At 46.7% G+C, this 72,089-nt stretch overlaps 1 protein-coding gene across 1 annotated transcript; it reads right to left on the reverse strand.

Annotated features, from left to right (window-relative positions):
- Positions 1–1,092: 1,092 nt before the first annotated feature.
- On the reverse strand, positions 1,093–44,128 carry LOC149437866 (uncharacterized). Its single transcript, XM_089660549.1, has 10 exons — positions 44,006–44,128; positions 41,113–41,458; positions 39,659–39,865; positions 36,209–36,228; positions 33,875–34,018; positions 19,005–19,131; positions 15,945–16,232; positions 14,902–15,126; positions 9,174–9,193; positions 1,093–1,517 (listed from the first exon to the last, which is right to left on the reverse strand). The coding sequence occupies exons 2-10, from the start codon at positions 41,378–41,380 to the stop codon at positions 1,419–1,421; spliced, it is 1,398 nt and encodes a 465-aa protein (XP_089516675.1). The 5' UTR covers positions 41,381–41,458; positions 44,006–44,128; the 3' UTR covers positions 1,093–1,418.
- Between the last annotated feature and the right edge of the window lie 27,961 nt (positions 44,129–72,089).

The raw sequence follows: 72,089 nt of genomic DNA on the forward strand, positions 1-72,089 counted from the left end.
GGGCCATTCTATTCATAACATGTTACACCCTAAATATGGGTGTAATGTGTAACATGTTTTGAAATGTGAACTTATCCTTTAAGGCTTTAGAACTATTTTAAATAGGCCATAGATTACAACTTGTCCAGTTCAGGAGGGGCGGCTAAATTTCCATCTATGACTGTTCCTGATCAACAGAACTCAATCTAAATATCGACTTCAGTGGAATGGCAATGTTTGAACATTTTTGTTTGCTCAGCGTCTGCAGCCAATTGACTCTAGCGCTGATCAGTGTATTCTGACAGTGGAGGAGCCCCTGCTATCAGAATGCAATAGCACAGTGGAGGATTCCTTCATTTGCCTTGCTTATGTGGATGAGGGATTTCATTTGTTTTTCAATCAGCTGGCTGGCGAATTGAAAAAAATGATCAATGTATGACCAGCCTTAGACTTTCTCAGCCACTACGTCAATCCATGTCACTCCACTTCCATATGTGACCTCAGGATGTTGTGTTTTCTCCATGATAAATTTAAACCTCAGAGCAGGCCTGGTGTAGAGTGGGCAGCACAGTAGCTGAATGGTTAGCACTTCCGCCTGGCAGTACTAGGGTCGTTGGTTTGAATCCCAGCCACGGCACCACCTGCCCACGCAGGCATGTTCTCCCTGTACCTGTGTGGGTTTCCTCCAGGTACTCTGGTTTCCTCCCACACTCCAAAGACATTCTGGTAGGTTAATTGGCTCCTGTCTAAATTGTCCCTAGTATGTGTATGTATGGACTTAGGGACCTTAGCAGGGGCAGAATGACAACTCATGGGGCCCCTGGGCAATAGGAGATCATGGGGCCCCTGTGTCCTTGCCCAAACTCAAAAAAGCCTATGAAAAAGTTACCAGGGGCATCTCATGGGGCCCCTTACTGACCCCGGGCCTTCGGGCAGTGCCTGAGTTTCCAAATGGTCAGTCCACCCTTGGACCTTAGATTGTACACCCCTTGAGGATTAGGGACTGATGTGAATGTACAATATATATACTGTATGTAAAGTTCTGTGTAAATTGATGGTGTTATATAAGTACCTGAAATAAAAAATAGAGTGAGGACAATCCAACAGAAGATCTGTAAGCATCTCCGGATAAATATTTATTTACAGAAGGCAGCACAATACAATGATATTCTGGAGGACGTTCATTATTAGTAACAAACATACTCCAAATGCAGATGAATTCAACACAGATCCATTGTAAGTTATCATATGCTGTTGCCAAACATGTAAGTTCCTACATTTATGAACAACCAGAACCCCACTAACATCTCTTCACAAATTTCAAAACAACTGAAGAATTGGCTGGAGCAGAGCAAAGCAGAGACGTAGCGGCTGGCTTCCTCCCGGTCACAGATAAAGTGCCCTCTTTCCTGAACTTCTGTTCTGGTCCATGTTGAGTCCTAAAGTTTTAATGGAATCTCCCCAAAAACAAACAGTCCCAATACCAGCATCATTAGCAAAACTAAAATATAAGCCACCAGGGGATGATAACGTTTACACTGAAAGAGAGAAGGGAGAGTATATGATTACATTGAAAGTCAAAAGAAAACTACTAACGGCACTTTTTGAGGTCTTATCATTACAATTCCAAATTCATTTTGCAATTTACAATTCATGTCACATTAGGATTGACATGAATTAGCACAAAAAACATTCAGAAACCATAGTTTTATTTACAGTGGATTGTAGCATTTGCCTGTCTGGGTTCTGTCCGGGTGCTAGATCCGCGATGATCAGTCATCTTCTATGAATTCTTAGGGTTCCACATCCAGTGGTTTTAGTAAAGCAGAACCCAAAGCACAATGTCACCAGGTGGTGTTTCAAGCAAGATATAGAAAATATCGGATATGTGAAGTACCCTCTTACTTAGGGTGATAGTAAGATTAGGAAAAGTTTTTTTTTTATCTCCTCTGTAGCCAGTGGGCATTATTTGATTGCCTTTGGATGTTCTGGGTCCTGCTGGTTGCAGGCTCAACTGCTCCCCCCTGTTTCTAGTAGGTTCTAGACCAGCAATGGGCAAACTATGGCCCGCGGGCCGTATACGGCCCGGCAGACATTTTAATCCGGCCCGCGGAGCTAGGCTCCTCTCACAGTCTGCCCTGAAGACCGGTGTAGCATGAAAATCTGTCCCCTATGAGGATCTGTCCCCCTCGACGTATCTGCGCATGTGCCGGAGATCACCGATCGGCTGCTAATGCCTGAAACTGGCACATGCGCAGATACGTCGAGGGGGACAGATCCTCATAGGAGACAGATTTTCATGCTACACTGGAACGGCGCGGGACACGGCGAGAGGAACGCGCGGAGCAAAGGTAAGTGAATTGACACAGGGGGGACTTAATATGGGGGATGAATTAATATGGGGGATGAATTAATATGGGGGATGAATTACTATATGGGGGATGAATTACTATATGGGGGATGAATTAATATGGGGGATGAATTAATATGGGGGATGAATTACTATATGGGGGAGGAATTACTATATGGGGGATGAATTACTATATGGGGGATGAATTACTATATGGGGGATGAATTACTATATGGGGGATGAATTACTATATGGGGGATGAATTACTATAGGGGGGATGAATTACTATATGGGGGATGAATTACTATAGGGGGGATGAATTACTATAGGGGGGATGAATTACTATAGGGGGGATGAATTACTATAGGGGATGAATTACTATATGGGGGATGAATTACTATGGGGGATGAATTACTATGGGGGATGAATTACTATATGGGGGATGAATTACTATATGGGGGATGAATTACTATATGGGGATGAATTACTATGGGGGATGAATTACTATAGGGGGGATGAATTACTATATGGGGGATGAATTACTATGGGGGATGAATTACTATATGGGGGATTAATTACTATGCTTACTATGGGGGAATATTACTATACTTACTATGGATGACACATACACATCATTCATCTACTCTTGGTCCGGCCCCCGGGTCCAATATATAAACCCATTGCGGCCCTCAAGTCAAAAAGTTTGCCCACCCCTGTTCTAGACTATAGTGGGTTCAGAGAAGCAGACCCTGGACTGACTATTCAGACAGCCTCAGCCAATCCCTTATCAAGGGAATGACCAGCAGGGGTCTGCCATATGTATAAATACTCTGGGACCTGAGACAGAAGGGTCATTTGACACAAAAATAAATAAATACTCCTGCGCCACAAAATATCTATAGCCCTAGGTATAAGATGCTGCTGTGCAGTAGTGTAAACACCAAAACATCAAAAACAAAATTAACCAGCGCAAATAATACCTATCCAATCACTTAAATCACACTAAATACATAAATGTGAGGAAAATTACCCATACGTGTGACACTCTTAAAAATGTATATACGATGATAACAAATGTGAATGTGCCCAAATCACTTTAATGCATAAAGATTATATATAAAGGAATATAAAAAGTCCACAAATCCTTTTCCCAGCCTTCACAGTGTATAGAAAAAAGAAAAAAAGAGAATCGAGGTCATGTTGGTTTGCACTGGTGGAAGGTGGAAGCATATTTGCACAGAAGATTGTTTTCTCTTTTTTTCTCTTTTTTTTCTTTTTTCTATACACTGTGAAGGCTGGGAAAAGGATTTGTGGACTTTTTAAATTCCTTTATATATTGGATAGGTATTATTTGCGCTGGTTAATTTTGTTTTAGAAGGGTCATTTGCCCTGGTGGAGAAAGGCCCAGCCTGGGGGGGGGGCTGTGTGTCCTGGCTACCAAGCTGAAAACTGCAGGAGGGTGATCGAGGTCACAACTCAGGGAAAGCTGGGGGGCCTACTTCTAAAACTGCTGAGAACATATGGGAGAGAGTCTGCTAAGGATCTTGCCTGGAGGCTCACAGTACAGGGTCAACTGTGGAGGCATCCATGTACACAAAGTCATAATGAGTGGAGGTCTGGGAGAGATCCTAAAGAGACTGCTACTGTCTGACTTTAGATGGACTGTACCAAAGTTGCTGGCTTAGGGCTGCTTCCAAAGAGGAAGTCTCTTAAGCTGAATATTCACTGCTTTCTATTACAAGAGATTCATCCTAAAGAGTGTACTTACTACCAGAGAATATCTGCTGTTTGCACTGGATTTGGAGTATCCCAAAGCTCACCCTATAAACTATTTAAGTTCTTCAAGCAATAAATCCTAAAAAGACAGTTTTTGTCTGGCTATTGGGTGGAGAGAAGCTGCTGTGCACCCAATAGGGAATAGAACCTGGGACAAACAGTGGGATCATCAGGGGTCTTTGCTCTACACGTGTAAGAGAGTAGACAACCAAGGGTAGAGTCCAAGAAAGTCCATGTATTGGTACAATTTCACTGAACAAGGAACCCTCCTTCATGGGGGTTTGAACCCACTCATTTATTGCATCTTTTATGTAATTCCCACGGTTTATAGTCCTGGTGAAGGAGGTGCCAAATAACTCCTGAAATGCATTGGCTTATTAATGTGCATTTCATCAATAAACTGGTTTTCTTACTTGGATTTCACCTCTGACTTGCTGCTCTTTTTGTTCTATATTTTGAATACAAGCTCTTGATCTTCCAGTCTACATCACTTGGTCCAAATATTACTGAAGAGTCTATAGTTTTAATTCAGACAGACCCTGTCTGGTGGAAATGCAGTAAGATCAGAGGATGAGCAAGGCACAACCCTTGGCTGCACAAATAATAATAATAATAATAATCAGGTGTTCAAAATGTTTGGCTATAACGTAGAATTGAATGTGAATGTAAATGTTGCACTAAGTCATTGAATGGCTTTATAAATTCTTGTTAAATGCTATCACACTAAGGCAGAGATTAAATATCACACAGTGTCATCCAATTAAACCAAGTGATTATACGTGCTTCATAACAAATACTCCATCAAAATGTATGATTTTGTGGGTAACCATCGCCATTGAGAATTTTGCCATATGTTTCAGCCTGCGAATGTCGGTGTGCAACCTTGTGAATACACCACCACCAGACAGCTACAGCCTCTTAATGAATGAAAAGACCCCAGATTTTTGGTGTTCTTTAGAGATGAGCGAATTATTCAAAAATTTGATTCGGCTGATTCACCGAATTTGTGGAATAAATTTGATTCGATGCGAATTTATTCGCTGCGAATTTAACTTATTAAAAGGGTTTCTAGGCTTCAGAGAGCCTTTATATTAGTGCAGAACACTGTACCTTTAATTTAAATGCCCTTGGAGTCTGCTGGGGAAGAGAAATAATACTGTCAGTCAGTATGACATGCAGATGAGTGCCGTCGATCTTAGAATCACCACACACTTCACTCATTTGGGCAGTCACGGGGCACAACGAAGAAGAAGAAGAAGAAGAATGAAAAGAAGAATGAAAAGAAGAATGAAAAGAAGAAGAAGAATGAAAAGAAGAAGAATGGGAAGAAGAAGAAGAAGAATGAAAAGAAGAAGAATGAAAAGAAGAAGAAGAATGAAAAGAAGAAGGAGAAGAAGAATGAAAAGAAGAAGGAGAAGAAGAATGAAAAGAAGAATGAAAAGAAGAAGAAGAAGAAGAAGAATGAAAAGAAGAAGAAGAATGAAAAGAAGAAGAAGAATGAAAAGAAGAAGAAGAATGAAAAGAAGAAGAAGAAGAATGAAAAGAAGAATGAGAAGAAGAATGAAAAGAAGAATGAAAAGAAGAAGAATGAAAAGAAGAAGAAGAATGAAAAGAAGAAGATGAAGAATGAAAAGAAGAATGAAAAGAAGAATGAAAATAAGAAGAAGAATGAAAAGAAGAATGAGAAGAAGAATGAAAAGAAGAAGAATGAAAAGAAGAATGAAAATAAGAAGAATGAAAAGAAGAATGAGAAGAAGTAGAAGAAGAATGAAAAGAAGAAGAAGAAGAATGAAAAGAAGAATGAGAAGAAGAATGAAAAGAAGAATGAAAAGAAGAAGAAGAATGAAAAGAAGCATGAAAAGAAGAAGAGGAATGAAAAGAAGAAGAAGCATGAAAAGAAGAATGAAAAGAAGAAGAAGAAGAATGAAAAGAAGAAGAAGAATGAAAAGAAGCATGAAAAGAAGAGGAATGAAAAGAAGAAGAAGAAGAATGAAAAGAAGAATGAAAAGAAGAAGAAGAAGAATGAAAAGAAGAATGAAAAGAAGAAGAAGAATGAGAAGAAGAAGAAGAATGAAAAGAAGAAGAAGAATGAAAAGAAGAATGAAAAGATGAAAAGAAGAAGAAGAAGAAGAAGAATGAAAAGAAGAATGAGAAGAAGAATGAAAAGAAGAATGAAAAGAAGAAGAAGAATGAAAAGAAGAATGAAAAGAAGAAGAATGAAAAGAAGAATGAAAAGAAGAAGAAGAAGAATGAAAAGAAGAATGAAAAGAAGAAGAAGAAGAATGAAAAGAAGAATGAAAAGAAGAAGAAGAAGAATGAAAAGAAGAAGAAGAAGAATGAAAAGAAGCAGAAGAAGAATGAAAAGAAGAAGAATTCCAGTACAGCAAAAAGTGTATCTGCAGAGAGCTCCGCTATTTCTGACAGTTCTCTGACAGTTCCTTCACATTTACAGCGGTTGAAACATTGTATCTATTTGTTTCCGAATAAAAACATCTGTATCCTAAATGGAAACTAATAGATACAATGTTTCAACCGCTGGAAATGTGAAGGAACTGTCAGAGAACTGTCAGAAATAGCGGAGCTCTCTGCAGGGACATTTTTTGCCGGCTGTAGAAGGGATGAAAATCGGCCGATCGGGAAAAATTTGATTCGTGCATCCGAAGTTTGCTAATTTTCGGATTCGGTGCGAATCAAATTTTTCCTAATATTTGAAACGAATTCCACTTCGCCTGGTTCGATTCGCTCATCTCTAGTGTTCTTATAACAGCATGGTTATCGGTAATCATCCATCCACAGCTCTGAAACCATATGGGAAATCACAGCAGCAAGATATTCAGTGGCACTTAGAAACTCCAGCGCACACCAGCAGGAATTCACTGTCCGCACCTCCACTCCGCCATGTAAGAAATAAGCAAACATCCCATAATAATGTAACTCTGCTTTCAGGGTTTTTATGAGTGCGGCTGTGGGTGTTTTTGGTTTTACATATATTCATTGACTTAAACCCAAAAACCCACAATTATAGTGAAAAAATCAAGACCCAAAGAATTCCCAAAAATAAAAATATATAAAAGAACAAAAATAAAATAAAGTCCCAATATGCAAAGTGTCCAAATAATGTGTCCAAACAAAGATCAATTTCTTGATAGGAAGACGCTTCCTACTCCACTGAAGAAGATGCAAATCAATCACAGGTGCTCTTCAAATACCTCAAAAAACAAAATCTCAACATAGTATATTACCTTTTAAATCCCAGAACTAAAGTGCCACACGTGTATCATGCAAAAAAAAACACTCCAGTGTCACAGCACTCATGTGAAAAGAAAATGAATAAATATCACTGCAAACTATATATAAAGTGCATAATTACCCTAAAACAAACAGATTCCAGCTTGTAATCAACCACATATGTACAGAGTGTCCTTAGATTGGTATCCTCTTGTTCCTCAGGACCCCTTGCTACTCCTATCCAGCACTATCACTGTTGTGTCTTGGCATCGGTTGTACTTGTGGCGAGATTCGTTTAGACCCGGTCTGTCAGAATGTGTGCAGCAAGTTGAATGATCGCCTTAACAGATAGTTTACTCAATGAATAACAACTTCAGAGGTATTTCCAATGCTTCTTTATGCTTCAAGGTAGCAAAGGTATGAACATAAAGGTGTTTTCATAGGTAAATTTCCAGTGATGTACATAGCCTCCTCACTCTACAGCATCTTGATAACCACTAAACTAAAATGGATTTGCAACAGGAAATGAAGGGTGGAAGCAACCAACTAGTCAGAAACAGCAGGGGTGTGTGGATGATACCAAATAACATTATAACATAACATGTAAATAACAACTGCTAAACAGTAAAGCTGCGTGGCAGCACAATCACTTTGTAGCTCTGGGGGACACCTGAAGTGCACCGTTACTCTCCAGACCTCCAACACACAGGGATTCCAGAATCCAAAATGGCTGCTGCAGCACTTCCGGGAACGTCAGTACGTCACGTGCCCTGCAGGACACTGCCCTGGATAGGAGTAGCAAGGGGGAATTACCTGGTGATCGGGAGACCCTCTACACACGGAAAGGGGATCGTATACTGGGCATGAGGAGTTGGATGCTGTCTTGCTGATCTTATTGTTTTTATATGTAAGTGGCTACAATAAATTTTATATATAATTATAATTCACATACTGATTCCTGGTCTGTTTGTGAGGTCCTGAGGAACAAGAGGATACCAATCTAAGGACACTCTGTACATATGTGGTTGATTACAAGCTGGAATCTGTTTGTTTTAGGGTAATTATGCACTTTATATATAGTTTGCAGTGATATTTATTAATTTTCTTTTCACATGAGTGCTGTGACACTGGAGTGTTTTTTTTTGCATGATACACGTGTGGCACTTTAGTTCTGGGATTTAAAAGGTAATATACTATGTTGAGATTTTGTTTTTTGAGGTATTTGAAGAGCACCTGTGATTGATTTGCATCTTCTTCAGTGGAGTAGGAAGCGTCTTCCTATCAAGAAATTGATCTTTGTTTGGACACATTATTTGGACACTTTGCATATTGGGACTTTATTTTATTTTTGTTCTTTTATATATTATATATTTTTATTTTTGGGAATTTCTTTGGGTCTTGATTTTTTCACTATAATTGTGGGTTTTTGGGTTTAAGTCAATGAATATATGTATTATTAGTACTTCAGGGGAAGGATATTGATATGACTTTAAGGGATTTCTGAAGATTTTATATATATATGTGTGCTGATTTATACTTATTCTGTTTTTTGGTTTTGTTTTTTGCTTTCTGAGGCTGAGCTCTAAGCGCAGTCTTTTCTGTTATTCATCTTATTATAACATAGAATTACCAATGAACTGCTATCTTCTCCCGCTTGAACCTTCCTTCATCTAACCATCAACTTTCCATATGTGTTGAACGTGTCCTCCTTATGTAGGACTCTCAAGATCATTATGCTGTTTATTTTTTGCATACATATATTTTTGGGTTTATTATTTGAATGAATCTCTGTAGAGCTGTTAGTCCCAGATATAATATGTATAGACATACTGACACTTACCCCTAGCCTTCTGTTATGAGCTGTAGAAAGAGAAAGCACAATATTAGAAATGAGATATTTCTTTATTAATAGGAAAACAATATTGAGTCACTAGCAAAGTTCTGTGATTGGTTTTTTAAAATGAAAAAACTAAATTTCAACCATTAAAATCCAAATGAAAGTAAATTAGAAATATGGAAATAAATATGGATTTTTTTATAGGAACTTAGTGATAAATCAGTCTTTACATTTTGACCATCGTCAGTCTTGACTCCTGAAACATAATATTTCCTACTTCATCGTGTGTTAGTTAAAAGGCTTCAGGTTCCTGAGCTGACTATTTATGTGACTTTTATTTTCATCTTCATCCTCTACCCATAATCACTTTCCCTCCATCCTGAGCTATGACTACACTATATTGCCAAAAGTATTGGGACACCTGCCTTGACATGCACATGAACTTTAATGGCCCCCCAGTCTTAGTCCGTAGGGTTCTATATTGAGTTGGCCCCGCCCTCTGCAGCTATAACAGCTTCAACTCTTCTGGGAAGGCCGTCCACAAGGTTTAGGAGGGTGTCTATGGGAAGGTTGGACCATTCTTCCAGAAGCACATTTGTCAGGTCAGGCACTGATGTCGGGGGAGGAGGCCTGGCTCACAGTCTCCGCTCTAATTCATCCCAAAGGTGTTCTATGGGGTTGAGGTCAGGACTCTGTGCAGGACAGTCAAGTTCCTCCACCCCAAACTGGCTCCTCCATGTCTTTATGGACCTTGCTTTGTGCACTGGTGGGCAGTCATGTTGGAACAGGAAGGGGCCATCCCCAAACTCTTCCCACAAAGTTGGGAGCATGAAATTGTCTACAATGTCTTGGTATGCTGACGCCTTAACTACACATGTAGTCTTTATCTCTTTTATGTCTGTTTCTTATAATAAAAATTGTCATTTAGCCTTTCAGATGAACCTTCTGTGCGGTTCTGCCTTTAACCGCCTCTCGCCCGCCCGCCATATAGTCCAATAACGGGTGCAAGGTGGTTCTCTCGTTCTGAAAGGACATCATATGACATCCTCCTATTCTAACCTCGCATGCGTGGATCTGGGAGTGCACAGCGCGGCGATCGGCGGTGTGCTGTGTCCTTCGGACACAGCAGATCACCAATCCATGGAAAGAGCCGAAGATGTCGGCTCGGTCATGTGATCAGCTGTGTCCAATCACAGCTGATCACATGTAAACAGGAAAATGCTGGTTATCGGCATTTCTCTCCCCACGAGCTGTCACGCTGACAGAGGAGAGGAGAGCCGGTAATCGGAATTCCGCGGAGGGGACATGTACACTGATCATCAGAGCACTGATGATCAGTGTGCCCTGATGATCAGTATGGCCCCAGAAGTGCCACCTGTCAGTGTCCATCAGTGATAGCTGTCAGTGCTCATCCATGCCACGTGCCAGTGCATATCAGTGCCAAATTTCAGTGCCTATCAGTGCCACATCAATACCACATATCAGTGCCCATCTGAGCTGCCTTTCAGTGTCACCCATCAGTGGCAGGCATTGCCGCCTATCAATGCCAGTCAGTGCCACCTATCAGTGCTGCCAATCAGTGCCACCTATCAGTGCCTGTCAGTGCCGCCTATCAGGACCAGTCAGTGCCGCCTATCGGTGTGCATCAGTGCCACCTATCAGTGCCCGTTAGTTCTACCTTTCAGTGTTAGTCAGTGCTGCCTATCAGTGCTGTCTATCAGTGCAGCCTATCAATGCCGCCTATCAGTGCCATATATCAGTGTCATGTATCAGTGTAATGTATCAGTGCTGCCTTTCAGTGCCCATCAGTGATGCCTGTCAATGCCCATCAGTGCCACCTACCAGTGCCTCCTCATCAGTACCACCTACCAGTGCCTCCTCATCAGTGCCCATCAGTGCCACCTATCAATGTCCATCAGTGCAGCCTATCAGTGCCCAACACTACAGCCTCATTAGCGCACATCAGTGAAGGAGAAAAATCACTTATTTACAAAATATTATAACAAAAACTAAGAAAAAAACTTTTTTTCAAAATTTTCAGTGGTTTTTGGTTTGTTTAAGAAAAAAATAAAAACCCAGAGGTGATTAAATACCACCAAAATAAAGCTCTATCTGTCACAAAAAAATGATAAAAATTTCATATGGGTACAGTGTTGCATGACCGCGCAATTGTCATTCAAAGTGTGACAGCGCTGAAAGCTGAAAATTGGCCTGGGCAGGAAGGGGGTAGAAGTGTCCGGTAGGCAAGAAGGGGGTAGAAGTGTCCGGGAGGCAGGAAGGGGGTAGAAGTGTCCGGTAGGCAGGAAGGGGGTAGAAGTGTCCTGTAGGCAGGAAGGGGGTAGAAGTGCCCTGTAGGCAGGAAGGGGTTAGAAGTGCCCTGTAGGCAGGAAGGGGGTAGAAGTGCCCTGTAGGCAGGAAGGGGGTAGAAGTGCCCGGTAAGCAGGGAGGGGGTAGAAGTGCCCGGTAGGCAGGAAGGGGGTAGAAGTGTCCTGTAGGCAGGAAGGGGGTAGAAGTGTCCGGTAGGCAGGAAGGAGGTAGAAGTGTCCTGTAGGCAGGAAGGGGGTAGAAGTGTCCGGTAGGCAGGAAGGAGGTAGAAGTGTCCTGTAGGCAGGAAGGAGGTAGAAGTGTCCTGTAGACAGGAAGGGGGTAGAAGTGTCCTGTAGGCAGGAAGGGGGTAGAAGTGCCCTGTAGGCAGGAAGGGGGTAGAAGTGCCCGGTATGCAGGAAGGGGGTAGAAGTGCCCTGTAGGCAGGAAGGGGGTAGAAGTGCCCTGTAGGCAGGAAGGGGGTAGAAGTGTCCTGTAGGCAGGAAGGGGGTAGAAGTGCCCTGTAGGCAGGGAGGGGGTAGAAGTGCCCGGTAGGCAGGAAGGGAGTAGAAGTGTCCTGTAGGCAGGAAGGGGGTAGAAGTGCCCGGTAGGCAGGAAGGGGGTAGAAGTGCCCTGTAGGCAGGAAGGGGGTAGAAGTGTCCTGTAGGCAAGGAGGGGGTAGAAGTGTCCTGTAGGCAAGGAGGGGGTAGAAGTGCCCTGTAGGCAGGAAGGGGGTAGAAGTGCCCAGTAGGCAAGAAGGGGGTAGAAGTGCCCTGTAGGCAGGAAGGGGTAGAAGTGCCCTGTAGGCAGGAAGGGGGTAGAAGTGTCCGGTAGGCAAGAAGGGGGTAGAAGTGCCCTGTAGGCAAGTGGTTACGTTTGCAGTTTCTCCATCACATGACCCTCCAAAACGCCTCTTCTGGGAGCAAAGACTGGTGATCCTACACTGCAGTCAGGGCTTGACAAAGACCTGCCATATGTTGGGATGTTATCACACTGCTGGAGTCTTCTAAGTCCACTGATCAGTTAGAGGGTGGTAGGGGGTTATAGGGTAGTGGACAAGGACTTTGGTTTTCAAATAACATTCTTTAAGCCATGCAGAGAACTGATTTTCAGAGTGAAGAGGAAAGGCATATCCATGTATATATATATTTGTTTGTAATGTTTACTTTGTCTCCTAGACAAAAATTACCTTCAAAATGTTCCTTATTACTGTATAAATGTCATAAAATAGGTATCACTTCTGCTGCTGTTGAGCCTTTTTGAAAATAATTAGTTGCCTGACTGGAACAATATGGAGATTTCGGATACAATAAGGTTCTTCATTAAAGTATATTTAAAGCCAACATGTTGTATTTAGTTTTTATTGAGTAGGAAAGAGTTAAGACTCCTTTCAGGGCAAGTTTTCCCTTCCACTGAGAGGCTTTCCCTTCACTTTCTGTCCCATTCCTTCATGTTCCTGTTCTGTGAAAAGAAATCTTTCCAAAGTCAAGAAAACCATCTTTTAGACAGTAAATGGAATACTACAAGAAAGAACCCCTACCCACTTGCCTTCTGGACACTTATACCCCCTTCCTACCCAGGCCAATTCTCAGCTTTCAGAGCTTTTGTACTTTGAATGACAATTGCACGGTCATGCAACACTGTATCCAAATGAAAGTTTTATCATTTTTTTTCACACAAATAGAGATTTCCTTTGGTGGTATGTACTTGCCTCCGTGTGTTTTATTTTTTGCACTATAAACAAAAAAAAAAGCAAAACATTTGAAAAAAAAGTTTGATATTTTCTATTATAAAATTTTGCAAACAGGTAATTTGTCTCCTTCACTGATATGCGTTGATGAGGCTGCACTGATAGCACTTATTGTCACTGATAGGTGGCACTAATTGGCACTGATAGGTGGCACTGATGAGGTGGCACAGAGAGGCAGCACTGATGGGCGCTGATAGGCAGTACTGATAGGTGGCACTGATGAGGTGGCACTGATTATGGGCACTGATAGGCGGCACTGATTATGGGCAGTGATAGGCAGCATTGATGGGTGACACTGACTGATGGCACTGACTGGTGGCACTGCAGGGCACTGCTGGGTGGCACTGATGGGTGGCATTGCTGTGCAGCACTGATGGGCACAGGTGGGTGGCACTGCTGGGCACTGATCATTAGGGCACTGATCATCAGTGTCCTGATGATCGGTGCTGATCCCTCCTCTGACAATTGCCAGTTATCGGCAGTAGCGCAAGGAAAGTGCAGCCGATAACCGGCAACTGCATTTCCCGGTTATCTGCTGTGTCATTGGACACAACTGATCACGTGGTAAAAGGCAGCTGTGATTGGCCCTTTACCACATCACATAATTTGCTGTGTCTGTAGGATGCGTTCTGGGAGGACATCATATGAGGCCCTCCCAGAACTGGCCGGCTGCAGTGAAGCCATCATTTGGCTATCAGCGGTCGGCAAGTGGTTAAAGAAGAGGGTTTTTTTGAATGGCTGTGAGATGGAGGGCGATATGTGTGTGGGGTGGTACATTTGCTCACTTAGGGGCTTACAATACACTCACCGGCCACTTTATTAGGTCCACCTGTTCAATTGATTGGTAACACAAATTGTTAATCAGCCAATCACATGGAAGGAAATCAATGCATTTGGGCATCTTGGCACGGTGAGGACAACTTGATGAAGTTCAAACCGAGCATTAGAGTGGGGAAGGAAGGGGATTTAAGTGACTTTGAACGTGGCAGGACTGATCTGAGTATTTTAAAAACTGCTGATCTACTGGGATATTCACGCACAATCATCTCTAGGGTTTACAGAGAATGGTCCGAAAAAGAAAAAATATCCACTGAGCGGCAGTTGTGTGGAGGAAAATGCCAGGACAGAAAAGAGTGGGTAGACTGGTTCAAGATGATAGAAAGGCAACAGTAACTCATGTCAATATGGACCAAAATCTGTGGAATGTTTCCGACACCTTGTTGAATCCATGCCATGAAGAATGAAGGCAAAAAGGGGTCCAACCCGGGTCTAGCAAGGTGTGCCTAATTAAGTGGCCAGTGAGTGTATAACTAAAGGCTAAATGCTTGTCTTCACTTTGGATAGGGAAAGGGATATTACAACCCCTATGAGTTTTCCTAATGAAGAGATTTCCCTTCACTTCTTCTTCTGTAGATGAAAAAGGATGTTAGAGGAAAAGTCTACAAAGTGAGGGAAAACCATTCTTAGACATCTGTCACCAGACCAGGGGTCCCCAATGGAAAATGTACCCTATTCTTTTGACAACTCCAAAGTTTTGGATTTTCCCACATTTTCTGTCCTAGTGACACCAGTTATCAGGACGAATGGATAATAAATATCCTTCATAGTGTGACATCAGATAAAACCTGACAGAGACTAAACCCTTACCTCTCCAGTGGCATTTTTTAGTGCCCTTACCTTTAACTTTTGTAAAAATCTGTTTAAGCTTTCTTTCCTTGTTACTGGAAGTCAGAAGAGGAGAATTCTCAATATCTCCACTGTTATAGGTCCTATTATCGTTGTCACTGAACAAGAACAAGTCGTCGGCCAGTTTGAGAATACTGGGCTGTTGTTCCAGGATTTGGCTCTTTGCATCTTCGGAGTCATCCACATTATCAATCACCACAATGACATTGCTCTTTCCTGAGAAAAAAAAGGAAGTCAACGAAAAAAAAACCCATATATTGTTAATTTATGATTTCACTATGAAATGCAGTAATTGTAAAATAAATGATCATGAAGCTATAAAACTGAGTTTCTTCTTCCTGCAGATGTCAATTGGCTCCAAGATATGAAAATTAAATCTAAAGAAACCGCTAAACACACAGTAGGGATGCATACACTATGTAGCTAAAGGTGTGTGGACACCTGACCATCACACCGATATGATATGGTGGACATCCATTCCAACCTGCCCTTCCTCAGTCCTTGCTGGTACAATGGCCTCCTCTCTTCTGGGAAGAATTTCCACAAGATATTGAAGGGTGTCTGTGGGAATTTGTCCCATTTGCGAGTTCAGGTACCAATGTTGGATAAAAGACCAGGCTCACAATCAGCATTCCAATTCATCACAAAGGTGTTCAGTAGGGCACAGCTCTGTAGAGGACACCCGAGTTCCTTCACACCGAGGCCAAACTATATCTTTATGGAGTTTGCTTTGTACACAGGGACATCGTTATGGTGGAACAGAAAAGAGTCTCCACCAAACTGGTACCCCAAGGTTGGAAGACCACGGTTAGCAACAATGACGTTCATGCTGCAGTAACAACACCCTCACTGGGAACACCTGAACCCATTCGGAGGTGGTGGTGGTTGTGTGGGGGGGGGGCTAGATTCTTTTGGTAACAAACGTGGGTGTGATGGTTCAGGCACCCACATTTTTTCTTAGGCCTAAACTATCAGTAAAAACATACATACACTCAAAGCGTAATGTGTTACAAGCAGTATGAGGTTTATCTCACCTAACATTTGATGGAGATACAATAGTTCCACATCATACAAAGAGTCAGTGACACCGATGAGATTCAATCTTCCACGATTTTTGGTGTGGTACAAGATGGCAAATGTGCAATTTCTGACCTCCTTTTGGAATTCTGAAAAGTCGTTAGATATATAACAATGATTTACAGATTGCAGTAGTGAAGAATCCTGCAAAGACTGACTTAACCACTGATAGCAGCTTCGGTCATCTCTGGAGAAGATTCCCAGCATGCCCTTCTCATCACACATCTTCAGTCCAAAGAGACTTCCTGAAACATAGAGTTCAGTATCAACCCCAATATTGGCAACGGAAAATTTCACAGTATCATCCAACCTACAGAACGGGGGAGATTTACTAACACTGGAGCACTCAGAATCTGGTGCAGCTGTGCATGTTAGCCAATCAGCATCTAACTTCAGCTTGCCCAATTAAGCGATGCCAAAAAAAATCCTGGAAGCTGACTGCAGTGCCGAGACAAGGCCATCTGGAGCCCAGGGTGAATGTGCCAAACTGCACCCCCTGTGAAAAATAACAAATGAGCACTAATCTGCTTACCCCCTATGCATAAATGTCCCCTCCTCCAAGAACAAATCAACCCCCCCTTCTGGAAGCCCTCCCTCCCAGCACAAATCTTTGCCCCCCCCTCAGAGGTCAAACCCTGCAGCATGAATGCCCCCCTGCCCACCCCAAAAAAAAATCACCCCTCCTAGCACAAATCCTCTACCCCTCAAATATTCCCTCCATGCACAAATTCTAAAAACTCAAAATCCCCCTCCTCCTCACAGCACAAATTCCCCTTTCCTAGCACAAATACCATTCCTACTAGCACAAACCCCCAAATAGAATTTCCCCTCCTAGCACAAATCCCCTCCCCCCTCTACCATATCACCACTTCTAGAGCAAACGCACCAAATCCCCCCCTCCTAACACAAATCGCCTTCCCCATCCCCCCTTCCAACACAAATTCCCCCAAACTACTATTCCTAGCACCCCCCAAATTTCCCCTCCTAGAACAATTCTTACCCTCTACCGCCCCCCAAATCCTTCCTCCCAACACAAATCCCCTCCCCCAATCTCCTTATGGCTACCCTCCACCTCACATATTACAGCAGTTCCCAGGGCACTCCTGCCGCCCCTTGTCCCGGTCCTGGCTGATTGACAGTCACCAGCCCTCTGCTCACTGAAGACGGAGGCCTGAGCGATCAGCGGTCTTTGATCACTCAGTTCTCAGTCTTAGAGGTGGTGGGAGACAGATGCAGCATCCACCTAGATGAGTACAGTTGTTTGTTATTCTACATTCCTTATTTTCTCTTTTAACCCTTCGCTTACTCTAACTTCTTCTCCCTTCAGATATTATTTTACTGATGATTTTCTTTTGTTTATTTTTATTTTATTAACCATTCTTTTTTTTTTTACATTTATTTGTTTTGTCAATTGAGTGACTTAGAAAAAAAAAAGTGCAAGGTTGCAAAAAAACCCTCGGTATTTCTTTTGCCGCTTTGCAATGCTTTGTACCGGAATAATCATTTTACTGTTGTTTAAAACAGGACAAATAACAAAATAAAATGTTACTTTTTATTTATTGTAAAACTATTTTTTAAAACTTACACTGGGAAAAAAAGTGTATTTTTAATTTTGTTTTTTTGTTTTACTTTTTTTTGCCTAAGATCTGAGAGATTTCAAGAAAGAAATCCATGTTTGTCCTTAAAGAATAAGTTCACCTTATCACCATGTTACATGTTAAACCCGTGTGTAGGGTGGAACACGTGTCACCTGACCGCACTCCCCTCAACCCCAAGACAGTGAGCCGGGGACCTTCCCCCCCCTTCCCCCGCACTGTCACAATTCAGAACCGAACAAAAACGCAAACTTATGAAACGCCCTCCTTCTACGCCAACTCCCCCCTCGCGGCACGGCGCCCCCCCCTGAAATATCAAAGCAAACCAGCAGCTACAAATATTGTATTGTGGAAAGTATTTGGGGTTAATACCTGAAATTAGAGTATACCAGCATTGTCCTGAAACTACAGTATACGGGGGCCGGTCCATCTGTCAGAGCACAAAGGAGCAAATACTACAATGTAACATGTCCTCCCTCTGTATTATACACACTGCTACAATGTAACATGTCCTCCCTCTGTATTATACACACTGATACAATGTAACATGTCCTCCCTCTGTATTATACACACTACTACAATGTAACATGTCCTCCCTCTGTATTATACACACTACTACAAAGTAACATGTCCTCCCTCTGTATTATACACACCGCTACAATGTAACATGTCCTCCCTCTGTATTATACACACTACTACAAAGTAACATGTCCTCCCTCTGTATTATACACACCACTACAATGTAACATGTCCTCCCTCTGTATTATACACACTACTACAATGTAACATGTCCTCCCTCTGTATTATACACACTGCTACAATGTAACATGTCTTCCCTCTGTACTATACACACTGATACAATGTAACATGTCCTCCCTCTGTATTATACACACTGATACAATGTAACATGTCCTCCCTCTGTATTATACACACTACTACAAAGTAACATGTCCTCCCTCTGTATTATACACACTGCTACAATGTAACATGTCCTCCCTCTGTATTATACACACTACTACAATGTAACATGTCCTCCCTCTGTATTATACACACTACTACAAAGTAACATGTCTTCCCTCTGTACTATACACACTGATACAATGTAACATGTCCTGCCTCTGTATTATACACACTGCTACAATGTAACATGTCCTCCCTCTGTATTATACACACTGATACAATGTAACATGTCCTCCCTCAGTATTATACACACTACTACAATGTAACACATCCTCCCTCTGTATTATACACACTGCTACAATGTAACATTCATTCCCTCTGTATTATACACACTGCTACAATGTAACATGTCCTCCCTCTGTATTATACACACTGATACAATGTAACATTTCCATCCCCTGTATAATACATGTCAGTCACATGGACAGGAGCTGCTATTCAGTGTTGCATATCCCGACTTACCTCCCGTGTAGTCTGTGGTCGGGTTGCCTTTTGCCGGAGATTGTCTTCCTTGTAGAATAATATTGAGGCGTCGCCCAACTCTGTACAAAGTGAAAGGAGACACGGCCCTTCCAGAAAACCTGCCGAGCTGCTATATGAAGGGACGTCCTACTCCAAGGACACGGCTTCTGTAATGTGCTTTATGTAACCGAGAATCCAGGACCATGGATGGCTGGAGCTGTAGGGCGCTGGAGCTGTAGGGCGCTGGAGCTGTAGGGCCTGGAGCTGTAGGGCCTGGAGCTGTAGGGCGCTGGAGCTGTGGGGCCCTGGAGCTGTAGGGCGCTGGAGCTGTGGGGCCTGGAGCTGTAGGGCGCTGGAGCTGTGGGGCCTGGAGCTGTAGGGCCTGGAGCTGTACCTGGACATCATTGGAACAGAAAGGGTTTAGGAAGAGTCATCCGTGTTATAGCTGGGAGAGAACTATTGGCTGCCATCCATTAGTCCACTATGCTAGTCAGAAGAAACGAGGATAATACAAATGGACGTTCTAGGCACAGAGACTACATACACGTGTCAATAAAATCAGTATTGCTTTATTTAACATTAAGTCACTGTCACGGAGTGCCTGCTCCTCTTCTGCCCCACCCCCATGGTGCCTGTGTCTTCCCTGTGTCCCCTCACCCTCTTCTCATCCTGTTGCAGCCTTTAAAGATAGGCTGCACAGGATGAGAAGTGTCACCTCACCCCCCCTGCCCCTTGTCAACTCCTCACATCCTGACGCAGCCTTTGAAGACAGGCTGTGCAGGATGGGAGGAAAGTGACCCCTGCGGCGGAACTCACACCTCTCCCGGCCATATTCCAGCGTGGGGCCGCCAACCTGTCACCGCGGGCCTCCCGGCGGGTGCAGCACAGGCACGAGTCTTCCCAAGCCCTGCACCCGCCGGAGACAAAGGTTGCGCTCTCGAGAACGCGGCCCATGTCAAGGGGGAATGCCTCATTGCCCGGCAACACAGCGCAGGGCCAGACGTTGCCAGGGCAACCAGGAGCATCCTGCCCAGCCTTAAGAAGGCCGTCGCAGGACTCTCCATTCGTTCGTCCGCTGCCTGAAGCTGCTGGGAGGTCTGAGCTGAGGCCAGACTCCCGCAGCCAACCCCGCTGAGCACTCTGCATAATACTCCAGGAGATGTTGGGACTATTACCCGCTGGGCACTCTCCATACTACTCCAGGAGATTGAGGATTATTACCCGCTGAACACTCTGCTAATACTCGGGGCTAAGGAGGAGTACCTGCTGCTACACTGCCTAATACTGTGGGGCCAGGATTGCCCGTGCTGCTGTGTGCTGGAAATACCCGCTGTGTGGATCCTCTGCTGTGTGCTGAGAAGTGTCACTACCTGCTGTCGGCTGCTGTGAGCCAGGAAAAAACCCTGCCAGAACTGTGCATGTCCTTGCCCCCTGTTTTCCCCCTGTATGGACTATCCATGAACTTTCCCCCCTTTTCTCTTCCCTTCCTGGTTTACAATTTACCAGGGACTCCAAGTTTTCCCTCCCTGGGGCCGGATTACAATTATTTTGGCCCCTTCCCTGCTCTTCCTCTGCTCTGGGTACTTGGACTCTACCCTCAGACCTAAATTGAGTGATTGTCATAATTCAATAAAGCTTTGAGTGTTTATCATCTTCTCGGTGTGTTCTGTCCTGCCTACACTCCGTCACAGTCACATATAAACCATAGTATTAAAAGACTTGTTCAGTGATATCCCCGCAATGAATGTCCCAAAGCCCACCATATAATAGAAGGAAGACAACCAGTGAGGAGGCATGGAAAGACCACCAGGATGATCCTATAGGGGGGTGAGGGACATTCTAGCGCTGGAGAGTTTGCCCGACATGTTTTTTGACAGCAGTCGCTTCCTCAATGGCTAATTGTATATCTAAAAGAGATACAAAGACTTAAATGAACACAACAAAACAAAAGATCATACAGACATATACAGGGCTTATAAAGTATGTAATACACTTACATAAAATATCATTATGCACCAGACAGTCACGGCCTCTCCAGTCATTGAGAGAAGGCCTCCTTTAAATACCCAATGGGGCGGAAACCAGGTTCTTTCTGGCCCCTCATTATTCCCCTGTATTTGGAATTCAGCCTTTTGAGGTACCTTTGGTTGCTGGCCTGCCATGCCTTTTTGCACCCCCATACCTGGCCCCCTGGATGGTTTCTGCCCCGTTGGGTACTGTAGCGAAACATGTCGGGCAAACTCTCCAGCGCTCCAGAGAAGCGGTATATAGTACATACCTATTGAGTCCAAAAATTCCCCTCAATCTAGGGCTTAAGCAAACCTATTATTGCATTGGGTATAACTCCTGTTTATAAAAATTGCAGTCTAGATTGAGGGGAATTTTTGGACTCAATAGGTACAGTGAGGAACAGAAGTATTTGAACCCCCTGCGATTTTACAAGTTCTCCCACTTAGAAATCATGGAGGGGTCTGAAATTCACATTGGAGGACATTCCCACTCTGAGACAGAATTCAGGAAATCACATTGTATGATTTGTAAAGAATGTATTTGTCTCGCACGGCTGAACAGAAGTATTTGAACCCCTGAGAAGATCCGTGTTAATATTTGGTACAGAAGCCTTTGTCTGCAATTACAGAGGTCAGACGTTTCCTGTAGTTCTTGGTCAGGTTTGCACTGCAACAGGGATTTTGGCCGACTCCTCCACACCGATCTCCTCTAGATCTGTCAGGTTTTGGGGCTGTCGCTGAGCAACACGGAGTTTCAGCTCCCTCCAAAGATGTTCTATTGGATTTAGGTCTGGAGAATGGCTAGGCCACTCCAGAACCTTGATATGCTTCTTACGGAGTCACTCCTTGGTTCTCCTGGCTTCGTGCTTCAGGTCGTTGTCATGTTGGAAGACCCAGCCAGGACCCATCTTCAATGCTCTGACTGAGGGAAGGAGGTAGTTGCTGAAAATCTCACAATAAATGGCCCCATTCATCCTCTCCTTAATACAGTGCAGTCATCCTGTCCCCTTCGCAGAAAAGCACCCCCAAAGCATGATGTTACCACCCCCATGCTTCACAGTAGGGATGGTGTTCTTGGGATGCAACTTATCCATTTTTTTTCCTCCAGACACGACGAGTGAAGTTTAGACCAAAAAGTTCTCCTTTGGTCTCATCTGACCACATGACTTTCTCCCATGCCTCCTCTGGATCATCCAGATGGTCATTGGCAAACTTCAGACGGGCCTGGACATGTGATGACTTGAGCAGGGGAACCTTCCGTGCAATGCATGATTGGAAACCATGACGGCGTAGTGTTCTACCGACAGTGACCTTTGAAACTGTGGTCCCAGTTCTCTTCATGTCATTGACCAGCTCCTCCCTTGAAGTTCTGGGCTGATTCCTCACCTTTCTTATCATCAGTGATACCCCACGAGGTGACATCTTGCATGGAGCCCCAGTCCGAGGGAGACTCACAGTCGTCTTTAGCCTCTTCCATTTTCTAACAATTGCTCCAAGAGTTGATCTCTTTTCACCACGCTGCTTGGCAATTGACCCGTAGCCCTTTCCAGCCTTGTGGAGGTCCACAATTTTGTCTCTGGTGTCTTTTGACAGCTCTTTAGTCTTGCCCATGGTAGTAGTTAGTGTCTGACTGTGGGATGGACAGGTGTCTTTAAAGAGCTCAGACAGGTGCTACTAAGTTAGATGAATGAGTGGAGTAGAGGTGGACTTTTTAAAGGCGCAGTAACAGGTCTTTGAGAGCCAGAAATCTTGCTGTTTCTCAGGTGTTCAAATACTTATGTTCAGCCGTGCGAGACAAATACATTCTTTACAAATCATACAATGTGATCTCCTGAATTCTGTCTCTCAGAGTGGGAATGCACCTACAATGTGAATGTCAGACCCCTCCATGATGGAGAAGTGGGAGAACTTGCAAAATCGCAGGGGGTTCACATATCCAACTCCGGACGTCTGGCGAGAAGGACGTGCGCTGGCGAGCTCCTGCTCCCCTGGCCCCAATCCGCTGCCATCTGGGCAGCAGCGGACCCTCACGGGGGCCCCACGATTCTCCGGTCCCTGCTCGTCAGCCAGGTAAGGCCACTGGACCTTTTTCCCGGACCTCCGGGACTTGCGGCCTACCCGGCACCCGAAGCCGCGGCCTCGATTTTTGGCGCGGCCGACCCGGATCGCTGGGCATCAGCCCAGGCTGCTGCTGCTCTGTTCCCCGGTCCCCGCCGATCAGCCAGCCTCCCCAGGGCCCCCCTCACTGGCCCTGGGTCCATCCCCGACCACCGGGTACCAGCTCGCCCGGAGCAGCCACGTGCTCGTCAGCTCCGGTGCCCCCGCGCCCCATCCGCTGCCATCCGGGCACCTGAGCCTGCTGCCGATGTCCCCACCAACACCCTGAAGGGGCCACAGACACTCCGTCCCTCCAGCGGAGCTCCGGCGGTCCGAAGCGGCTTGAGGCCTACCACGGCACCCGAAGCCGCTGTGTTTCCTGCCGGCCGTGGCTGGAATCGCGGCGGGACGCCTCCGCTCCTCCAGGGAAGCTACCACCACCACCAACGGTCCTCCTAACATAGGAGGGATCCACCTCCACCCCGACGCTCCAGGACCCAGGACACCAGGTACTCCACCAGGGGCACCCACTACCCATCAGGGAGCCCAACCACCATCCCACCGCCAGCCACCAGGGACACACTCAGGGATCCCACCATCCACCGGAAACCCTAACCACCAGGGACCCTAAATCACTATCCCTCCAGGGATCGCTACTACCCCACCAGGGATAGCACGGCCACCATCCCACCAGGGATCCCCTGCCCTCCACCCCACCTGGGACTACCAGCCACCTCCCACGGCGTTTCGGACACTGCTTTGCCATCCCTGACCAGCACCCCCTCACCCACCCGACCCTTCCTGCACCCCGCTCACCCCAACATGCCACCCGCGCTCCTCCTCCTCGTCCTCCTCTCCTCCATCCCTAAAACAGCCTTCCTCTACCCACCCACCCCCGCTAAGCAGCTCTATATCGCCCCCTCACTTCTCCCCTCTCCCCACTACGGCACCCACCACCTCCTCCTGCTACTCCACTTCCCCGCTGACCCACTTGCCACCACTTTCAGACCCAAGCGCTCCTACACCTCCCGTTCCCACGCCACCTTCCTCACCCTCCTCCTTCTCATATCAGCTGGAGACATCTCCCCGAACCCTGGTCCCTCACCACCCCACCCCCCCCCTATAGCCCCCCCTGCTCACGCCAGCCGACGCGACCCCCTCAACCTCATACATGTACCCCTCCTCCCCATATCTATCCCCCCTCTCTCGGTTGCACTCCTGAATGCCCGTTCGGTTTGCAATAAGCTTACCGCCATCCATGACCTCTTCATCTCCCGCTCCCTCAACCTCCTAGCAGTCACCGAAACCTGGGTACAGGCCACTGACTCCACTTCCCCTGCGGCACTCACCCATGGAGGTTTCATCTGGACCCACTCACCAAGACTGAGCGATCGCAGAGGTGGTGGTGTCGGCTTGCTCCTATCACCGCTTAGCACCTTCCAGGTCCTCCCTAACCCACCCTCTCTTTCCTTCCCCTCCTTTGAGGCGCACTGCATCCGACTCTTCTCACCCACCCCCCTTAGGATTGCAGTGATCTACAGGCCTCCCGGATCCATACCCCGCTTCCTGGATGACTTCGCCACCTGGCTCCCCTTCTTCCTCTCCTCTGAGCTACCGACCATCATCCTCGGGGACTTCAACATCCCCATCAACGACAACAACCCGACTACTTCCCAATTCCTCCACCTAGCCTCCTCCTTCGCGCTCACACAGCACACTCAATCCTCCACCCACTTCGGAGGGAACACCCTGGACCTTGTCTTCTCCCACCTCTGTACCCTCAACCAGTTCTCTAACACCCCCTTCCCTCTCTCCGACCACCACCTCATCACCTTCTCCATCTCCCCTTCCCCCAACTCCCCCCCTCAAAAACGCCAAACCATCACCAGCCGCAACCTCCGCAACCTGAACCCGGCCCCCCTCCACTCTGCCGCCGACCGCCTACACGACAGCATCCTCTCACTGTCATGTCCTGACATAGCCACCACCTTGTACAATTACTCACTGTCAGCTGCCCTAGACTCTCTGGCACCCCTAACCACACGCATCATCAAACCCAGACCACTCCAACCCTGGCAGACCGACAGCACTAAACGCCTCAAACGTCGCAGTCGCGCACTAGAGAGACTGTGGCGCAAAACCAGGTCCCCTCATACTTTCTCCCTCTACAAATCTGCATTTCTTATCTACACCTCCTCCCTCCACGCCGCCAAGCAGGCCTACTTTGTTAACCTAATCAACACCCTCTCCTCCTGCCCCCGCCGACTCTTCTCCACCTTCAACTCCCTGCTCTCTCCCCCCCCTCCTCCACTCAGTACCTCTCTCACCGCCCACGAGATTGCCACCCATTTCCACAACAAGATTGACGCTATCCGTAAGGACATCGTCAACTTGCAATCTACCTCCCCACCTAGCCTCCTCACCCCCATCACCCCCTCATCTCCCTCCTCCTCTGCCCTCACAACCGCATTGCCCCCCACCTCTCCCAATGCCCCGCCCACCATTACCCCCCCGCACTGCACTCCCTCAGCCCTGTCACTACTGAGGAAGTCGCCAAAGTCCTCTCAGAAGCCCGCCTCACTACCTGCCCCCTGAACCCTATCCCCTCTCAACTCCTCCGGTCACCCCCCGCCTCCCTCATCCGCTCCCTCACCCACATCTTCAATCTCTCCCTCTCTACTGGCGTATTCCCCTCCCCCCTAAAGCACGCGCATATCACCCCCATCCTCAAAAAGCCCTCCCTGGATCCCGCGGACCCCAACAACCTCAGACCCATCTCCCTGCTGCCACTCACCTCCAAGCTCCTTGAACGCATAGTCTACGATCGCCTAAGCTCCCACCTTACAGACAATAACCTCCTTGACCCACTACAGTCCGGCTTCCGTCCCCTACACTCCACCGAAACTGCCCTCCTCAAAATCACTAACGACCTACTAAACGCCAAAGCCAAGGGCGACTACTCTGTCCTCCTTCTCCTGGACCTCTCTGCGGCCTTCGACACAGTTGACCACCCCCTCCTCCTTAATAAACTACTCTCCCTTGGCATCAGAGATACTGCTCTCTCTTGGTTCTCATCCTACCTATCCCGACGCTCCTTCAGTGTCACCTACAATGGTGCCACCTCCCCCTCCCTCCCCCTCTCTGTTGGGGTCCCCCAAGGCTCTGTCCTTGGACCCCTTCTCTTCTCCATCTACACCTCCTCCCTGGGCAAACTCATACACTCACAGCTTCAACTATCACCTCTACGCTGACGACACCCAAATCTACCTCTCCACCCCTCTCCTCACCCCCACTATCTCCGCCCGCATCACTCACCTCCTAAATGACATCTCAGACTGGATGTCGCTACATTTCCTCAAGCTCAACCTCTCCAAAACCGAGCTCCTCCTCTTTCCCCCTGCCAACACCCCCCCCCCATCCTATCCATCATCACCAACAACTCCACTATCACTCCCGCCCCGCAAGCCAAAGTCCTTGGCGTCATTCTTAACTCGAACCTCTCCTTCCAACCGCATGTCAAATCACTCACAAACACATGCAGGCTCCATCTTCGCAACATTGCCAAGATACGTACCTTCCTCACCCTTGACACCCCCAAACTTCTAGTACACTCCCTCATCATCTCACGCCTTGACTACTGTAATTCTCTTCTCACCGGCCTACCCAAGTGCAGGCTCTCCCTGCTCCAGACCATCCTGAACTCAGCGGCTAGACTCATCCACCTCACCACCCGCTCCACCTCTGCCACCCCCCTCTGCCTCTCCCTCCACTGGCTCCCGATTGCCCAACGCATCAAGTTTAAACTCCTAACCCTGACCTACAAAGCCGTTCACAACACTGCCCCTGACTACCTCACCAACCTGATCCCCATGTACTGCCCTACCTGTACCCTTCGCTCCTCACAGGACCTCCTTCTATCCTGCTCCCTGGTCTCCTCCTCCCATGCACGACTGCAAGACTTCTCCAGGTCCTCCCCCATCCTCTGGAACTCACTGCCCCAATCCATCAGACTGTCACCTTCCCTCTTCACATTCAGGCGCTCCCTCAAAACCCATCTCTTCAGGGAAGCCTACCCCACCCTCACTTAACGGCCATTCTCCCTCTTTCCTCCCACCCCTCATTCCCCTCAGTCACTTCCTACTGTACCTTTACCCCCTCCCTCCTAGATTGTAAGCTCGAAAGAGTAGGGCCCTCTTACCCCTCGTACGTTGTTTGTTGTTGTTGTACTGTGCCATGTATTGTCCCCCCCTCTATTGTACAGCGCTGAGCAAACCCTTTGGTGTTATATAAACTCGTAGTAATAATAATAATAATAATAATAATACTTCTGTTCCTCACTGTATATACCATATACCGTGTGTTATACAGCCAGCGATATGGGACATCATTCTCACGCATCTTTATAGGAACAGCACCAACTCTTCAAAAAGAGTAATTTTTGGAACTCCTAGAGGGGTATGTACAAGAGGAACCATTGATGTTTGAATGTCTTTATTGGAATATCCATATTAACTACTCTGGACCAGGGGTGGACTGACCATTTGGAAACTCGGGCACTGTCACAATAGATGCCCCTGGTACCTTTTTATTTGGGAATACAACAGAATGTACTATATAGTATTGTGTGTTAATATCACTTGACCAGTAGATGGCACTATACACTAAAGGTTACTAGTTGTGTATATCTGAAGACTTGTTGGTTCTTCCTTCTTCTCTATCATCTCTTCAGGAAGTAATCTGTCTGCTGAAATGTGCTCTGTATGTTCATAACTTAAGCCACACAAGTAAAGTCATACTTCTGCCTCATCACTACCAGTGTCTTCTATAACACATAACCAACACCTTTTTCATAGGCTTTTTTGAGTTTGGGCAAGAACACAGGGGCCCCATGATCCCCTATTGCCCGGGGGCCCCATGAGTTGTCAGTTGGACTGTCACCTCTTTTCATATACACCAATGTTTTTTTCACATCTATAGTGAGAAGAATTTTTTCTGGCCTTCCTCATGGTAATTCACGTTAATTTATTTCATGGCACTCTAGCACTATTGGTATTTATTCCTCATCATTTAATATTTATTCACTTTTAGAGTCACTTTTTACTGTGGATTCATTTCCATCTATGTTGGTTATCCAGGAAGGTTTATACCCACAATGCTTATATTATGGCACAGTCACTGAGAAGGTAAAGAGAGATATATCTTATTAATTTAATATGTGCATCCTATTAGGCTGATGTCATGATGATTATCCCGTCTCCTCTATATTCATCATTATCCACTATTCCATTCCTAGGAGTTCATCCATCCTTACTGCGATGTTCATGAAGGAACAGCTAAAGAAGAAAACGATTCCACTAGGTTACACAATATGGAACTTTACTGCAGATGAATACAGAAAGGAAATTCCATTGCCTCATATTGATCATTTTTGCCTACACAGCCACTTTTGAAGACGCCAAACGGTTCTTTATTTTAATTCTTTGATTTTAATATGATTGCAACATGTTCACCATGTCAATGTCAACCTTTTTTCATGATCTAAGTGATCGAATAAATACAAATATCGCATTTACTTTTGTAGTGATATATTACTCCGCATAGGATTTAATTAACCACTTTCCAGGCGGCTCTGCACTAGCCAACTGCCATTTTTTTGTGTTCCACTCAGAACAGGCCTCGCCATGGTCCACCAAAGAAGTTGAGTGCATGTGCTCAGCATCATATCCAGAGGTTGTCTTTGGGAAATAGATGTATGAGTGCTGCCAGCATTGCTGCAGAGGGTGAAGGGGTGGGGGGGTCAGCCTGTCAGTGCTCAGACCATACGCCGCACACTGCATCACATTGGTCTGCATGGCTGTCGTCCCAGAAGGAAGCCTCTTCTAAAGATGATGCACAAGAAAGCCCGCAAACAGTTTGCTGAAGACAAGCAGACTAAGGACATGGATTACTGGAACCGTCTCCTGTGGTCTGATGACACCAAGATCAACTGATTTGGTTCAGATGGTGTCAGGCGTATGTGGTGGCAACCAGGTGAGGAGTACAAAGACAAGTGTGTCTTGCCTACAGTCAAGCATGGTGGTGGGGGTGTCATGGTCTGGGGCTGCATGAGTGCTGCTGGCACTGGGGGGGCTACAGTTCATTGAGGGAACCATGAATGCCAACATGTATTGTGACATACTGAAGCAGAGCATGATCCCCTCCCTTCAGAGACTGGGCCGCAGGGCAGTATTCCAACATAACAACCCCAAACACACCTCCAAGATGACCACTGCCTTGCTAAAGAAGCTGAGGGTAAAGGTGATGGACTGGCCAAGCATGACTCCAGACCTAAACCCTATTGAGTATCTGTGGGGCCTCCTCAAATGGAGGGTGGAGGAGTGCAAGGTCTCTAACATCCACCAGCTGAGTGATGAGGACATGGAGGGGTGGAAGAGGACTCCAGTGGCAACCTGTGAAGCTCTGGTGACCTCCATGTCCAAGAGGGTTAAGGCAGTGCTGGAAAATAATGGCGGTCACACAAAATATTGACACTTTGTGCCCAGTTTGGACCTTGTCACTTAGGGGTGGACTCACTTTTGTGGCCAGTGGTTTAGACATTAATGGCGGTGTGTTGAGATTTTTTGAGGGGACAGCAAATTTCCATGTTATACAAGCTGTACACTGACTACGTCACATTGTAGCAAAGTGTCATTTCTTCAGTGTTGTCACATGAAAAGAGAGAATCAAATATTTACACAAATGTGAGGGGGACTCACTTCTGGGAGATACTGTATACAAAAATGTTTTCTTTAGGTGAAGTTTCTCCTTAAGCTCCTATAATATATGTACAGTAATTCCAATTGTTACAATCTCAAATACATTTTAGCACATTAATTACTTCTTTGAAGTAATTTTCAGTGTTTTTAAATGTGCAGTTTTAAGTAAAATAATCCTAGGCGATTCTGCCTTATTCTGGCTCTGTTATAGGGTGACAACACTCTGTCCCTTAGGCCTAGTTCACACTGAAAGCTTTGAAAGTGGGTCGTTTGAGGGGCGTTTTTAACGTTTTTTTTTTAGTAAGTAGTAAGCTCACTTATTTATTTATTTCAGGTACTTATATAGCGCCATCAATGTACGCAGCTCTTTACACACATATTGTACATTCACATCAGTCCCCGCCCCCGAGGGGCGTACAATCTAAGGTCCCTAACTCACATTCATACATACACATACTAGGGACAATTTAGACCGGAGCCAATTCACCTACCAGCAAGTCTTTGGAGTCCACTTGATATATGATTTTATCAATTATTGTGCAAATAATTTATCTATGTTTTTAATACATTTTCTATTTAGTTTTAGAGCTGTTTAGCTACAGAGGGGTTAATATCTGTGGGTGGCTATTAAGGATGACACACTCCCCTGGCTCCTCCTATATATATATTTTGATTGCCAGATCCTAGTCACGTGATCTGAGGAACGGAAAAGTCCCCGAAACATATTATCATGATGACCGGCTTCTCTCCTTTGGCTTGACATGGTTTGTGTTCTCCTAGGCTTCCAGTTTGCCCTCACCAGCCCTTGTTCGGCGGTCTTCTGCCTGGTTTGGGGAAACATAACTCATGGGGGGATGCGCCATCTCAGTGATCCCAGAGACCACCATACACACACTCCTACCATTGTCCTGAGGTTTCTGGGCTGAGCATCCTACTGAGCATCATGTGTCCTCCTCCAGCTTCTGGGAATCTGTGTCTCTCCTGTCCACTGACTTGGTGATGTATCAATGGGGGCACTCCTACATGTCATGCTTTTTAACTCAACATTAAAGTGATTTTCGACTTCCACAGGGTTGGGAGCATGTCTTTAGTTGTTTTGTGCTCAGGTCTCATTGCTGGCCAGATGAGTAGTTTGAGGTCATCCACATATCCCCTGTACTCACTATATCCGCTCTCCCTGGACCCCGCACTCACTATATCCGCTCTCCCTGGACCCCGCACTCACTATATCCGCTCTCCCCGGACCCCGCACTCACTATATCCGCTCTCCCCGGACCCCGCACTCACTATATCCGCTCTCCCCGGACCCCGCATTCACTATATCCGCTCTCCCCGGACCCCGCATTCACTATATCCACTCTCCCCGGACCCCGCACTCACTATATCCGCTCTCCCCGGACCCCGCACTCACTATATCCGCTCTCCCCGGACCCCGCATTCACTATATCCGCTCTCCCCGGACCCCGCATTCACTATATCCGCTCTCCCCGGACCCCGCATTCACTATATCCGCTCTCCCCGGACCCCGCATTCACTATATCCGCTCTCCCCGGACCCCGCATTCACTATATCCGCTCTCCCCGGACCCCGCATTCACTATATCCGCTCTCCCCGGACCCCGCATTCACTATATCCGCTCTCCCCGGACCCCGCATTCACTATATCCGGTCTCCCCGGACCCCGCATTCACTATATCCGGTCTCCCCGGACCCAGCATTCACTATATCCGGTCTCCCCAGACCCCGCATTCACTATATCCTCTCTCCCCGGACCCCGCATTCACTATATCCGCTCTCCTCAGGCCCCGCATTCACTATAACCGGTCTCCCCGGACCCCGCATTCACTATATCCGGTCTCCCCGGACCCCGCATTCACTATATCCGCTCTCCCCGGACCCCGCATTCACTATATCCGCTCTCCCCGGACCCCGCATTCACTATATCCGCTCTCCCCGGACCCCGCATTCACTATATCCGCTCTCCCCGGACCCCGCATTCACTATATCCGCTCTCCCCGGACCCCGCATTCACTATATCCGCTAGTCCCGGACCCCGCATTCACTATATCCGCTCTCCCCAGACCCCGCATTCACTATATTCGCTCTCCCCAGACCCCGCATTCACTATATCCGCTCTCCCCGGACCCCGCATTCACTATATTCGCTCTCCCCGGACCTCGCATTCACTATATCCGCTCTCCCCGGACCCCGCATTCACTATATCCGCTCGCCCCGGACCCCGCATTTACTATATCTGCTCGCCCCGGACCCCGCATTCACTATATCTGCTCGCCCCGGACCCCGCATTTACTATATCTGCTCGCCCCGGACCCCGCATTCACTATATCTGCTCGCCCCGGACCCCGCATTCACTATATCCGCTCTCCCCAGACCCCGCATTCACTATATTCGCTCTCCCCAGACCCCGCATTCACTATATCCGCTCTCCCCGGACCCCGCATTCACTATATCCTGTCTCCCCGGACCCCGCATTCACTATATCCTGTCTCCCCGGACCCTGCATTCACTATATCCTGTCTCCCCGGACCCTGCATTCACTATATCCTGTCTCCCTGGACCCCGCATTCACTATATCTGGTCTCCCACAGTACACAGAACATGGAAATGCAATTATTTTGGTAAATATTAACTGCTAAATACCTTTTCTCATCAGCAGTATATAGCAGTCTTGTGACTTCTATCAGTGTCCAGCAGAGCACTCGTTAAAGCTTGTAGGAGTTTTCTTTCTGCTCTAGGAGGATGCAGAACACCTTACCTCTGTTTGGGCAGTGCTGATTGGCTCTGCACTCTCCAAGAAAAAAAAACTCTCTAGCAATACACACCAAACTGAGCATGTGCAGGGTGACTCCATACAATATGTCTTATCAGGAGATAAGAGGGGGGTACTGGAAGAAGGGGAGGATCAGATAAGACAGGATCAAACAGCCTTTTTGCGCAATGCAGAGGATTAACCCCTTAGGTTCCACAGTGAGTATAACAAGCACGCTTTACTGCATCTACAGACTGATTGTACTGTTGTGGGTTTAGTAACACTTTAATGTATTTATTACAACATGTTTCCATTTCAAGTTCTAAATAATTTTCGCATTTTAATTCATATTCAAATAATTTCAAATTGATTTGAAAATAAGGAATATACGTAACGGATCCGAAGATACAAAACAAATTCTGAAAATGAATCATTCTAAAGTAACGAATATGACAAAATGAAATTATTAATCTAATGAATGAATCTGAACAAAACAAATGTTTTCTGTGGTCACATCTCCAGCGGGCAGTCATCGCTGGATTGTAGGTAGGAAGGAAGTAGCTGTAACAATGCTTCAGGAGATGAAACATCGTCACCACCGTTGTCACCGTACTCTCGGTTTTTCATTTTGTTTGATTGTGAGCTGCAGTAGGACCCACAAAGAAAGCTCATCTCAGCTGAGGGATTGTAGCTGATGATGGTATGTGGACAACCCTGAGCATGTGTCCTGCAGAGAGCTGCCACTTCCAGTATTGGAGTCACTGGAGAGATGGCTGAGCATTAGGTTTCCTTACTCAAATGATACTGGTGTGGTCTGGAGGCAGGTGTGGTCCTGGACAGTGACATCTAAGGAGTGTTGGAGTAACTAGAAGAACCCGGGAGGGGAGATATCCACAAGTCTGGTTAACTCTTATACTAAGACCAGGAGGTCAGAGGTCTCTGGTGAGTGCAGGAGCACCTGAGGGGGGTCACAGATTGGTCATAGAGGTCACCATGAATGAATATGTCATTGCACCATACTAGAGGACTTCTCTTTCACAGACTGTAACTAGAAATTGAGAGACTTCATTCTTTATTGATCATATGTTGGTTATACACAGCATGTTATTCATGAGTTCAGAAACTACACGGCGCTGTGAACGATTACTGATTAACAATATAAAGTGCCTGAAAGTATGACATGCCTGTTCTAGAGGAAGGATTATTTTACAATTCCAGAAGCTGAGAAGATCTGTTGTCAGCCATGTTTCTGTGGGCTCTTTATGTGCCATGTCTTGTAGGGATGATGAAGGAATACATACACTATCAATGCAACAAGCAGGATAAACAAAACAATGAAGACGAAAGCCAGAAAATGCCATCTGTATTTCCAACATTCTGTGACCTGAAAAAGAGGAAAGACATAAATGCCCTGCAGCAGTAAGACCCAATAAATATTTGACTGAATAAAATATATTTGTACAAATTTCTAGCATCTATGGAAGCTTAGGTTGACTTGGAGTCATGGATACAGTTTGCAGGAAACAACCCAATGTCAGGTTATAGGGATACAGGAAATTGCCCCAATGTCACATTATGGGTTATAGGAAACTACCCCAATGTCAGGTTATGGGTTACAGGAAACTGCCCCAATGTCAGGTTATGGGTTACAGGAAATTGCCCCAATGTCAGGTTATGGGTTACAGGGAACTGCCCCAATGTCAGGTTATGGGTTACAGGAAATTGCCCCAATGTCAGGTTATGGGTTACAGGAAATTGCCCCAATGTCAGGTTAAAGGGAACAGAAAACAATCAAAATCTCAGGTTATGGGTTACAGAAAACAATCAAAATCTCAGGTTATGGGTTACAGGAAACTGCCGCAATGAAGGTTATGAGTTTGTAGGGAGGTGCTGTGTGGTACAAGCAGTAAATACAGAGTCCAGTTACAGTAAAACTTGGAACTTGTATTAAACAGAATGCCAATGTTACTAACACACTGGCAGAAGAGCATCGCTGGGGGAATAACTCCTAGCTAGATGTGGCGGAGAGGTGCCAACAACATCTGTTTCAGACGGTGCAGCCCGGCCTGGCTAATCTGATCCCAAGAGGGAAGTTTCTTCCCTAACCTTTCCCTGCTCATCAGGAACCTTTTCCTACCGCTAGTTACTTTTCCTAACAAGCGGGTCTCTCTCTCTACACCAGCCACACACCAGGAGAGTACCAAAACCCCAAGGGCAGGGACAGATAGACTCTGCTGACCCCAGGTGGCCGCCAAGGGTCACATGGGTTCACTGTAGCCAACCGGAACACTGCTCCATTGACCCAGGAAACCCAAGAGAAATGTTGTTATTCTTGGACTTCCTCTCCAGGCTGAGGTGTCACTTGATTTGAGCATCACCAACAGTGGAGAAAACCTACCTGCCTACAAGCTACAGGAAATCGCCCCAATGTCACATAATGGGTTACAGGAAACCACCTCAATGTCAGGTTAAATATTACTGGAAACCATCCAAATCTCAGGTTATGGGTCATAGATAACCTTCCCAATGAAGTTTATGAGTTACAGGAAACTGCCCCAATGTCACACGATGGGTTATAGGAAACTACCCCAATGTTATATTACAGGAAACTACCTCAATGTCAAGTTACAGGAAACTGCCCCAATGTCACATTATGGATTATAGGAAACTTCCCCAATGTCACATGATGGGTTATAGTTAGCTACCCCAATGTCAGGTTATGAGTTACAGAAAACCACCTCAATCTTGGGTTATGTGTTACAGGAAACTTCCCCAATGTCACATGATGGGTTATAGGAAACCACCCCAATGTCAGGTTATGAGTTACAGGAAACTACCCCAATGTCACTTTATGGGTTACAGAAAACCACCCTAATGTCAGGTGATGGGTTACAGGATACCACCCCAATGTCAGGTGATGGGTTACAGGATACCACCCCAATGTCAGGTGATGGGTTACAGGATACCACCCCAATGTCAGGTGATGGGTTACAGGATACCACCCCAATGTCAAGTGATGGGTTACAGGATACCACCCCAATGTCAGGTGATGGGTTACAGGATACCACCCCAATGTCAGGTGATGGGTTACAGGATACCACCCCAATGTCAGGTGATGGGTTACAGGATACCACCCCAATGTCAGGTGATGGGTTACAGGATACCACCCCAATGTCAGGTGATGGGTTACAGGATACCACCCCAATTTTAGGGTATACAAAACTACTTCACTATCAGGTTATGGGTTATGGGAAAGTGCCTCAATTTCAGGTTTTGGGCTACAGAAAATCACCCAAATGTCATATTAGGGGTTACAGAATACCAACTTCCCAAGTTATTGGATATCATTGTTTCTCACATTGGACACTTAATAATGTAAAGTCATCACCTCTGTATTGTGGATTGCAGTAATGATTGTACACTTGTATCACTGCTCAGAGCTGTACATTATTAATGGAGACACGGCCAGAAATAGGTCAGTGGGCATTGCGTGTCACCATGTATTGGACTAATAGTAAGCAAGCCATCACTGTGATGTCACAGATAAAAGTTGTCACCCAATGTTATGACTTACCCACAGTCTTCTGTTGTGAGCTGTAAAAGGAAAAAAGAGAGGAAATCAATACAGAGAACTCAGCAACCTTTCATCTTTTTGTCTTTCATTATTCTGTACATTTTTCCATCCATGGTGAGTCGAACTGATGAATCAAACACCTTTTTTTTTAAAGGGTTCACAGTATTATGTTAATAAGGACCTGGTCACTCTACCATCCAGCTGCAGCAGACAGCAGGGAAAAAGCTCACCTACTTCATGCGTTGCTCCCTTCCAGTCCAAACAAGTGAAGTGTCTCCTCCTCAATGACAGGAAAACTCTAGAGAACGTCAGTGACCAGCAATGGAGGGCATCCAGCCGGAGAGGAAGTGACACATAGAAACAGCTGAGTATTTAATTTGCACTGCACAGCCCTGCAGGGCAGTAGATAATTATTTTCTGGGGGGGTCAGCTCTCAGACTCTAAGAGAGACACAAGATGGTGCCTCTTACACTGCTCAGTAAGGTTGGCTATGGGGGTGTTTCTGAAAGCAGTGGTCCTGTGTGCAAGCGGAAAAAAAAGGGTGGTGCAACGAATATTGGAGGTGGTTGTCATAGTGCTGAATATTGGCCATGGCGTATATGGACACAGAGTTCAGGTGTCAGTAGTAAGTGAGTGTTACATTTCTGAGAGTAGTTATGGTTAGGCAGGAATACCACTTTAGGAATAAATGAAAGAAGATGCCAGCCACATAGGGAGTGCATTGTTTTATTGTTGACTGTCAACGGTTTAGGAGAGTAGGAGAGAGGTGAAATTAGTGGGAGATGGGTGGGAGTTGCTATAACCTGGGGGGATTAGGTAGGTGACAGGGATGCACAGTGATTAGGAAGGGATAGAGGAAGGTGCTATACCTGGAAGAGAGAAGGTGAGTGGTATGTAGGGGGTGAAGCAGTATGGGGGGTAGGTGAAGTGGTATGAGGGGGAAGGTGAGGCAGTATGGGGGGTAGATGAAGCCATATGAGGCAATATGGGAGGTTGGTGAGATGGTGTGGAGGGTAGGTGAGGTGGGGTATGGGGGGTAGGAGAGTGTGGAACTATGGGGGATAGGTGAGGCAGTATTGGAGGTGGGTAAGGCAGTATGGGGGGGTGGATTAAGTGGTATGAGAGGGGAACTGAGGTAGTATAGGGGATAAGTGAAGTAGTATGAGGGGGTGGGTGAGACACTATGAGGGATAGGTGAGTAGGTAAGGGGGGGGGGGGGGGTGGTAGGTGAAGCGGATCGGTGCTAGGTGAAGTGGTATGAGGGGTTAGATTAGTTGGTATAGGGGGTAGGTGAAGTGGTATGGGGGGTAGGTGAGATGGTATCAGGGGTAGGTTAAGTGGTATAGGGGGTAGGTGAGGCAGTATGGGGGGTGGGTAAGGAAGTATGGGGGTGGATGAAGTGGTATGAGAGGGTGAATGAGGCAGTATGGAGGATAGGTAAGGTGGTATGGAGGATAGGTGAAGTAGTATGAGGGGGTGGGTGAAGCAGTATGGGGATAGGTGAGGAATAATGGGGGGGTAGGTGAGGTGGTATGGGGTTCTGTGGGGCAGTATGGAGGTTAGGTGAAGTGTTATGAGGGTGTAGGTGAGGCAGTATGAGCGGTATGTGAAGCGGTATGGGGGGGGGGGGGTAGGTGAAGTGGTATGAGGGGATGAGTGAAGCATTATGGGGTCAATTAAGTAGTATTGGGAGTAGGTGAATTGGTATGAGGGGGTAGAGGAAGCAGTATGGTGGGGTAGGTGAAGTGGTATGAGGGGGTAGATGAGGCAGTATGGGGGGTAGGTGAGGCAGTATGGGGGGTAGGTGAAGTGGTATGAAGGGGCAGATTAGGCAGTGTGAGGGGTAGGTAAAGTGGTATGAGAGGGTGGGTGAGGCAGTATGGGTTGTAAGTGAGGCAGTATGGGGGGTATGTGAAGTGGTATGAAGGGGTAGATGAGGTAGTATGGGGGGTAGGTGAAGTGGTATGAGAGGGTAGGTGAGGCAGTATGGGGAGTAGGTGAAGTGGTATGAGAGGGTAGGTGAGGCAGTATGGGGGGTAGGTGAGGCGGTATGGGGGGTAGGTGAAGTGGTATGAGGGGATTAGTGAGGCAGTATGGGATCATTGAAGTAATACTGGGGGTAGGCAAATTGGTATGAGGTAGGGGAAGCGGTATGGGGGGGTAGGTGAAGTGGTATGAGGGGGTAGATGAGGCAGTATGGGGGGTAGGTGAGGTGGTTTGGGGGGTAGGTGAAGTGGTATGAGGGAATGAGAAAAGCAGTATGTATGGTAGGTGAAGTGGTATGAGAGGAAGAGTGAGGCATTATGGGGTCAATGAAGTAGTATTGGGGGGGTAGGTGAATTGGTATGAGGGGTTAGGTGAAGTGGTATCGGGGGTAGGTGAAGTGGTATGAGAGGGTGGGTGAGACAGTTTGGGGGGGTTACACACAGAGTGCAGAGTTGGACCTTCTTCCACAGCTACTTACCTCTGCATCCCCCATCCACATCTCACTTTCACCCCTCTTCATCTCTGACCTCTGCATACAATCCCCCCCCCCCCCACTGCCCCCATCTTCTCCCCCCTCCATCTTCCACATCTTACCTTTGTTGCTGTATTAAGCTGAAGCACCCAGTTGGATCTAGTAACTCCTCCCACACTGTAGGTGGCTCCGCCTCTCTCACTTGCAGGTAGATCATCATGTGGGGGTGTCGGTATCCGCACTGCACCTGCATCTCCTTTGTCCCCATTCTGCACTCAGTGGCAGCCACTCAGGAGATCAGATCTATGGGATCCACTGGGGGACAAACTGTCCCTTGTAAGCACAGAAGCCGGACTTCTGCCTTTACAAGTGATATCGGTGAGCGGGGAGCAGAGGGGCGGAGACAGAGGTGGGGGAAGTTACAGCTGAGAAAAGTCCTGATTAATATGTTAATTCAATTTAAAAAGTAATTTTATTGTTTTTTTCTAAACTATAACTTTCACTAAATAATCCCGGTGATTTTGACTACTCCAGGCACTTCCTGTTACAAGCTGACAACACTCTGTTCCTGTCTCTCAATCAGGAGCGGACTGACAACTCATGGGGCCCCCGGGCAATAGGGGATCATGGGGCCCCTGTGTCCTTGCCCAAACTCAAAAAAGCCTATGAAAAAGGTACCAGGGGCATCTCATGGGGCCTCTTACTGACCCCGGGCCCTTGGGCAGTGCCCAAGTTTCCAAATGGTCAGTCTGCCCCTGCTCCCAATTGTTCTCTTGTGTTGTCACTGTGTCACATGCTCTTCCACTGCAGACTCCAAGTAGCCGTGCACATTTCCCCAATACATGGGGCCAAAATCATACTAGTAGATTTAATACATGAAACACAAATATGGCCATAGCTGGTCCGTGTGTTGCTATGATTGTGGTGCGGGCATTAGAGTGTAAGCTCTTCTGAGGAGGGAAACAGCAACATAACACAGATGAATTCATTACCTCGGATGATGTGTTGGATCTGTTGATGCTTTTTCCAATATTCATTTATTTTTATCTGGTTAATGAACATTTTCTTGTCCTCTTTTCCAAAAAGGATAAGTTCCTTGGCCAGTTTCTCTATACTTGGCTGATATTTCAGAATCCTCTTCTTCTCTTCATCACTGGCGCTCTCCACATCATCGATCAGCACAATCACATTCTTCCTCCCTGTGGGGAAATGATTGCCTTATTGATGATCAGTTTTGTATTATTACATTGCACAGATCTGTGTAGCAGAGCTTTATTGTCTATACAGTACATACTCCATGCAGAGGGGTAACTAGAGCCTTTCATGCTGAAACCATAAAGGCCCCCCTGACCCCTGGCTGAAACCCTTCCCCCACGGTGGTGGAATGCCAGGGCCCGGTCACAAGTACAACCTTTATGACCCTGCTAGTTCAGCAACTGTTGTCAGTAGTTTTTTTTACATTTTTGTCATTTTATTTTTTATTTTTTTTGTCATTTTGTTGGGGGATTTGGTGAGATATCAGGGGTCTAAACAGACCTCTGATGTTCCACCTTTGAGACAGAGAGAGGAGATTGATGGCACAGCCCTCAGTCTCTGTCTCTGCAGCCTCAGCTACACAGAATGAATGGACAGGAAAAGCTCTGTACAGAGGCTTCCTATTCATTCACAAACTGAAGCATAAGAAACAGTTCTCTATGCCTTTGTTACTGTGTGAATGAACAGAATCAGCGATCAGTACAGATCACTGACTATTCGTTAAATCAAGGAAGGGACAGTAAATTACACATTTACCGGCCCCTTCCCCACTTTCCATTCTGATCCCATGCAGTAGGTGACGGGAGAGGGGAGGGGGAACCTGTTAGCGCTGGGGAGGGGGATGAGAGGGGCTTGGGGAATACACAGGGGCCTGATCACATCACAACAGGAGGTGGATAGGAAAGGCGGTGGGGCAGCATAGAGAGGAACCGATCCACTCCATTTTCCTCCTGCATCCCCTAAAAGGCTGAAGGAGATTGGACCCTCTAAATGCCACCCTCATTGCCCCTCCTTTCCAGATGAACAGGAGCTTCACAGGCCCTCTGGGCATGGGGCTGGGTTACAATTGTGACCCTTGCAACCCCTATACATGTGCTCCTGACTCTATGTCATTCCTTGACTCCGTGATGTCTGGGTAACAGTGTCAAGCTGTTCTTGGCTCAACTTAGTATAAATAAAGACAGAAATGTTTTGTTAAACACACAAATAGCCTGAGATCTATTGTAGAAGTATGTTTGTGAAAGACACTCGGTGGCCCTGGTCAAGGACATGTTTCGTCCTCATCCCTGTGGTGTCCCCCTGTAGTCGCCACCTTACAGAAGGAAGTTTTGGCTCATTTTAGCAGATGAGAAAGATTATAAGTACAGCGATCATCACAAATAAAGTTTACAAGAAATCTTAGTCCTTTCACCTAGGATGTCTGATAGAGCCTTCAGTTCCTCATCATACAAAGAGTCGGGGACATCGGTGACATTAATTCTTCCTCTGTTCTTGGTGTGGTAGAGAATACCAAACGTACATTGGTGTATTTCCTGTCTGAAGCTCCAGGTTGTATTTGAGATGTGGATGCAGCGGACATCTCTCACAAGGGATGAATCCAGGAGTAAATCAATCAGCCAATCATAGCAGCTGGCATGTTCTCTGGAGAAGATCCCAACCAGCCCCTTCTTCTGACACATCTCCCTTCTTATCCAAGGAGACTCCTGAAGTCCTGGATCTCAGCACCGGCTCCTAATAAAGACGGTTCTCCATGATTTCTGTAAAGTGTATAGAAAATGGCAATGTGATCTCGTGGTGCTAATTCCTCATATTACATTTATGGGGCTTCCTACGATGGCTGCAAGGAGGATGAACATTATTTATAAAGAGTCTAAATTCTACTGGTGGTGTTCCTCTCTTCCGAAACTGAATTGAAATGCCATTTTGCTGGTTCAAAATTTTTTCTAAATGTTAATCAATTTGTTAAAGATAAATTACTTGATACAGTACAAAAAGAATAATAACGCCACACAATCATTCAATGTAAACCATTTTGGATGACACTTAGGGGGTTATTTACTAAAACTGGAGAGTGCAAAATCTGGTGCAGCTCTGCATAGAAACCAATCAGCTTCCAGGATTTATTGCCAAAGCTTAATTGAAGAAGCTGAAGTTAGAAGCTGATTGGCTACTATGCACAGCTACACAAGTTTTAGTAAATGTCCCCCATAGCTTGCTCTGTGCACTGCATATGATAAACAATTGTCATAAATTCCTGCTTTCCACCTTTTTTAATCCTTTGTTCCATCTCAGTGCTGCTGATTGTCTGCAGTCTCTATAAAGCCCCTTCCTGTCTATGTGCATTGCTGCATTGGCTACATGACATTTCCAGGGCGGGTTTACTGATGACCACAGTGGATCATGTCACTTGCAATGTTCTTTTAGAAGCCCATGTGGGGGGGGGGACCACTAGACATGTGTGTTTTGTTTCATAACGATTCAGTTTTCGGATGAAAATTTCAGAATATTTGGATGTATCTGAATTTCCAAATGTACATAGTTACAAATGTTAATGAATTTGAGAAAAAGTTATAACTGCCCCCCTTTTCAAATCTATACCAGGCCCATCAAGTCTTGTATGGATTTTGAGGGGAACCCCACAACAATTTTTTTTTTAAATGGTATGGTGTTCTCTGGCATGGCAGGCCAGTAAAGAGGAGGAGGCAAGCAAGCACCTCATACCAGGCCCCTCACGACCCACACAAACATGAAAAAAACACGTAACATGACAGATATCATCGAGAGATGTTGCTCTGAGACCGCTTTCCATGACTTCATAGGGAGATTGCTCACCCGGGACATCATGGGTCACCACGCTCCCATGTTTACTTGCTGGCAAGTGCCTGTCATTCTGCGAGTATTTGGCTAGTATGGATTCAGGAATGGAAGGGGCTGGTAAGTGTGACATATTGGACACACATCCAGCACCTCCTGTGCTCAGGGACCAAGATCAGAAGAAGGCCAATTGAATAAAATGATAAATGTTCATCCAACACTGATCAAAGGTTGTGGGGCTTTGAAATGCGTCAACTTGACCAAGAGTTTATCTCCCTTCCGGATGGGACTTGTACGTGTCTCCTAACCCTCTGTTTGGTTTTGGATGTTATTTGCCTTTTTTACTGCTACTCTTGTGAGTATAATTTATCAATAAATTTAGGAATTACTGAATTAATGCGCAAGGTTGGTGCGCTTTGTTTTTTGTTCTCTACTAAAGTGTGGCATATGTACAGGACCCCTCCCCCATTCTGCATCCTGAAGGATCCTATTGTGTGCTTGCAGCTGCCAGTATGAAGGAGAGGAGGGAAGCCGGCACCACTGCAGGGGTAGGGGGCACACAGGGGGGGCCTGGACAGCAGAGGGAATTGTATGGTGCACAGGGAGGGTGATTGGTGTGGCGGGGGGGGGAAATTACTGGAACACCCCCCTGTATGGCTTTTTCTGCAGCAGCTGAAAACCAGCAGGAGGAAGAGGAGAAGCCAGCTTTCAGCTGCTGCAGAGAAAGCCATACAGGGGGTTGGTTCCAGTAATCCCCCGCTCTGTGCCGATTACCCTCCCCGCCTACATCTGATTCACCCAGCTGCCTGGGCCCTATACAGGGGGATTGGTAACACCCTCCTATCTACAGCCCTGATACACAGTACACAGAGCAAACTAAATGTTCTTCAATTTACATCAACAGTAAAGGGCAGCCTTACTCTTCCTACCAAGTTTACAGACTTTTTCTCAGCCCCTCCTTCTCCAAAATGATTGTAATTTTTTGAGGGGGAGGTATAAACACAGGGACCCCCTCCCTGCACGTCATTATTTCTGGCCTAGTTCTTAAAGACCGATGCTACCGTTGTTCACATCCTAGGTGGCCCAGGGTAACTTACAGCTCATGACTCCAAAGAAACAGCCCCCCTGGAGATATCAGGACAAGAAGATGGAATGTTTACTGTGGTGAAGAGACAGATCCCTAAGGAACACCCTGGATTGCCAGATTTGTGAGTATACTTTTGGGGAATAACCCGGCTACACAGGTAGGGGGGGGGGGCGGATGATAAGCTCTTCCTTAAAAGACATTGTAGACTTACTGCTGGCTTGGCTTCCCATCTACTTACTGTAGTTACCGTCTCATCTGATTTACATAAGAATCCATTGTTCCTCTAAACTACAATCTGGGCTCACCAGACTTCTGGAGCTTCAACAATAACATGAAAATAATCAGCCGGTGCTTACCATCCATAATGGCTTCCCAACCGCTGTACCCTCCCGCTTCGGCTTACCTGTGTGCACCTCTCCGACTGCCACGTTTCCTGATCATTAAAGGTTTTTCTTCTTTAAACTTTCTTCTGATCTGCAAGAATAACAATCGTGAATGGTGAAATGTGGAAAAACCAGTCCCCAGCCTGATATTTCCCCCAGCTGCTGCAGGGCACGTCACATCTTTACCTCTCTTCAGTCCACCAACATTTTAAAAGAAAAAGAACCTTTTTCTTCGATCTGATCGATATATATTGTCCAAAGTATGCAGATCACTTCATACCCGGCTGTGATGAGCATGTTATATAGAAATACAGACAGACTTGTATTCAATGTGATATATTTTAATGTAGATATAAACCCAATTGGTAAAATCTCTAACTTGTTAATTTTATTCCAAATATATTTTTCAAATGTTTCAACTGTGCATCTCACATTAAAATAATTCCTGGTGATCCTGCCATGAATGTCCTTGTCTAGCTATTTCCTGTTATAGTGCGACACAGCTCTGTTACTGTCTCCCAATTGCTCTCCTGTGTTGTCACCCTGTCACATGGCCCCTGGTGGAGAATACAAACACCTGTCTTGACATACATTGCGAGGGTGAAAAGGAAATATAATGTATACAGTGGGGATCGAAAGTTTGGGCACCCCAGCTAAAAATTTGTATTAATGTGCATAAAGAAGCCAAGGAAAGATGGAAAAATCTCCAAAGGGCATCAAATTACAGATTAGACATTCTTATAATATGTCAACAAAAGTTAGATTTTATTTCCATCATTTACACTTTCAAAATAACAGAAAACAAAAAAATGGCGTCTGCAAAAGTTTGGGCACCCTGCAGAATTTATAGCATGCACTGCCCCCTTTGCCAAGCTGAGACCTGCCAGTGTCATGGATTGTTCTCAATCATTGTCTGGGAAGACCAGGTGATGTCAATCTCAAAGGTTTTAAATGCCCAGACTCATCTGACCTTGCCCCAACAATCAGCACCATGGTTTCTTCTAAGCAGTTGTCTAGAAAACTGAAACTGAAAATAGTTGACGCTCACAAAGCTGGAGAAGGCTACAAGAAGATAGCAAAGCGTTTTCAGATGTCAATACCCTCTGTCCGGAATGTAATTAAGAAATGGCAGTCATCAGGAACAGTGGAAGTTAAAGCAAGATCTGGAAGACCAAGAAAAATATCAGACAGAACAGCTCACAGGATTGTGAGAAAAGCAATTCAAAACCCACGTTTGACGGCACGATCCCTCCAGAAAGATCTGGCAGACACTGGAGTTGTGGTACACTATTCCACTATAAAGAGATACTTGTACAAATATGGTCTTCATGGAAGAGTCATCAGAAGAAAACCTCTTCTACGTCCTCACCACAAAAATCATCGTTTGAACTTTGCAAATGAACATATAGACAAGCCTGATGCATTTTGGAAACAAGTTCTGTGGACCGATGAGGTTAAAATTGAACTTTTTGGCCGGAATGAGCAAAGGTACGTTTGGAGAAGAAGGGGCACAGAATTGAATGAAAAGAACCTCTGTCCAACTGTTAAGCATGGGGTTGGATCAATCATGCTTTGGGGTTGTGTTGCAGCCAGTGGCACAGGGAACATCTCACGAGTAGAAGGAAAAATGGATTCAATAAAATTTCAGCAAATTTTGGATGGTAACTTGATGCCATCTGTGAAAAAGCTGAAGTTAAAGAGAGGATGGCTTCTACAAATGGATAATGATCCTAAACACACCTCGAAATCCACGGGGGATTACATCAAGAGGTGTAAACTGAAGGTTTTGCCATGGCCTTCACAATCTCCTGACCTCAACATAATTGAAAATCTATGGATAGACCTTAAAAGAGCAGTGCGTGACAGACAGCCCAGAAATCTCAAAGAACTGGAAGACTTTTGTAAGGAAGAATGGGCAAAGATACCTCAAACAAGAATTGAAAGACTCTTGGCTGGCTACAAAAAGCGTTTACAAGCTGTGATACTTGCCAAAGGGGGCAGTACAAGATATTAACTCTGCAGGGTGCCCAAACTTTTGCAGACGCCATTTTTTTGTTTTCTGTTGTTTTGAAAGTGTAAATGATGGAAATAAAATCTAACTTTTGTTGACATATTATAAGAATGTCTAATCTGTAATTTGATGCCTTTTGAAGATTTTTCCATCTTTCCTTGGCTTCTTTATGCACATTAATACAAATTTTTAGCTGGGGTGCCCAAACTTTCCATCCCCACTGTAGCTACTGGTCAGGATCAGACACCAGTAACCATAGCAGTTGAGAGATTCCCAGTGACCAGCAGGATAAATACATGAGCAGATCATCCTGGCAGATGACACGGGCTTACCTAAGGTGTGAGGTCTATGAACTAGCCAGAATTTACCAGAGCTGCTGATGGTGGGGATGGGTTTTGCTACATGTTAGCACCAGGTTTTAATTTTCAGGATCGCCCCACCAGGAGGTGAGCAAGCCAGGATCCAAATGCAGATGTAGCAGTTAGGGATCGCAGAAGCGTAGAAAGAAAACAAGCCAAAGGTCAGTAACAAGTGGCTAAAGGTTAAGATTAGACAGCAGTGTATTCGAGGATCAAGTCAAGGTCAGTAAAAATGATTGGAGGTTGGGATTAAGCAAAAGTGTCAAGGAACCAGCCAAAGATCATTAACAAGTGGTAGCAAAGATATGAATGGCAGAATGAGTAAAAGGAGCAAGATATTGGCTGGAGTTAGCTCAATAATCTGGCAAACAGGAAGTGCAAAGGCATGGCTTAAAAAGGAAGTTCACAGGAGGAGCAAGGAGTTCAAGGTTCACAAGAAACAATAAGTGCATTATCCAAGGTTCATTTAAAAATGATTCAAAAGCGATAACATACAAACATGGAAGTCTATAAAGCCATTGAGATGACCCAACGTGGTAGCAGAGTTTGCAACTGGTTTTGAAGTTAGCCTGCTGACGTGTTTCGGGGACGTGTCCCCTTCCTCAGAGCTCTGAGCTCTGCTACCACGTTGGGTCATCTCAGTGGCTTTATAGGCCTTTATGCTTCCATGTTTGTGAGTATGTTATCGCTGTTTTATGTTTTTAAATAAACCTTGGATAATGCGCTTGGTGTTTGAGCTCACTGTGTGCTTCTTTTTCCAGTTTGCGGTTTGGTCCACCAGTCACAGGAGGGCTGCACCACCAAGACCTGTTCCAAGGCTAGTTGCACTTCTGAATCTCTCACCCATTGTCTACTTTTCAGTGTCGATCCCTTTGGAGCGCTGGAGAGATGGTTCTTTTGTGTCACAAGAAACAATGTTCAAGGGCAAGATTATCTTAAGATTCAAGCAAGATGTTGTCCAGCATCCCAGGTGGCTGAACAAGGGGAGCTACTGCCAGATGCAGCAGATCTTGAGGGGTCAGATCCTGGTCCTGACAACTAAAGAGTAAATAACAATAGAACGTGCTTATATGCTAATGTTAGGTTCTTTGCAAAAAAAAGTGTTTGTTTGCTAGAATGTCTTTGCAGCGAGATGTTATCAGAACATTTTGTTGTTCCCCATTCTTGGAACGTCCTGTTTTTCTAAAATTGTAGATATAGTTATACTCCATATATTCTATAGCGAGGCATGTCAGCGTGTGGGTTAGACATTTGCAGTTTATTTCATTACGAATTGAAATTTGTACAACATTTTTGTAATTCGGCGATTTGAATGTATCGGCATTTCCAAATCACAATAGTAACACATTTCAATGAATCTGAAATAAATAATATTTTGAATTTGAATTAAATTGAACAGATCTAAGAAACAAATCCGAATATACAAAACAAATTCTGAAAACAAATCATTTGAACATAACGAATATGACAAAACAAAATGATTAACTTTCTGTAATGAACGAATCTGATGCAAAACTATTTTTTTGCTCTGTGGGGGTCGCAGTCCCGCTGATAAGGTGTTCCAAAATAACAGAAATGAACATCTCTTCAAATTGTTGATATGGTGGAAATTCCTCAGTGAATGAGTTTGTGCTTTGGGGGTCCTACATGATAACAGTCCAGGATTAAAGCCTCCCCTTAAATCCTTGGTATACTTACTATATCCAGAACCTCCATGTGCATGAATCTCTCTGCTTTCTAAACTTTACTTTTAAACTTTTCTCTTCTAAATGTACTTTCAAAACTTTTCACCATGAGCAGAGATTGATGATTTACTTATTAGTTGGTGGAGAATGCGGGTCTGTCCACAACCTCAGCTGACATGTCAAATGAGTCACTGCCATGGCAAAGTAAGAAACAGGCAACTGGAAGAAAATCATAAAGTCCATGAATTTATCTGCTCATTTCTGAGCAAAATGGCAATAACGGCCACAAGTGTAGCATGTATGTCTCCTGGCCTGTCCACCCCAACTGGGATGATTCCAAGGGCAAACAAAATTGAAATGTTGGGTAAAGTCATAAGTAGAGATGAGCGAATTATTCAAAAATTCGGTTCGGCTGATTCGCCGAATTCGCGGAATAAATTTGCTTCGAGCCGAATATATTCGCTGCGAATTTAACTTATAAAAAGGGTGTTTCTAGGCTTCAGAGAGCCTTTATATTAGTGCAGAACACTGTACCTTTAATTTAAATGCCCTTGGAGTCTGCTGGGGAAGAGAAATAATACTGTCAGTCAGTATGACATGCAGATGAGTGCCGTCGATCTTAGAATCACCGCACACTTCACTCATTTGGGCAGTCACGGGGCCAAAACCAGAGTGTGGAGCCACAGTGTGGCGGTGGAGGCAGCAGCAATGGGAGGCCATACAGCACCCTATGACAAAATGGAAACCAGCAGCAGTGTGAGGAGACCTGAAAGTGGCACATGGCAGAGTGTGGCGATGGAGACAGCAGCAATGGGAGGCCGTACAGGGACCCATGACACACTCTGGACCTGGCAGCAGCATGAGGAGGCGGTACAGGGGCCCATGACAGATTACGGGCCTGGCAGCAGCATGAGGAGTCGGTACGGGGGCCCATGGCAGATTACGGGCCTGGCAGCAGCATGAGGAGGCGGTACAGGGGCCCATGGCAGAGTGGCGGAGCGTAAGCAGCTAAAATTGAAGGCCATACAGAGGCCTATGTTAAAAAGTACCCCCAGCAGCAGCGTGGGGAGACGACTATCAAGAGTCCAATGGCAGAGTGGCGGAGCAGAAGCAGCTTCAATTGAAGGCCATACACAGGCCTAGGTTTAAAAGTCCCTCACAGTTAATTCCAATAACGAACTCTACTCCTCCGTGCAATCTACTTACGAGACCCTGGGCAGGTCTGGGTCCAATTTGTGGTAGAGACTGGTTTTGTTCAGCCATGCTTGAGCGAGTAATAACAGGTCTGTGCTGCCCTTTGGTGTCTGGCTTAATGCGCACAACACTGAACGTCCCAGCGTTTGTCAACGATTTGCCGTTAAGTGATGCAAACCCGCTGAACCACGTTCATGAGGAGCCGGTACAGGGGGCCATGAATCAGTATGGACCTGGCAGCAGCGTGAGCAGACGACAGAGGCACATGGCGCAGGGTGGCGGTGGATGCAGCAGTATTCGGAAGCCAAACACAGGCCTCGGTTAAAAAGCGGAAGCCGTCAGCAGCGTGACTGGACGACAGAGACACATGGCGCAGGGTGGCGGTGGATGCAGCAGTATTCGGAAGCCAAACACAGGCCTCGGTTAAAAAGCGGAAGCCGTCAGCAGCGTGAGCAGACGACAGAGGCACATGGCGCAGGGTGGCGGTGGAGGCAGCAGCAATGGAAGGCCATACAGCATCATACAGCATGATACTCTTTAATTCAATAAGCACCCCAAAAATAAAACCGGATTTAACTCTTTGAACGTACAATAGTGGTTGTGAAGCAGAAAGTCAGTTTATTGTACACAATCGGTCAATTGCAGCTTGCCGTTGGCTGGAAACTGTACGTTTATGTCACTGGAATGCACTAATCACCCAAAAAATATTACCGCCAGCCAGCGTGTAAATGGATTTAACTCTTTGAACGTACAATAGTGGTTGTGAAGCAGAAAGTCAGTTTATTTAGCACAATCGGTCAATTGCAGCTTGCCGTTGGCTGGAAACTGTACGTTTATGTCACTGGAATGCACTAATCACCCAAAAAATATTACCGCCAGCCGGCGTGTAAATGGATCTAACTCTTTGAACGTACAATAGTGGTTGTGAAGCAGAAAGTCAGTTTATTGTACACAATCGGTCAATTGCAGCTTGCCGTTGGCTGGAAACTGTACGTTTATGTCACTGGAATGCACTAATCACCCAAAAAATATTACCGCCACCTGGCGTGTAAATGGATCTAACTCTTTGAACGTACAATAGTGGTTGTGAAGCAGAAAGTCAGTTTATTGTACACAATCGGTCAATTGCAGCTTGCCGTTGGCTGGAAACTGTACGTTTATGTCACTGGAATGCACTAATCACCCAAAAAATATTACCGCCACCCGGCGTGTAAATGGATTTAACTCTTTGAACGTACAATAGTGGTTGTGAAGCAGAAAGTCAGTTTATTTTGCACAATCGGCAAACTGCAGCACCAACTGTGCACGACAGCCACCGAAAAAAAAAAGGGTGTATGTCACTTTAAATTTTCGATTCTTTGATAGCTGTGGCCCCAAGTAATGATTCTGTGTCCCTGAGTAACCATTCTGTGTCCCTGAGTAACCATTCTGTGTCCCTGAGTAACCATTCTGTGTCCCTGAGTAACCATTCTGTGTCCCTGAGTAACCATTCTGTGTCCCTAAAGTCTCTGTGGCCCTAACTCTGTCCCTTAATACACACAGGTCTGTCTCTCTTGAATGACCGGAGGCTAATGGAGAATTCTAAGATGGCCGCGATTTATAGCTCCACCATTACACAGTGCTGGCTGGCTGCTGATTGGCTAATGCGATCACATGTCATGAATGCATTATGGGTCAGCGCGCCTTGTCTGCGCGCCTTCCCAGAGATCCCCGCCCCATCTTCTCTGTCCATTTTCTCCGTCGCCACACATGTCGCCGCCATTTTTGGGAAAATTTGATTCGTGCATCCGAACTTTGCTAATCTTCGGATTCGTCGCAAATAGAATTTTTCCAAATCTTCGGAACGAATTCCACTTCGTCATGTTCGATTCGCTCATCTCTAGTCATAAGGGTTGGAAGAGAGGTCTCTTTCATAATGGCCCTCAAATCCTGGCTGTCTGTGGTACCTAATGTTTTAGGGTTACTTTGAATCCCTCCTCTTCTGTAGTAAAGACCCTTACTGAAATCATAATAATGTGATTAGCAGAGCCAATTTGTTGGAATGAGCACTGACTTTACACTCTGCAGAATCCCTGCCTCTGAAGAATGGCTACAGTCTACATACATCTCCTTCAATTGGAATATAATATAGCCACTACGGTCCATTAAACCCATTACATGAGAGAGTGGAAACATGAATGCATTAACCTATTTGATGGCACTCTCAGAAGAAGTCATCACATCCTCCAGGCTCCCAGGGGCATATTTACCATGAGGCAAACAAGGCATTTGCCGTGGGTGGCATTTTTAAGAGATGGCGATTTTCTCCCCCTGGAAGAAAGTACTCTCTCTCATTGGGGGGACAATTTTTGTGTTGCCTAGGGCAGCATAAAACCTAAATGCACTACTGCATGCTCTTCTCCTCCTTGGGTGGCAAATGAGGGTCACATGAGAGGACTTCACCGAGGTGGGTTCTTCTGGGCTGTGCTAGGCAGGGTCACTACTTTACACATGGGGTACTTTTACTTAATCCATGCTCATGACCCAGTAGATGACAAACATGAATGAACTCCAGTAAACGCTCTTGATGTAATATACACCAACACTTAGAGGAACACACAGAGCCAATGTTTTCCCCACCGGTCCAGTGTATCACCACTACCTCACTCCCAGGAATGGTATGGGGTGCGTGCACTTCACTTAACTCTTTGTCGTCTATACCTGTGTACAGGATGTGGGCCCCGGTGGTACAGATCTGCTCCTGTTGCTATGGGAGACAGATCACTGCCGAACATCTCACTCACTGCCAATGGTTCTCTCACCTGCCACATCTACACACTTAATGAAAGACTTCATGTGAACCCTTTATTACCCTTGGTCACCACTGTATCTGCATGCTGTATTAACTCTTGTAGTGACGTCTTCATACCCCAATGTGTTTAGTGACCCGAGCTGTAGACTATATGTACTGGTTAATTACATTGCACCCGTTTAGCAACATCAGACCAGGCAAGGCCAAAGTTTCAAAAGCTTTATTTAAAGAATAAAATAAACATGATGACAATCACAAGTAACAGTTCAGAAAGTTCAGACATTCCCCTAGCATCCCTAGTCCCTAATATAGAGGCTTGTGGCTGCGCCAGCATACCTGCTTAGATTAAATCCATAATTGGATGAATCCATAGTTGGGTTAAACTTTGATTCCAGCAATTCTCTGGTCCTCCAGACTCTGATGACAGCATTCCATTCCCTGCGTCTCTGGGCCTCATCTGACTTTGGCAATCCCTTGTTCTTTTCCCCTTTTGTTGGCTCAGGCTTTATCTCCTGGGTGCGAACCCTCATTTTCTTATTTATATCACACCTGGGCCGTACCCAGCAAAACCCACCATACAGAAAACCTGGGAACATACTTAACACTTCCTGACTGGGCTGTGTAAATAGCCAGCTGGAACCTCAGCCTGCCTACAAGTGTGCGCAAATAGCTGCAGTCCAACTGCTGGCTATGGAGGGCCTTCAATTTGCTGAGTATTGATCTGCTGCATATCATAGTGTCACCTACTTGTAGCCTAATGGATGAAACTGACACTGAGTGTACCTGAAGGCATTAAATAAGGTGATCACAATTCACAGGGCAAAGGTAAGTCTAATATGTGGCTGCCCCCAGATGCCTGGGGCCACTTATCAAAACTTCAGCCATAGACCATGTTACTGCTTATCCCATACAACAGCAGTGGTGAAGAGTGCCCCAAACTCATTCTTAGCAACCAGATTAATTTATCAAAAAGGTTAACGAGAATTCAGAGGAATATTCACTGTGAGAGGGACTGAAGCTTCCCTATCAGCATACCTTTCCACTACAAGCCCTGCAGCAAGTTCTACCCGCAGCCATTGAGTGTCAGTCCCAATCCACCAGTCCCAGTGGAGGAAACCCCTGTCCGTAGATGAATAGATGCATGACTAGTTGGCAAAGTGACAGCCCAACTACTACCTGGAATTTGCTGTCAGAAATTGTTTAGTTTCAGGTAGTGCAGCTGATAATGGATGATTTGTGCAGACATTAGCAGCTTTAAACTGATGTTCACCCAACAGCAAAGGGTCATGTTGAGCATTACAAATTAAGTTTGAAAAATAAAAAAGCAAAGTTTCCTGAGCAGTCAAGTCTAAAACGAGATGAAGCCCCCAGTTTGCCACTAATATCTATAGGCCCCCAACCCTATGAACTTACAGTATCTCCTTTTGAGATAATCGTAAGTTCAAGCTCCTAAGACTGGACTTCGTTGTATTCTTTATCTTGTTTTTTAGAGCTTAGAACTGAACAAGTAATACATGTGCTTCTTATACTCTGACCTGCGTCCCCAAAGTATTTTCTTCATTGCCAGATCCTGAACTAAGGACACTCAACATTACCTCTGTACCAGAGACTGGGGATTGGTCCAGTAACACCTTGCCAAGTCTCTGCAGCATCACTGAGATGAGCCTTTCCAGGTTCTGTGGACTAATTCTACATCAGGCAAGGATGAAGGGTTTAAATCGCATAGTAAATTGCAGCGCTACAGTAACTACAAAGAATACACACAAATCACTCCGGACCCTCTCAAATCAATCAAAGAGGAAAAAAGTGCCTCCAGTGTCCAATGTTCATTACGCCAGCCAATGATTGCGGCAAAAAAAAAAAAAAAAAAAAGTCCCAGTGTTCAAATAATTAAAGTGTTCACCATGTGATATATAAACACTCCATAGTGTGGCCTCCACCTTTACATAAAATGCAGACTCACCAGAACAACTTGCTGTCTAATTATAGAACCGGAATGAGTGCCTAAAACATAGAAAATCTCTCTGTCCCTCCCAAGGTCCAGGATAACATACACTCTGAAACCAGGAATGGGGCATCTGTTCACATCTCCAGCTTTCCCGGGATCAAATACACTCACATCAACAAGGATACACCGATTAAACTGAAACATTCCTCGCAGTGTAGTCACTTTAATGGGAATCGAAAATGAGTGCGACATTTCAATAAAAAAATGGTTTAAAAAAAATAATAAAATACATATATATACTGTATATATGTACACATGCCTCTGTACAAAGGTTACACAGGAGGCCACAGACCAACAAGGAATGGCGGCAAGACCTTCGGCAATAAACCTCAAACCCAACACCATTTTGTGCAATGAAGGTATGAAGGTATGAAGGTATGTCCATCTGGAGCCACACCTACTAATGGAACCTCTATGATGTCAGCAATCCAGGCAGCTCATTTGATTGAGTTACCAGCCAAGTCACTGCTTGGTGAGAAGCTACTTTCTAAGTTGAACGGAAATTTCCTACAGGGATTTGTTTGTAATCTGCGGATATTTCTGTGCTACTTTTTAGTCATGTTTAGAGATGAGCGAAGTATTCAAAAATTTGATTCGACTGATTCGGCGAATTCGTGAAAAAAATTTGATTCAAGTCGAATATATTCGCTGCGATTTTAACTTATAAAAGGGTGTTTCTAGGCTTCAGAGAGCCTTTATATTAGTGCAGAACACTGTACCTTTAATTTAAATGTCCTTGGAGTCTGCTGGTGAAGAGAAATAATAATGTCAGTCAGTATGACATGCAGATGAGTGCCGTCGATCTTAGAATCACCGCACACTTCACTCATTTGGCCAGTCACGGGGCCAAAACCAAAGCGTGGAGCCACAGTGTGGCGGTGGAGGCAGCAGCAATGGGAGGCCATACAGCACCCTATGACAAGATGGAACCCACCAGCAGTGTGAGGAGACCTAAAAGTGGCACATGGCAGAGTGTGGAGATGGAGACAGCAGCAATGGGAGGCCGTACAGGGACCCACGCTGCTGGTGGAGCTGCCACTGCTCCTACCACCCCACCCCTCCCCTGCTGCCATGGCAGCGGAACGCGAGCGCACAGGGCCCACAGTGTCTGAGGATGGACGTTGGCGCAGAAAGGCAGAGACCAACTGACTACATAGGTGGTTTTTATAGTACGTAATTTTGGCCTCCCTCTCAGCAGGTGTGAAAAAGGCCACCATTTTGGAACGGTAGCGAGGGTCCAACAAGGTGGACAGCCAAAAGTCATCCCTCTGTCTGATGGTTATTATTCGGCTGTCGCTACGCAAGCAACCGAGCATGCTATGGGCCATTTGTGCCAAGGAATGCGAGGGACTCCCTGCCTCCATCTCCACAGCATACTGCCATGGTGCGTCTGGGTCCTCTGTCTCCTCCTCCTCTACCAGATGCTCCTGCTCCTCCACTCCTGTCCGCTGAGTGGAAAAACCACCCATTTCACTCAATAATTCCTGAGCACCAATGTCCTCCTCTACCTCCTCCTCCTCTTCTTCCTGTCCTGCCCCCACAGGGGTCATGTGGTGTTGAGATCTGTGCGCCACGTCTACCGCACCCTGACCAGCCATTGTTAACAGCATTTGTTCCAGGACGTGCAACAGAGGAATGACGTCGTTCATCCCATAGTCCTGCCGACTCACGAATAGCGTGGGCTCCTCAAAGGGCCTGAGCAAGCGGCAGGTGTCACGCATGAGCTGCCAATGGCTGACATCTAAGTTACACAGGGGAGTACCTTTATCCGCTTGTAACATCAGGAAATCGGTGATGGCCTTTCGCTGTTCGTAAAGGTGGTCTAACATATGTAGGGTTGAATTCCACCTTGTTGCAACGTCACAGCATGAGGAGTCGGTACAGGGGCCCATGGCAGATTAGGGTCCTGGCCGCAGCAATGTGAGGCCCGTAATCTGCCAGCATCCTATGACAAAATGGAACCCAGCAGCAGTGTGAGGACACCTGAAAGTGGCACATGGCATGACACACTGTGGACCTGGCAGCAGCATGAGGAGGCGGTACAGGGGCCCATGGCAGATTAGGGGCCTGGCAGCAGCTATGGGAGACCCATAATCTGCCAGCACCCTATGACAAAATGGAACACACCAGCAGTGTGAGGAGACCTGAAAGTGGCACATGGCAGAGTGTGGCGTTGGAGACAGCAGCAATGGGAGGCGGTACAGGGACCCATGAGACACTGTGGACCTGGCAGCAGCGTGAGGAGGCGGTACGGGGGCCTATGGCAGATTAGGGGCCTGGCAGCAGCTATGGGAGGCCCGTAATCTGCCAGCACCCTATGACAAAATGGAACACAGCAGCAGTGTGAGGAGACCTGAAAGTGGCATATGTTTGGGGCATGATTCATGGCGGATTTAGTCAGTTGTGTCAGGAACTGGTGGTTTGAAATCCAGACTAATCCACGCCTGATTCATTTTCACAAACGTGAGTCTCTCCACACTTTGGGTGGACAGTCGTGTCCTCCGCGGAGTTACAATACCTCCTGCCGCACTAAACACGCGCTCCGATGCCACGCTACTGGCCGGGCATGACAGCCTTTCAAGGGCAAATTCAGCTAGTTGGGGCCAAAGGTCAAGTTTTGTTGCCCAGTAGTCAAGGGGATTGTCTACCTCGGTTGGCAGGGTGCTGTCCAAGTAGGCCCAAGCCTGTTGTTTTAGCTCCTGCTCCAGGTCCACCTGATGCTGCTGCTGCTGCTGCGGCTGGTTAGTAGTTTCCTCACTGCGCTGGTGAAGAAAGCTACTCATCATCGACTGCAGACTGAGGCAGCCGCTGCTGGTGGAGCTGCCACTGCTCCTACCACCCCACCCCTCCCCTGCTGCCATGGCAGCGGAACGCAAGTGCACAGGGCCCACAGTGTCTGAGGATGGACGTTGGCGCACAAAGGCACAGACCAACTGACTACATAGGTGGTTTTTATAGTACGTAATTTTGGCCTCCCTCTCAGCAGGTGTGAAAAAGGCCACCATTTTGGAACGGTAGCGAGGGTCCAACAAGGTGGACAGCCAAAAGTCATCCCTCTGTCTGATGGTTATTATTCGGCTGTCGCTACGCAAGCAACCGAGCATGCTATGGGCCATTTGTGCCAAGGAATGCGAGGGACTCCCTGCCTCCATCTCCACAGCATACTGCCATGGTGCGTCTGGGTCCTCTGTCTCCTCCTCCTCTACCAGATGCTCCTGCTCCTCCACTCCTGTCCGCTGAGTGGAAAAACCACCCATTTCACTCAATAATTCCAGAGCACCAATGTCCTCCTCTACCTCCTCCTCTTCTTCCTGTCCTGCCCCCACAGGGGTCATGTGGTGTTGAGATCTGTGCGCCACGTCTACCGCACCCTGACCAGCCATTGTTAACAGCATTTGTTCCAGGACGTGCAACAGAGGAATGACGTCGTTCATCCCATAGTCCTGCCGACTCACGAATAGCGTGGGCTCCTCAAAGGGCCTGAGCAAGCGGCAGGTGTCACGCATGAGCTGCCAATGGCTGACATCGAAGTTACACAGGGGAGTACCTTTATCCGCTTGTAACATCAGGAAATCGGTGATGGCCTTTCGCTGTTCGTAAAGGCGGTCTAACATATGTAGGGTTGAATTCCACCTTGTTGCAACGTCACAGCATGAGGAGTCGGTACAGGGGCCCATGGCAGATTAGGGGCCTGGCCGCAGCAATGTGAGTCCCGTAATCTGCCAGCACCCTATGACAAAATGGAACCCAGCAGCAGTGTGAGGACACCTGAAAGTGGCACATGGCATGACACACTGTGGACCTGGCAGCAGCATGAGGAGGCGGTACAGGGGCCTATGGCAGATTAGGGTCCTGGCCGCAGCAATGTGAGGCCCGTAATCTGCCAGCATCCTATGACAAAATGGAATCCAGCAGGAGTGTGAGGAGACCTGAAAGTGGCACATGGCAGAGTGTGGCGATGGAGACAGCAGCAATGGGAGGTGGTACAGGGACCCATGACACACTGTGGACCTGGCAGCAGCGTGAGGAGGCGGTACAGGGGCCCATGGCACATTAGGGGCCTGGCAGCAGCAATGGGAGGCCCGTAATCTGCCAGCATCCTATGACAAAATGGAATCCAGCAGGAGTGTGAGGACACCTGAAAGTGGCACATGGCATGACACACTGTGGACCTGGCAGCAGCATGAGGAGGCGGTACAGGGGCCCATGGCACATTAGGGGCCTGGCCGCAGCAATGGGAGACGCCCGTAATCTGCCAGCATCCTATGACAAAATGGAATCTAGCAGGAGTGTGAGGACACCTGAAAGTGGCACATGGCATGACACACTGTGGACCTGGCAGCAGCATGAGGAGGCGGTACAGGGGCCCATGGCACATTAGGGGCCTGGCCGCAGCAATGGGAGGCACGTAATCTGCCAGCATCCTATGACAAAATGGAACCCAGCAGGAGTGTGAGGAGACCTGAAAGTGGCACATGGCAGAGTGTGGCGATGGAGACAGCAGCAATGGGAGGCCGTACAGGGACCCATGACACACTGTGGACCTTGCAGCAGCGTGAGGAGGCGGTACAGGGGCCCATGGCACATTAGGGGCCTGGCCGCAGCAATGGGAGACGCCCGTAATCTGCCAGCATCCTATGACAAAATGGAATCCAGCAGGAGTGTGAGGACACCTGAAAGTGGCACATGGCATGACACACTGTGGACCTGGCAGCAGCATGAGGAGGCGGTACAGGGGCCCATGGCACATTAGGGGCCTGGCCGCAGCAATGGGAGACGCCCGTAATCTGCCAGCATCCTATGACAAAATGGAATCCAGCAGGAGTGTGAGGACACCTGAAAGTGGCACATGGCATGACACACTGTGGACCTGGCAGCAGCATGAGGAGGCGGTACAGGGGCCCATGGCACATTAGGGGCCTGGCCGCAGCAATGGGAGACGCCCGTAATCTGCCAGCATCCTATGACAAGATGGAATCCAGCAGGAGTGTGAGGAGACCTGAAAGTGGCACATGGCAGAGTGTGGCATTGGAGACAGCAGCAATGGGAGGCCGTACAGGGACCCATGACACACTGTGGACCTTGCAGCAGCGTGAAGAGGCGGTACAGGGGCCCATGGCAGATTAGGGGCCTGGCAGCAGCTATGGGAGGCCTGTAATCTGCCAGCATCCTATGTCAAAATGGAACCCAGCAGGAGTGTGAGGAGACCTGAAAGTGGCACATGGCAGAGTGTGGCGTTGGAGACAGCAGCAATGGGAGGCGGTACAGGGACCCATGACACACTGTGGACCTGGCAGCAGCATGAGGAGGCGGTACGGGGGCCCATAGCAGATTAGGGGCCTGGCCGCAGCAATGTGTGGCCTGTAATCTGCCAGCATCCTATGACAAAATGGAACCCAGCAGGAGTGTGAGGAGACCTGAAAGTGGCACATGGCAGAGTGTGGCGTTGGAGACAGCAGCAATGGGAGGCCGTACAGGGACCTATGACACACTGTGGACCTTGCAGCAGTGTGAGGAGGCGGTACAGGGGCCCATGGCAGATTAGGGGCCTGGCAGCAGCTATGGGAGGCCTGTAATCTGTCAGCATCCTATGACAAAATGGAACCCAGCAGGAGTGTGAGGAGACCTGAAAGTGGCACATGGCAGAGTGTGGCGTTGGAGACAGCAGCAATGGGAGGCCGTACAGGGACCTATGACACACTGTGGACCTTGCAGCAGTGTGAGGAGGCGGTACAGGGGCCCATGGCAGATTAGGGGCCTGGCAGCAGCTATGGGAGGCCTGTAATCTGTCAGCATCCTATGACAAAATGGAACCCAGCAGGAGTGTGAGGAGACCTGAAAGTGGCACATGGCAGAGTGTGGCGATGGAGACAGCAGCAATGGGAGGCGGTACAGGGACCCATGACACACTGTGGACCTGGCAGCAGCATGAGGAGGCGGTACGGGGGCCCATGGCAGATTAGGGGCCTGGCAGCAGCTATGGGAGGCCTGTAATCTGCCAGCATCCTATGACAAAATGGAACCCAGCAGGAGTGTGAGGAGACCTGAAAGTGGCACATGGCAGAGTGTGGCATTGGAGACAGCAGCAATGGGAGGCCGTACAGGGACCCATGACACACTGTGGACCTTGCAGCAGCGTGAGGAGGCGGTACAGGGGCCCATGGCAGATTAGGGGCCTGGCAGCAGCTATGGGAGGCCCGTAATCTGCCAGCACCCTATGACAAAATGGAACACACCAGCAGTGTGAGGAGACCTGAAAGTGGCACATGGCAGAGTGTGGCGTTGGAGACAGCAGCAATGGGAGGCGGTACAGGGACCCATGAGACACTGTGGACCTGGCAGCAGCGTGAGGAGGCGGTACGGGGGCCTATGGCAGATTAGGGGCCTGGCAGCAGCTATGGGAGGCCCGTAATCTGCCAGCACCCTATGACAAAATGGAACACACCAGCAGTGTGAGGAGACCTGAAAGTGGCACATGGCAGAGTGTGGCGTTGGAGACAGCAGCAATGGGAGGCGGTACAGGGACCCATGACACACTGTGGACCTGGCAGCAGCGTGAGGAGGCGGTACAGGGGCCCATGGCAGATTAGGGGCTTGGCAGCAGCTATGGGAGGCCCGTAATCTGCCAGCACCCTATGACAAAATGGAACACAGCAGCAGTGTGAGGAGACCTGAAAGTGGCATATGTTTGGGGCATGATTCATGGCGGATTTAGTCAGTTGTGTCAGGAACTGGTGGTTTGAAATCCAGACTAATCCACGCCTGATTCATTTTCACAAACGTGAGTCTCTCCACACTTTGGGTGGACAGTCGTGTCCTCCGCGGAGTTACAATACCGCCTGCCGCACTAAACACGCGCTCCGATGCCACGCTACTGGCCGGGCATGACAGCCTTTCAAGGGCAAATTCAGCTAGTTGGGGCCAAAGGTCAAGTTTTGTTGCCCAGTAGTCAAGGGGATTGACTACCTCGGTTGGCAGGGTGCTGTCCAAGTAGGCCCGAGCCTGTTGTTTGAGGTCCTGCTCCAGGTCCACCTGATGCTGCTGCTGCTGCGGCTGGTTAGTAGTTTCCTCACTGCGCTGGTGAAGAAAGCTACTCATCATCGACTGCAGACTGAGGCAGCCGCTGCTGGTGGAGCTGCCACTGCTCCTACCACCCCACCCTCCCCTGCTGCCATGGCAGCGGAACGCGAGCGCACAGGGCCCACAGTGTCTGAGGATGGACGTTGGCGCAGAAAGGCAGAGACCAACTGACTACATAGGTGGTTTTTATAGTACTTTATTTTGGCCTCCCTCTCAGCAGGTGTGAAAAAGGCCACCATTTTTGAACGGTAGCGAGGGTCCAACAAGGTGGACAGCCAAAAGTCATCCCTCTGTCTGATGGTTATTATTCGGCTGTTGCTACGCAAGCAACCGAGCATGCTATGGGCCATTTGTGCCAAGGAATGTGAGGGACTCCCTGCCTCCATCTCCACAGCATACTGCCACGGTGCATCTGGGTCCTCTGTCTCCTCCTCCTCCTCTACCAGATGCTCCTGCTCCTCCACTCCTGTCCGCTGAGTGGAAAAACCACCCATTTCACTCAATAATTCCTGAGCACCAATGTCCTCCTCTACCTCCTCCTCTTCTTCCTGTCCTGCCCCCACAGGGGTCATGTGGCGTTGAGATCTGTGCGCCACGTCTACCGCACCCTGACCAGCCATTGTTAACAGCATTTAACTGAGGCTGAGGACACGGCGGAAGAAGAGGTGGTAGAGGCGGACATCTTTGCTGGACCAAGGACGTGCAAACGTGGAGGCAAAAGCGGCGTGACCTGTCCAAGTTGCTGGTGCGGCTGTGCCGGCACCACGTTCACCCAGTGGGCCGTAAATGACATGTACTGTCCCTGACCGTAGTTACAGCTCCACACGTCGGCGCTGCCGTGCACTTTGGCAGAGACCGACATGCTCAAAGACTGGCCCAATATCTCTTCTACATGTGAATGCAGGGCTGGCACTGCCTTTTTGGCGAAGAAATGCCGGCTTGGCACTCTCCACCGCGGCTCGGCACAAGCCATCATTTCTCGGAAAGGTGCTGAGTCCACCACTTAGAAAGGGAGGGACTGCAGCACCAGCAACTTGGACAGGAGGACGTTCAGCTTCTGCACCGTCGGGTGCGTGCTCGCAAACTGTTGTCTCTTGGAAACGGATTCCAAGAAAGACTGCTGACGGAATCCGTGAAGAGGAGTAGCAGGAGAAGGAGCATCTGAACGAGCGGAAGATGCCAACGAGCGACAACTCCCCTCAGCAGAGGTGTTGGAGCCTTGACTGGCTGATAGAGGGCGATTGACGTCGGGTGACGGAGCAAGTAACGGAGCGGGTGATGGAGCGGGGGCTGGGGCAGGCAGAACCGCCGTATCTTTATCACGGTTTTCCCAGGCCACCAAATGGCGACGCTGCATATGCTGACGCAACGCTGTAGTCCCAACATGGGCCCCCTGGCCACGCTTTACTTTCTGGCCACATAGTCGACATACGGCTACGTTTACTTCCTCGGGCGGCTTGACGAAAAATTGCCACACCGCCGAGTAGGAAACTTTGCCCCCGATACTCCTCACTGGCTGACTGCTACTTCCTCCGTGCACACCGGCACCACTACTGGCCGTGGTGGTAGGCTGCAGTGGAGCTGGTGCTCTACTCCGTGGCCGTTTGCCTCCACTGACACTGCTGCGACCCTGCTACCTCCTGGGCAACCCACCGTCTGTTTTGCTCGCTGCCAAGCTGGCACCCTCTTCTCCTGATGGTGCGGAAGCAATAGCCTGATGACGACGAGGCTGCCAAGTGCGATCAGCCTCATCATCATCAATTAGGGTCTCCGCCTCACTACTAGCCCCCTCGGCTGCGTGTGGGTCAGGAGACAGACCTGTCTCTAGACCGGCTACCGAGCCACTCTCCTCGCCAGTACTTCTTCGCCTGGCTGCTGAAGAGGCGGATGTCTCCCCCCGTTCCTGACCGCCCTCTGTTAGCTCTTCCTCACTGTACAGTGGGGCTGAGCCCACAGCATGCGATACTTCGCTTGGTGAGGGAACACCAAAGGACAGGGGCAGGTAGAGGACACGTGATTTCAGTGGGCTTGCTCCCGGGCCATGCCAACTAACGGTTGTGTCTGACGTACCCACCGACCGTTGGCTGTAGGTGTCAGAGGTGACCTGGGAAGAGGAAGACAACCGAGCCAACCAATCGATGACGGCAGGGTTGTCGGTGGAGACACGACCGCTGGATGACACCGGGAGCACTGGCCTCTGGCTGCGACTAGTGCTGCCTCGACCCCTTCCTCTGCTGCCACGTCTACTCGCTCCTGAAACATTGCCTCCTCTGCCACTCCTCTGCGTGTTGTCTGACATACTCTTTAATTCTATAAGCACCCCAAAAATAACGTAACGATTCTGTGTCCCTCAGTAACAATTCTGTGTCCCTGAGTAACAATTCTGTCTCCCTGAGTAACAATTCTGTGTCCCTGAGTAATGATTATGTGTCCCTCAGTAACAATTCTGTTTCCCTGAGTAACAATTCTGTGTCCCTGAGTAACAATTATGTGTCTGTCCCTGAGTAACAATTCTGTGTCCCTGAGTAACAATTCTGTGTCCCTGAGTAACAATTCTGTGTCCCTCAGTAACGATTCTGTGTCCCTCAGTAACAATTCTGTGTCCCTGAGTAACAATTCTGTGTCCCTGAGTAACGATTCTGTGTCCCGCAGTAACAATTCTGTGTCCCTGAGTAACAATTCTGTGTCCCTGAGTAACGATTCTGTGTCCCTGAGTAACAATTCTGTGTCCCTGAGTAATGATTCTGTGTCCTTCAGTAACAATTCTGTGTCCCTGAGTAACAATTCTGTGTCCCTCAGTAACAATTCTGTGTCTGTCCCTAAATAAACAATTCTGTGTCCCTGAGTAACAATTCTGTGTCCCTGAGTAACGATTCTGTGTCCCTCAGTAACAATTCTGTGTCCCTGAGTAACAATTCTGTGTCCCTGAGTAACGATTCTGTGTCCCTCAGTAACGATTCTGTGTCCCTGAGTAACAATTCTGTGTCCCTGAGTAACAATTCTGTGTCTGTCCCTGAGTAACAATTCTGTGTCCCTGAGTAACAATTCTGTGTCCCTGAGTAACGATTCTGTGTCCCTGAGTAACGATTCTGTGTCCCTGAGTAACGATTCTGTGTCCCTCAGTAACGATTCTGTGTCCCTCAGTAACGATTCTGTGTCCCTGAGTAACGATTCTGTGTCCCTGAGTAACGATTCTGTGTCCCTCAGTAACAATTCTGTGTCCCTGAGTAACAATTCTGTGTCCCTGAGTAACAATTATGTGTCTGTCCCTGAGTAACAATTCTGTGTCCCTGAGTAACAATTATGTGTCCCTGAGTAACGATTCTGTGTCCCTGAGTAACAATTCTGTGTCCCTGAGTAACGATTCTGTGTCCCTGAGTAACAATTATGTGTCCCTGAGTAACAATTCTGTGTCCCTCAGTAACGATTCTGTGTCCCTGAGTAACAATTATGTGTCCCTGAGTAACAATTCTGTGTCCCTCAGTAACGATTCTGTGTCCCTCAGTAACAAGTTTGTGTCCCTGAGTAACAATTCTGTGTCCCTGAGTAACGATTCTGTGTCCCTCAGTAACAATTCTGTGTCCCTGAGTAACAATTCTGTGTCCCTGAGTAACGATTCTGTGTCCCTGATTAACAATTCTGTGTCCCTGAGTAACGATTCTGTGTCCCTCAGTAACGATTCTGTGTCCCTGATTAACAATTCTGTGTCCCTGAGTAACGATTCTGTGTCCCTCAGTAACAATTCTGTGTCCCTGAGTAACAATTCTGTGTCCCTGAGTAACAATTCTGTGTCCCTGAGTAACGATTCTGTGTCCCTGAGTAACGATTCTGTGTCCCTCAGTAACGATTCTGTGTCCCTGAGTAACGATTCTGTGTCCCTCAGTAACGATTCTGTGTCCCTCAGTAACGACTCTGTGTCCCTGAGTAACAATTCTGTGTCCCTGAGTAACAATTCTGTGTCCCTGAGTAACGATTCTGTGTCCCTCAGTAACAATTCTGTGTCCCTGAGTAACAATTCTGTGTCCCTGAGTAACAATTCTGTGTCCCTGAGTAACGATTCTGTGTCCCTCAGTAACAATTCTGTGTCCCTGAGTAACAATTCTGTGTCCCTGAGTAACAATTCTGTGTCCCTGAGTAACAATTCTGTGTCTGTCCCTGAGTAACAATTCTGTGTCCCTGAGTAACGATTCTGTGTCCCTCAGTAACAATTCTGTGTCCCTGAGTAACAATTATGTGTCCCTGAGTAACAATTCTGTGTCTGTCCCTGAGTAACAATTCTGTGTCCCTGAGTAACAATTCTGTGTCCCTGAGTAACAATTATGTGTCCCTGAGTAACGATTCTGTGTCCCTGAGTAACGATTCTGTGTCCCTGAGTAACAATTATGTGTCTGTCCCTGAGTAACAATTCTGTGTCCCTGAGTAACAATTCTGTGTCCCTGAGTAACGATTATGTGTTCCTGAGTAACAATTCTGTGTCCCTGAGTAACGATTCTGTGTCCCTGAGTAACAATTATGTGTCCCTGAGTAACAATTCTGTGTCTGTCCCTGAGTAACGTTTCTGTGTCCCTGAGTAACAATTATGTGTCCCTGAGTAACAATTCTGTGTCCCTGAGTAACGATTCTGTGTCCCTCAGTAACCATTCTGTGTCCCTGAGTAACAATTCTGTGTCCCTGAGTAACGATTCTGTGTCCCTGAGTAACAATTCTGTGTCCCTGAGTAACGATTCTGTCCCTCAGTAACAATTCTGTGTCCCTGAGTAACAATTCTGTGTCTGTCCCTGAGTAACAATTCTGTGTCCCTGAGTAACGATTCTGTGTCCCTGATTAACAATTCTGTGTCCCTGAGTAACGATTCTGTGTCCCTCAGTAACGATTCTGTGTCCCTGATAAACAATTCTGTGTCCCTCAGTAACGATTTTGTGTCCCTCAGTAACAATTCTGTGTCCCTGAGTAACAATTCTGTGTCCCTGAGTAACGATTCTGTGTCCCTCAGTAACAATTCTGTGTCCCTGAGTAACGATTCTGTGTCCCTGAGTAACGATTCTGTGTCCCTCAGTAACGATTCTGTGTCCCTGAGTAACGATTCTGTGTCCCTCAGTAACGATTCTGTGTCCCTCAGTAACGATTCTGTGTCCCTGAGTAACAATTCTGTGTCCCTGAGTAACAATTCTGTGTCCCTGAGTAACGATTCTGTGTCCCTCAGTAACAATTCTGTGTCCCTGAGTAACAATTCTGTGTCCCTGAGTAACAATTCTGTGTCCCTGAGTAACGATTCTGTGTCCCTCAGTAACAATTCTGTGTCCCTGAGTAACAATTCTGTGTCCCTGAGTAACAATTCTGTGTCTGTCCCTGAGTAACAATTCTGTGTCCCTGAGTAACGATTCTGTGTCCCTCAGTAACAATTCTGTGTCCCTGAGTAACAATTATGTGTCCCTGAGTAACAATTCTGTGTCTGTCCCTGAGTAACAATTCTGTGTCCCTGAGTAACAATTCTGTGTCCCTGAGTAACAATTCTGTGTCCCTCAGTAACGATTCTGTGTCCCTCAGTAACAATTCTGTGTCCCTGAGTAACAATTCTGTGTCCCTCAGTAACGATTCTGTGTCCCTCAGTAACAATTCTGTGTCCCTGAGTAACGATTCTGTGTCCCTGATTAACAATTCTGTGTCCCTGAGTAACGATTCTGTGTCCCTCAGTAACGATTCTGTGTCCCTGATTAACAATTCTGTGTCCCTGAGTAACGATTCTGTGTCCCTCAGTAACAATTCTGTGTCCCTGAGTAACAATTCTGTGTCCCTGAGTAACAATTCTGTGTCCCTGAGTAACGATTCTGTGTCCCTGAGTAACGATTCTGTGTCCCTCAGTAACGATTCTGTGTCCCTGAGTAACGATTCTGTGTCCCTCAGTAACGATTCTGTGTCCCTGAGTAACGATTCTGTGTCCCTGAGTAACAATTCTGTGTCCCTGAGTAACGATTCTGTGTCCCTTAGTAACAATTATGTGTCCCTGAGTAACAATTCTGTGTCCCTGAGTAACAATTCTGTGTCCCTGAGTAACGATTCTGTGTCCCTCAGTAACAATTCTGTGTCTGTCCCTGAGTAACAATTCTGTGTCCCTGAGTAACGATTCTGTGTCCCTCAGTAACAATTCTGTGTCCCTGAGTAACAATTATGTGTCCCTGAGTAACAATTCTGTGTCTGTCCCTGAGTAACAATTCTGTGTCCCTGAGTAACAATTCTGTGTCCCTGAGTAACAATTCTGTGTCCCTCAGTAACGATTCTGTGTCCCTCAGTAACAATTCTGTGTCCCTGAGTAACAATTCTGTGTCCCTGAGTAACGATTCTGTGTCCCTCAGTAACAATTCTGTGTCCCTGAGTAACAATTCTGTGTCCCTGAGTAACGATTCTGTGTCCCTGATTAACAATTCTGTGTCCCTGAGTAACGATTCTGTGTCCCTCAGTAACGATTCTGTGTCCCTGATTAACAATTCTGTGTCCCTGAGTAACGATTCTGTGTCCCTCAGTAACAATTCTGTGTCCCTGAGTAACAATTCTGTGTCCCTGAGTAACGATTCTGTGTCCCTGATTAACAATTCTGTGTCCCTGAGTAACGATTCTGTGTCCCTCAGTAACGATTCTGTGTCCCTGATTAACAATTCTGTGTCCCTGAGTAACGATTCTGTGTCCCTCAGTAACAATTCTGTGTCCCTGAGTAACAATTCTGTGTCCCTGAGTAACGATTCTGTGTCCCTGAGTAACAATTCTGTGTCCCTGAGTAACGATTCTGTGTCCCTGAGTAACGATTCTGTGTCCCTCAGTAACGATTCTGTGTCCCTGAGTAACGATTCTGTGTCCCTCAGTAACGATTCTGTGTCCCTCAGTAACGATTCTGTGTCCCTGAGTAACAATTCTGTGTCCCTGAGTAACAATTCTGTGTCCCTGAGTAACGATTCTGTGTCCCTCAGTAACAATTATGTGTCCCTGAGTAACAATTCTGTGTCCCTGAGTAACAATTCTGTGTCCCTGAGTAACGATTCTGTGTCCCTCAGTAACAATTCTGTGTCCCTGAGTAACAATTCTGTGTCCCTGAGTAACAATTCTGTGTCCCTGAGTAACAATTCTGTGTCTGTCCCTGAGTAACAATTCTGTGTCCCTGAGTAACGATTCTGTGTCCCTCAGTAACAATTCTGTGTCCCTGAGTAACAATTATGTGTCCCTGAGTAACAATTCTGTGTCTGTCCCTGAGTAACAATTCTTTGTCCCTGAGTAACAATTCTGTGTCCCTGAGTAACAATTATGTGTCCCTGAGTAACGATTCTGTGTCCCTGAGTAACGATTCTGTGTCCCTGAGTAACGATTCTGTGTCCCTGAGTAACAATTCTGTGTCCCTGAGTAACAATTCTGTGTCCCTGAGTAACAATTATGTGTCTGTCCCTGAGTAACAATTCTGTGTCCCTGAGTAACAATTCTGTGTCCCTGAGTAACGATTATGTGTTCCTGAGTAACAATTCTGTGTCCCTGAGTAACAATTATGTGTCCCTGAGTAACAATTATGTGTCCCTGAGTAACGATTCTGTGTCCCTAAGTAACCATTCTGTGTCCCTGAGTAACAATTCTGTGTCCCTGAGTAACGATTCTGTGTCCCTGAGTAACAATTCTGTGTCCCTGAGTAACGATTCTGTCCCTCAGTAACAATTCTGTGTCCCTGAGTAACAATTCTGTGTCTGTCCCTGAGTAACGATTCTGTGTCCCTGAGTAACAATTCTGTGTCCCTGAGTAACAATTCTGTGTCCCTGAGTAACGATTCTGTGTCCCTAAGTAACAATTCTGTGTCCCTGAGTAACAATTCTGTGTCCCTGAGTAACGATTCTGTGTCCCTCAGTAACAATTCTGTGTCCCTGAGTAACAATTCTGTGTCTGTCCCTGAGTAACGATTCTGTGTCCCTGAGTAACAATTCTGTGTCCCTGATTAACAATTCTGTGTCCCTGAGTAACGATTCTGTGTCCCTAAGTAACCATTCTGTGTCCCTGAGTAACGATTCTGTGGCCCTAAAGTCTCTGTGGCCCTAACTCTGTCCCTTCATACAGACAGGTCTGTCTCTCTTGAATGACCGGAGGCTAATGGAGAATTCTAAGATGGCCGCGATTTATAGCTCCACCATTACACAGTGCTGGCTGGCTGGCTGCTGATTGGCTAATGCGATCACATGTCATGAATGAATGCATTATGGGTCAGCGCGCCTTGTCTGCGCGCCTTCCCAGAGATCCCCGCTCCGTCGCCACACATGTCGCCGCCATTTTTGGGAAAATTCGATTTGTGCATCCGAAGTTGGCTAATCTTCGGATTCGTCGCGAATCGAATATTTCCCAAACTTCGAAATGAATTCCACTTCGCCATGTTCGATCCGCTCATCTCTATTTATAATATATGTAACAGAGTACCAATCTGACCGCAGTTTCTCCAGCATTGAGGACTACGTTGTTCTGAGAATTTGGGCATTTGGTAAGGAGTTAGATACCATCTTGTGGACATTTTGTGCTTTTGCTCCCAAAGGTTAACACATCTAGTAGATGAAAACACATTCCCGAATGCACATTCCCACTGCTCATTACAGATTTCAGTCTCTCGGCTTGTGGTTCTTGTTGCTGTGGAGCGCCATGGCAGTTCATTGATTCTTTTTGTCAGTATATCCCGTATGGACAAGTAGATATACTGATGGGTCTGCAGGAGACCTGCATGGCACCGACGATCTACTGATCGCTAGTGAAATGGTTTCCAGGCTCCTGCAAAATAAATAAATAAATAAATGCACATTTTTTTAACTGCAAAGAAATATGCATTTAATTTTTTTTAGCAAAAGGTGAACATTTTTTACCATAATGCATTCTATGCATTAAGGTAAAAAACCTTCTGTGCTGCAGGATCTCCCCCAGTCCCCCCCCCCATACTTAGCTGAGCCCAATCCTGATCCAAAAATGTGCACACGAGCAGCACCCCTGCTGTCCCCCTCCTCACTGGGCAGATTAATAGCAATGGGAGCCAATCGCTTGCCCTCCAGAGGATTCCCCCCTCACCCCCTCCCCCTTTCTGACCAGGCCATTTTTTGTGATACAGCGCTGCGTTACTTTAACTGACAATTGCGCGGTCATGCAACGCTGCACCCAAACGAAATGTATGTCTTTTTTTTCGCACAAATAGAGCTTTCTTTCAGTGGTATTTGATCGCCTGTGCATTTTGTATCTTTTGCTCTATAAACAAAAAAAGATGGACAATTTTGAGAAAAAAAACAATATTTTTGACCTTTTGCTATAAAACATATCCAGTAACAAAATGTTAAAAATCAAATTTCGTCATTTAGTCCAAAATATATTCTGCTCCGTGTCTTTGCTAAAAAAAATCCCAGTACGTGTAAATTAATTGGTTTACGTGAAAGTTATAGCGTTTACAAATGGCGGTATATATACTGGAATTTTTTTTAATTATAAATATACTAGGAATGGTGGCGATCAGCAACTTATAGTGGGACTGTGGCGGGCATTCTGACCCTGGGGGGAACTTACTTGGTGTCACTGACACCCCCAGTGACACCAATACAGTGATCAGTGCAAATAAAAAGCACTGACACTGTACTAATGGCACTGGACATCTGGGGTGATCAAAGGGCTAACTGTGTTCTGTTTTACTGTGGGACTGTGTGTGTATTATTAGGGAGACTTTCTGCTTTGTATTGTGCCCCCCAACCTGATCCCCCATCACCATGTATTTTGGGCTCTGTAACCTCCTTATGCACCCTGGACAGCCAAGGTGGGTGTCAGAGAGGTGAGAGGAGGACGGGGGAGCTAAACAATGAATGAAGCCTGGAGCAACAAGATTCTTGTCCCATCTGGTTTCAGCGCTCTTGTTTCCCAACCTCTGTGATCAGAGAAGACACTGATCACACTTCATCTGTCCTTGATCAGCTTCATGTGGGTGCAGAGGTGACATTAGGTCAGTGTTTCTCAACTCCAGTCCTCATGGACCCCCAACAGGTCATGTTTTCAGGATTTCCCTCAGATGAAACAGCTGTGGTAATTACTAAGGCAGTTAAACTGATCAAATCACCTGTGCAAAATAATGGAAATCCTGAAAACATGACCTGTTGGGGGTCCATGAGGACTGGAGTTGAGAAACACTGCATTAGGTGAACTTACCTGTCATGAGCTTTATGCTATCACATAGGGGTTTGTTACCCTCTATATAATAACAATAAAGTTAATAAAAATCATTCAATACAAATAAATAAAAGATACACTAAATAAATAAATAAATAAAAATTAAAGCCCCTGTCCCATGTGTATGCACAAACCAAAGTAAAAGCATGCGTCCAGTGTGCCTCCATACAAAAGTGAAGACTATTATACACATATTATGAATTTCTGAGTAATAATTCTAGGGACATCAGTCATGGTTATCTCTGAACTGATAATCTGTAAAGGCTCTTAAAGTCATACTAAAGGCTTTTTTTAACAGATGTGTCATACTTACCTGATGTGGAGAGGTTTTGCACAGAGCAGCCTGGATCCTCCTCTTCTCAGGTCTTCTGACAGTGGTCCTGGCCCCTCCCTCCTGTCATGTGCCCCCACAGCAAGCAGCTTGCTATGGGGGCACCCACTTCTCTGAGTGTCCATTCACACACGGAGTTGTGGCTTGGCCCCACCCCCCCTCTCTTCTTATTGGCTCGTTGGATGTGATTGACCAAGACACCAGTGCACATCGCTGGATCGAGAGGGGGCTTAGGTGAGTGTGGGGGAGGGGATGCTGCACACAGAAGGTGTTTTACCTTCATGCATAAAATGGTAAGACACATTGAGCCTTTACAACCACTTTAAAGCGTCACTTATGGACAATTGTGGGCACCATACCTTGTTGCCATTTGTGCAGTTTTAAGATTTGACATGTTTGGTATCTATTTAATCAATGAAACCTCCGAATTTGGCAA

The sequence above is a fragment of the Staurois parvus genome, unplaced genomic scaffold (genome assembly GCF_062004578.1).
Source record: "Staurois parvus isolate SC_StPar_1 unplaced genomic scaffold, SC_StPar_1.0 ptg001252l, whole genome shotgun sequence".
NCBI classification, from domain to species: domain Eukaryota; kingdom Metazoa; phylum Chordata; class Amphibia; order Anura; family Ranidae; genus Staurois; species Staurois parvus.

What these genes read in the sequence shown, in the direction of transcription:
- LOC149437866 (XM_089660549.1), bottom strand. Translation starts at nt 41,380, where the DNA reads ATGTGTCAGAAGAAGGGGCTGGTTGGGATCTTCTCCAGAGAACATGCC. An exon ending in AGAGCCCACAGAAACATGGC is followed by an intron (nt 19,132 to 33,874) that starts TGACAACAGATC and finishes TTCATATAGCAG; the next exon opens with CTCGGCAGGTTTTCTGGAAG. An exon ending in GATTTTTACAAAAGTTAAAG is followed by an intron (nt 9,194 to 14,901) that starts GTAAGGGCACTA and finishes CTCTTTCTACAG; the next exon opens with CTCATAACAGAAGGCTAGGG.